At 51.4% G+C, this 60,948-nt stretch overlaps 4 protein-coding genes across 12 annotated transcripts; 3 read left to right on the plus strand and 1 right to left on the minus strand.

Annotated features, from left to right (window-relative positions):
• Positions 1–6,456: 6,456 nt before the first annotated feature.
• On the plus strand, positions 6,457–12,015 carry WDR45 (WD repeat domain 45). 4 transcript variants are annotated; one of them, XM_082717996.1, is made up of 11 exons: positions 6,457–6,757; positions 8,377–8,448; positions 8,581–8,655; positions 8,745–8,849; positions 9,746–9,851; positions 9,973–10,067; positions 10,514–10,593; positions 10,710–10,918; positions 11,007–11,108; positions 11,193–11,338; positions 11,606–12,015. In XM_082717996.1, exons 1-11 carry the CDS (start codon positions 6,619–6,621, stop codon positions 11,713–11,715), a joined length of 1,239 nt encoding a protein of 412 aa, XP_082574122.1. In that variant the 5' UTR covers positions 6,457–6,618; the 3' UTR covers positions 11,716–12,015. The 4 variants fall into 4 exon arrangements, with proteins under 4 accessions (XP_082574122.1, XP_082574121.1, XP_082574124.1 ...); XM_082717995.1 differs by having other exon boundaries at positions 6,592–6,757; positions 9,743–9,851; XM_082717998.1 differs by lacking the exon at positions 6,457–6,757 and adding an exon at positions 6,806–6,941 and having other exon boundaries at positions 9,743–9,851.
• Positions 12,016–12,160: 145 nt separating this feature from the next.
• Positions 12,161–15,444, plus strand: PRAF2 (PRA1 domain family member 2). The gene is made up of 3 exons (XM_082718016.1): positions 12,161–12,742; positions 13,959–14,176; positions 14,598–15,444. Exons 1-3 carry the CDS (start codon positions 12,564–12,566, stop codon positions 14,735–14,737), a joined length of 537 nt encoding a protein of 178 aa, XP_082574142.1. The 5' UTR covers positions 12,161–12,563; the 3' UTR covers positions 14,738–15,444.
• A 411-nt stretch (positions 15,445–15,855) lies between these two features.
• On the minus strand, positions 15,856–30,272 carry CCDC120 (coiled-coil domain containing 120). 5 transcript variants are annotated; one of them, XM_082717971.1, is made up of 14 exons: positions 29,978–30,272; positions 26,120–26,202; positions 25,822–25,985; positions 25,094–25,130; positions 22,528–22,627; positions 22,261–22,351; positions 21,981–22,114; positions 21,130–21,270; positions 20,480–20,780; positions 20,080–20,142; positions 19,635–19,809; positions 19,407–19,505; positions 17,494–18,411; positions 15,856–16,994 (listed from the first exon to the last, which is right to left on the minus strand). In XM_082717971.1, the coding sequence occupies exons 6-14, from the start codon at positions 22,307–22,309 to the stop codon at positions 16,880–16,882; spliced, it is 1,995 nt and encodes a 664-aa protein (XP_082574097.1). In that variant the 5' UTR covers positions 22,310–22,351; positions 22,528–22,627; positions 25,094–25,130; positions 25,822–25,985; positions 26,120–26,202; positions 29,978–30,272; the 3' UTR covers positions 15,856–16,879. The 5 variants fall into 5 exon arrangements, with proteins under 5 accessions (XP_082574097.1, XP_082574095.1, XP_082574098.1 ...); XM_082717969.1 differs by having other exon boundaries at positions 25,094–25,161; XM_082717972.1 differs by lacking the exon at positions 26,120–26,202.
• An 8,816-nt stretch (positions 30,273–39,088) lies between these two features.
• TFE3 (transcription factor binding to IGHM enhancer 3) lies at positions 39,089–50,185 on the plus strand. Of its 2 annotated transcripts, none has more exons than XM_082716959.1 (10): positions 39,089–39,587; positions 41,898–42,011; positions 43,033–43,327; positions 43,947–44,192; positions 44,275–44,379; positions 45,854–45,971; positions 46,329–46,385; positions 46,558–46,633; positions 47,746–47,893; positions 48,336–50,185. In XM_082716959.1, exons 1-10 carry the CDS (start codon positions 39,472–39,474, stop codon positions 48,777–48,779), a joined length of 1,719 nt encoding a protein of 572 aa, XP_082573085.1. In that variant the 5' UTR covers positions 39,089–39,471; the 3' UTR covers positions 48,780–50,185. The 2 variants fall into 2 exon arrangements, with proteins under 2 accessions (XP_082573085.1, XP_082573086.1); XM_082716960.1 differs by having other exon boundaries at positions 39,138–39,587; positions 43,089–43,327.
• Positions 50,186–60,948: the final 10,763 nt, after the last annotated feature.

Below are 60,948 nucleotides of genomic sequence, written 5' to 3' on the forward strand. Positions count from 1 at the left end.
ATATTGTATGTTCCCACTCTTATGAGAGTAGTCAAATTCATAGAAACACAAAGTCAAATGGTGGTTTCCAGGGTCCGTGGGGAGGAGGGAGAGAATGGGGACTTGTTATTTTGGAGAACTGTTTCCTAACATTGAGAAAATACTAAACACCACTGAACGGTACACTTAAAAATGCTTAAGATGGTAAATTTACATTGTGTGTATTTTACAATTAAAAGTACATGAACATTTACTCTGTGCCTGGCATTCTCTTTTTTAAGATTTTATTTATTTATTTGACAAAGACAGAGACAGCAAGAGAGGGAACACAAGTAGGGGGAGTGGGAGAGGGAGAGGGAGAAGCATGCTTCCCACTAAGCAGGGAGCCTAATGCGAGGTTATCCAGGACTCTGGGATCATGACCTGATCCCGAGGCAGAAGCTTAACGACTGGGCCACCCAGGTGCCCCATGTGTCTGGCATTCTTTGGATACCCAGTGTCTGCATATAGTGGGTACCCCTGGTCTTTCCCTCTCAGGCACACTTGGCAGCTGACACGTCATCACTTTCTTGAAGTGCTTTTTCACTTGACTTCCAGGAATCCCTTCTGGGTTCTGTTCCTGCCTCACTGACTGTTCCTACTGGGTCTTTTGTGGACTCCTGCTCATTGCCCTGACTCCTGTACCTTGGGAATGCCTGAGGGCTTAGGACTCTGACCTCATCTGCACTCACTCCCTAGAGTATCTTCTCTAGTTTCATGCTTTAAATAACATTGATATTCTGGCCGCTCCTACAGGTGTATCTCCCTCCAGCCTGTAGCTCTCTTCCTGATCTTCTGTCCTCTCCAACCACCTACACAACATCTCTGCATGATTATCTCATAAATATTTCAGACTCTGGAAAAACAAAACCAAACTCCCAATTTCCCTTCTCAAATCTGCTTCTCCAGCTGATTCCTAGGTGAATTAAAGCCTTTTGAATCATTTTTGACTCCTATCTTTCTCACACCCTATCTCCAGTCCAACATGTCCTTTCAACTCTACCTTCAAAATAATTCCAGAATGCATCTTATCACTTCCACTGCCCAGTATCCGAGCCACCAGAAACCATTGTCTGATTTACTGTAACAGCCTCCTAACTGCCCTCCTTGCTTACCTTTTCCCTGCTCTCCTTTGGTCTTCACAAAGCAGGCAATGCTCTTTGAAAAGGCAAGCCTGCTCATGTCTCTGTCCTCACCTCCAGACTCTCCAGTGGCTCCCAATCTCACTCAGAACAGGAGCCAAAGCCTTCACTTATTTTTTTTTTAATTTTGACCTATGAAGCCTAGCATGATCTGCTCCTGACCCCATAACTCTGTGACCTCCTCTCTCAAGCTGTACCCTTGCTGTTCCTTTTGCCCACACTGCTCTTCCCCCAAATTTCCATATGACTCATTCCCTCTCTTCAGGTCTCTGCTCAAATGTCACCCTATCACAAAAGCTTCTCTGACACCCCAAATAAAGTAGCAACCCCTACCTCTACCCCAGCTCTTCCTATCTCCTAATCCTTTTCCCCTCCATTAGCAGTTAAGTATATGTTCATCAGCTTACTCCTTAGAGGACAAGGATATTGTTCTGCTTCCAGTTCTATTCCCAGCATTTCATACAGTGTGCCTGATGTGTTGTAGGGATTTAATAAATGAATGACTGAATGTTCAACGATTTGTTGTGAAATGGAGGCCTGTGGAAATCAAGATGCTACTTTTCAAAACACCAGAGTAAAACTTAAACAATTCTTCAAGCCACAAATAATCCATTTTCCAGGATGCATTAAAGAGAAAGATGAATTCAGTGAGCCACACTCACAAAAGAAGATGAAATGTTTGAGGAGAGACTCTTAATATTGAAGTTGGCCCAAATGGACCTGAGCAGTCATGTTAGCTTCAAGATCCACACTTTGAACAAGATGTTGACAGAGATGTAAGTACTTAAAACTTGGTCCCACAAATCTGGAATGCCTAAACATTCATCCAAGTTTGGATTTCTTCATCAGGTTACTTGGTCATTGAAACTTGGTCCTTTTGATCCTGAAACCCTTCCTCATAACAACTTTGTATGACAGGAATGTGCATCATTCTTCACTCTCTGGTGACTGTCTGATTAAAACACAGCATTAAGTAAATAAACAGACCACTGGTTTGAGAAGCAAACTGAAGAGGATTTAAACACTTAGGAACCCATCTTCATTCAAATAAGATGTAAAGCCCTATTTGTTTCAGTGTAAAGGTGAGATTAAACATTCATTGTGGAGGTGAGGATGGGTTGATACCTTTATAACCAGAAAGTTTAACAGCTTTGATTAACTGTTCTAAGTGTGGTCTGGGATCTCTTATGGAGGTCCTTGAGAATCTTTCAAGGGGTCTGAAGGTCAGCAGTGTTTTCACGATACTAAGACATTATTTGCCTTTTTCACACTCATTCTCTCACAAATGCATAGTAGAGTTTTTGGGAGGACATCAAATATGTGATACCACAAGAGATTGAACTCAGGAACATATATGAGAATCTAGCTTTTTTCTATTAAACCAGACATTAAAGAAATTTGCAGACATGTAAAATGATGCCATTCTTCTAACTAAATATTTTTTGTTCTGTTTTGGAAAATGCTGTTTATGTTAACACGTGATTTTGATTTTGATTTTTATAAAGATTTTATTTATTTATTTGACAGAGACACATAGCAAGAGAGGGAACACATGCAGGGGGAGTGGGAGAGGGAGAAAGCAGGCTTCCCCCGAGCAGGGAGCCCGATGCAGGGCTCAATGCCAGGACCCCAGGATCATGACCCAAGCCAAAGGCAGACGCTTAACGACTGAGCCATCCAGGTACCCCAACATGTGATTTTAAAAAAGGATGACAGTTCAGGGCACCTGGGTGGCTCATTCAGTTAAGATTCTGCCTTTGGCTCAGGTCGTGATTCTGGGATCCTGAGATGGAGCCCAGCATCATGAGGCTCCCTGCTCAGTGGGGAACCTGCTTCTTCCTCTGCCTGTCGCTCCACCTGCTTGGGCTTCCTTTCTCTCTCTCTCTCTCTCTCTCTCTCTCTCTCTCTGTCAAATAAATAAAATCTTTAAAAAAGAAACAAAAACCAAAAACTAAAAAGGATGGCAATTCTTTAAGAATGTAGCTTTTAGGGGAGCTCCGAGCCCATTTTCCTCCCTTCATCCTGTTAGGCTGCTGGTTTTCGTTGGTATGATGGAGTGGGGTGAGGAGGACAGGAATAAAGCCATTAAAATGTCACAAAGCTCATTCTTACCAAGATTCAGACACTTTTCTTGAATAAATGCTCCTCAGATTGTTTCAAGCTGATGCCTACATTGGCTAACTGCCTACAACTCCCAGAAAGTTAATTTGGATTTTCTTTTGCTATTGTTGTTGGCCAGTGTTTTCACTACTTGTAAGGAGGAATGGATTTGGGGGTTCCTTACTCTACCATTCAGAAAGTGCTATCCTCTTTTATTTATTTTTTAAAGAGATTTTATTTATTTATTTTGAGAGAGAGAGAGCATGAGAGGGGAGAAGGTCAGAGGGAGAAGCAGACCCCCTGTGGAGCTGGGAGACAGATGTGGGACTTGATCCTGGGACTCCAGGATCATGACCTGATCCAAAGGCAGTCGATTACCCGACTGAACCACCCACGTACCCTGTGCTATTCTCTTTTAAACATATTGCCCTACTGTCTTCTTGTTTTCATTGTTGCTAATAAGAAATCTGATGTCATTCTTCTCTTTTTTCTCCCTTATGTAATACATCTTATTTCTCTGGCTGCTTTTAGGATTTTCTCTGTTATTATTGGTTTGGAGTAATTTCATCACAATGTGCCTTTGTGTAATATTTTCCATGTTTCTTACAGTGGAGTTCTTTGAACTTCTTGGATCTGCAGGTGTATATTTTTCACTATTTGGGGGAAGGTTTTTTTCCAGTGTTCCAACATTCATTGTTTATGTACCACACCCTTCGGAAATTACTTCTTCACATATTTTTTCTGTCCCCCTTCCTCTCCTTTGGGGATTCTATTTCCCTGCATATAAGGCCATTTGAAATTGTCCCATAGCTTATTTATGCCCTCTTTATTTATTTATTTAGAATTCTTTATTTTTATTTTTTTTAACTTTATTTATTTATTTGAGAGAGAGAAAGAGAGAACACAAGCAAGAGGAGCGGCAGGCAGAGGGAGAGGGAGAAGCAGGCTCCCTGCTGAGCAGGGAGCCCAATGTGGGGCTTGATCCCAGGACCCCAGGATCATGACCTGAGCCAAAGGCAGACATGTAACCAACTGAGCCATCCAGGTGCCCCTAGATTCTTTATTTTCCTGTTCCATTTTGTTAGTTTCTATTGTTATGATTCAAGTCACCCATGTTTTCCTTCTGTTATGTCTAGTCATTAATCCTATTCAGTGTATTTTTCTGTAATTCACATACCACATAATTCATTTAAAGTGTACAATTCTCTTAGTATACTGTTGTGCAACCACTACCAAAATCAGTTTTAGAACATTTTCATCCCCCACAAAAGAAACCCCATACCCCTTAGCAATCAGTGCCCTTTTCATCCCAATCAATGCCCCACCCCTGCCCCCATACCCCCTTAGCTGCTTCCATAGGTCCTAGGCAACCACTAATCTATTTTCAGTCTCTATGGACTTACTTGTTTGGGACATTTCATAAATGGAATCACACAGTATGAGGTTCTTTGCTGACTGACTTCTTTCACTTAGCAAACTATTTTCAAGGTTTTTTCATGTTGCGATATGTACCTCCTGCTTCCTTTTATGCCTGGTCATGTCTGTTTGGAAAACAGACATCATAAATTTTACTTTTTTAGGGCCTGTATTTCTTTTAAATATTTCACTTATTTATCTGAGATAAAGAGAACACAAGGAGGGAGCAGGTTGGGGCAGAGGGAGAGGCAGACTCCCTGTTGTGAGCAGGGAGCCCAACATGGGGCTCCACCCCAGGACCCTGCAATCAAGACCTGACCTAAGGCAGATGCTTAACTAACTGAGCCACCCAGGCACTCAGAGAGATCTGTTGGGATGTGTTAAGTCTGACATACTTTATGAGACATCCACAGGAATATGTCAAACAGGCCACAACACACGTAAGTCTGGCATTCAGCAAAAAGGTCTAGGCTAGAGGCCTAAATTAGTGGATCTCCCAATAATTAAGGCTATGAGACAAAATGAAGTCACCTAGGGAAGGAATATTGCCTAAAAAAGCAAGGGGGCCAGAGTCATACCCAGGGATACTCTAATATTTGGGAATTGGATAAAGGTGTAAGATTAGCAAGAAATATAGAAGAGTGATGGACATTGGAGAGGGTATGTGCTATGGTGAGTGCTGTGAATTGTGTAAGCCTAACAATTCACAGACCTGTACCCCTGAAACAAATAATAGATCGTACATTCATAATAATAATAACAACAAAAGAAATGTAGGAGAAAAACCAAGAGAGTGAGAGTAAGAAACTGGAATGCACCAGTCACAGGAGAGGGTGCCTGCCGTTAGGGAGGTGACTGCTGGTTTAACAGGATTATTATTCACGGGTGATCTGGTTAAGAGCAATCTCAGAGACATGGGAGTGGCAGGACCCAAACTGAATTAAGTTAAATATGATCTGGGACACAAGGAAGTAGAGACTGAAGAAAGCCAGAAAATTGGCTTTGCCAAGGATCATAGTAGTGGAGTCACGCCTAGGACAGGATATGGAGCCCAAATTCACATTATGTTGACATCATACTTGAAACGGCCTAGATGGCCATCAGTACGAGAAGAGTTGAACCATGCTACATTTATTCCATGGAATGCCATGAATCAGTTAGAAAGATGGGATGCCTGGATGTCACGGTTAGGCAAAGATCTTGGGGATCTGCTGCCTTTGGCTCAGGTTATGAAACCAGAATCCTGGAATCGAGTCCCGCATTGAGCCTGTTTCTCTCTCTGCCTTGCCTACCGCCCTGCCTGTTTGTGCTCTCTCTCTCTGACAAATGAATAAATAAATCTCTAAAAAAAAAAAAAAAGTCGGAATTGAAACAGATATCCATTATATATTAATAGAAACTTTAAAAAGCATCAAAGCAATACTTGAGAGAAAGTAAAGCATGGGTAGACGGTATCAATGTCAACAACCTCATTGTAACGTTTTGCCATCATTTGCATGTTAATTAAATGCGGGAAACGTAATGTAATGCGGGAAACCCTTAAAAGTACATCTGAATTCTCTGTATTATTTCTCAAAACTACGTGTGAATCCAGTTACCTCCAAAGTTAAAAGATGAATTAAAAAGTATTTCCAGTATGCACACCATTGGGCTTTTTTTCCGCAGTAAGCACGTGTACCTCTCCCCATTAAAACCTCATTTTTCATTCTGTAAACAAAATCAAGCGAGGGGAGGGGCTGTCTTCCCTTGGGCAAAAGGAGTTTCAGCTTTCAAGGTCTCCAGGTCCGCGCCCGCCTCCCGCCTCCCCCACTCGCCTCTCTAGAAATCCGGGAGGACTAGTATTTCCAACCAGAAAGGCCACTCTAGCCCACCTCGGAGGCCCAAGTCTTGTTAGCCCAGAAAGTTAACGCCTCTCGCTCTCAGAGCAGGAGCGAGCTGGGGAATGGTCGGCCCTACTCCGCTCAGCGACGCCAAGTCTCTGTCGCCCACCCGCCTCGGCTCCCTCAGACAGCCAGGCCCTCGCAGAGCCTCGCCGGGGGATGCAGCTATGGCTCGCGTTGCTCCAAAGGCCTGGAAACCGGGTGAGCAAGGTTGCGGCCGCGTTTTCCGGCCGGGATGAGTCACTTCCGGTTACAGACTCCCTCCCCCCGGAAGTGAGACCTGATGTAAACACCGGAGCCGGGCGTCAGGGCCCGGGAGGTCAGAAAACCGGGCCGCGGGCGGCACCGACAGCAGGGGTTGGGATCGGGAACGCACGGAGGTCAGGTCAGTGCAGGCAGTGGGGAACTGGGGCATGATCCCAGATTTGGTTGGAGTCTGGGGGAGGGTTGGGGCGGGAGGGGCCCTTGAACAGAGATCTTGGTAGATGGGGGCGCGGCTCAGACAGGAAGCTTAAGTGGGTGCCTGGGTTGGAAGTAGTATGAGGGCGGTCTTGGACTTGAGGAAGTGGAGGGAAGTGAGGCATCCCGGGGCAGGGTTCTTAAGTGTTCAAGATCTTTGGAATGGGCGTCCAAAAAAGGGTCTTGGAAGGTGGGGCTCTCCAAAGAATGAGTCTCTGGGGACAGAGGCAGTCCAGTGGAGGTGGTACAAAGTGGGGGAAGGTAGGTTTGCGCTCTTGGAGGATGGGGAGGGGGTGTGCTTAGGCAAAGATCTTGGGGAGATGGGAGTTTGAAGGCTGTATGGGTGCTCTAGGACAGGAATCTTAGAGGGGTCTGGGGCAGGTGTCTTGGTGTCTTGGGGTTGAGCTGTGCCAGGTATGGGTTTGGGGAGGTGTGTCCTGGGCAAGTCTTGATGGGGAAGGGTTGCCCTGGGGCAGGGTGTTTGGGGAAGAGGGTCGAGAATCTGGAGGAGGAATGTAAGGGGAATGGGATTCCTGGGAGTAAGTTCAAGCCAGTCGATGTTGGAGTCAGGGACAGAAAAGCACACAGGAGGGGATGTCCCGGGGTGTGTGATTTGGAGTGATAGGGGAATCTGATGTAGGGTCATTAGGGCATAAGGAGGTCTGGGAGGACATCCAGGCTGTCCCTGGTTAGGCAGAAATTAGCATGGCACGAGAAGGGGTCATCTGGAGAGAGGCAAGGGGTCCCCAAGGGGTTTGGAGAAGCCTGGGAGGAGTAAGGTGTGAGAGGACTCTGAGATGGTGGAATAGGTTGGGAGCTTCAGCCGGGCATGAGAAGGGGAAGGCCTGTGGGTGGTAGACCAAACATGGCAAGTCTCAGGGCCAGGTCAGGGAGGTTCGGGGTCCTAGCCCCTTTCTCTGTTTATTGACAGGTGGAGTTGGATGGTAGGTCCAGGTGTGAAGATGAGAAACGAATGGGGGGTGGTTGCAGGCCATTAGGGCCAGGGTTGACTGGCGGTGGGGAGAAGATATCACTAGGGCACCCTCTACCCCATTACTTCCTGGCACTCAGTGAGGGCCATGGAGTAAGAAGGAGGTAGGGAGTCCAGCCAAGTCAAGGTGGGCCTGGAGCTGGGGTCAACCAAGTGTGAGAAGATGGAGGAGTTCCTCCATGCCCTTTGGGGTCTCGGGAGCATAGAGTGGAGACCCCAGAACTATCCCCCAGTTTTGTTGTCTTTGTAGTTGCACTGGAGGCAGTAAGTAGCAGAGGAAGAAGAAGAAGAAATCATTTGGGGAAAGGAGTTCTAGGACTTGGAGGGCAAACACCAGACTCTTCCCAACTCTATCCCCATTTGTGTTCAGGGAAGCAATCCTGGACCATGACTCAGCAGCCGCTTCGAGGAGTGACCAGTCTACGTTTCAACCAAGACCAAAGTGAGAGAGGCTCGTGCTTTCACCCTTGTAGTTGGGAGGGAGGAAGGGAAAGAATGGTCAGAGGTGGGTGTTAAGCCCCTAGCTTCCACCTGGGCATCAGCCGAGGCAGCCAGAATTTCCCCCTTCCACCAGGCTGCTTTTGCTGTGCTATGGAGACCGGTGTGCGCATCTACAACGTGGAGCCATTGATGGAGAAGGGGCATCTGGGTGAGCTGTTGGCGGGGGAGGTGCAGTGGGCAGAAGGGGTGTGTCGGGCATTGGCTCCCACCCCTACTGACACCCTGGTCCTTGTCCAGACCACGAGCAGGTGGGCAGCATGGGCCTGGTGGAAATGCTACACCGCTCCAACCTGCTGGCCCTAGTGGGTGGTGGTAGCAGCCCCAAGTTCTCGGAGATCTCAGGTAAGTGCCTTCATCCCCTCCTGCCCTTGGCCCCGACTCCCTGGAATCCTGGCTTCCTCCAGGCACCCCCAAGGCGTGGGCAGATGAAGATGTTAGAGCACCTCAGAGTCACACAGTGAGGCCTACAGCTTGGAAGTCACGGAGCTCATTGCTTGAGAAGCTTGGTGTTTTGCTTTTGCTTAACACTAACTGAATGCCTCATGTATGCCTTGTCCTTCCCTCCAGAGCACTTGCTGTGAGCCTGGTACTGTTCTAAGCACTTTACAGATACTAACTCATTTAATCCTCACGGTACCTCTATGGAGCAGGAAGTATTGTTATCCCCATTTTTACAATGAAGAAACCGACGTCCAGAGAGGTCAAGGGACTTTTCCAAAGTCACACAACCAATAGGTCTTAAAATCTTGGAGACATCTCAGCTGTGCCCTCTTGCTTTGGGCCTCAGGAGCCATCTTGCTTTAAGGCTTTTTGCTAATCCCCTTGGGACATGGCAGGAGAGGCCCTAGGCGAGTCACAGAGCCCTAGGATTCATCACGGAAGTCTCTTAGGGGTATGGACTGGGAGCCCGGCGGCAGAGCTAGTTACTGATGGGAAGTTCCAGGCCTGGGTGTGAATCCCTGCTTGGTTGCTAACGGGCAGTGAGGTCCTTGGCCCAATAACTCAGCCCCCTCGAGCATCGGTTTCTTCATCTGTAAATGAGTATAACAGTCTGAGAAACCTGCGCCCTCGGGAATCACACCCACAGGTGCTCATGCTGCATGAGGCTCACACTGGTGTCAGTAGAAGGTTAAGCAAGTGGGCTGAGGTCCCATGGGGAGTAGGGGTGGGTCTTGTGTCACCAGGGCTGCCCCGCACCCTAAACCTTGGCCCCGACAACGTACCCACCTGCCCAGCAGTGCTGATCTGGGACGATGCCCGGGAGGGCAAGGACTCCAAGGACAAGCTGGTGCTGGAGTTCACCTTCACCAAGCCAGTGCTGGCTGTGCGCATGCGCCATGACAAGTGAGCCTGGGGGGGACTGGGGTGGGGGAGGTAGGAGGTCCCCACAGCAGCAAGAGGGCTAGTCCTCCATGGGCATCCTGCCCTCCCCTCATGGACCTCCTCTACTGTGTGATCCCCACAGAATTGTGATCGTGCTGAGGAACCGCATCTACGTGTACTCCTTCCCCAACAATCCCCGAAAGCTGTTCGAGTTTGACACTCGAGACAACCCCAAGGGTGAGAGGACCCGGATGTGCAGGTGTGAGGGCAAGAGGCAGTGGACAGGGTGGAAATGAGAGAACGCCAGGGGCGCCCAGAGAAGCTAGGAAAGGGGCAGGGCGAGAGTCCCTGTGCAGAGAGGCTTATATTCCCAGTCTGTCTGTCTTTCCATCCATTAGGCAGTTCTGTCTTCCCACGCCTGGGGGCCCCAGAGAGCAGGGAAGGAGCACCCAGTAAGGACATTGCGTGGCTGTGCCAGGGATCCTTGGGCCCTCACTGGTGGCAAGCCAGGCAGATGGCAGGCCCCCCTGAGAGTTCTTTGGGGGCCATATATCGCGGAAGGTCAAAGTCTGGGCCTTACGCAGCTTCTCTCTATTCCGAGACCCTGCCGGGCCCATGGCCTGGGCCCTGCCTCCCCTTTACCAGCCTACCCCCTCCCCCAACACTTTGCCCTCACACCCTAGGGCTTTGTGACCTCTGCCCCAGCCTGGAGAAGCAGCTGCTGGTGTTCCCTGGACACAAGTGTGGGAGCCTGCAACTTGTGGTGAGCCATCCAGGGGGCAAGTGTAGGTGTGTGGGCGGCTGGGCTGGCCCATTCTGTGGACGCTTGGCCTCCGCCTTCCATACTACCCCAAACCCAGACTGCTCCTCCTCCCACAGGACCTGGCGAGCACGAAGCCTGGCACTTCCTCTGCTCCCTTCACCATCAACGCCCATCAGAGCGATGTGGCCTGCGTGTCCCTGAACCAGCCAGGCACGGTAGTGGCCTCTGCCTCCCAGAAGGGCACCCTGATTCGCCTTTTTGACACACAGTCCAAGGAGAAACTGGTAGAACTGCGCCGAGGCACTGACCCTGCCACCCTTTACTGGTGAGCACAGGGTATGTGCGGCGGGCTGCGTGACCCTGTGACCCTCTGCCACCTGACCCATGTGCATCACTGCCGATGTGTCTTCTAGTATCAACTTCAGCCATGACTCCTCGTTCCTCTGCGCTTCCAGTGATAAGGGGACAGTCCATATCTTTGCTCTAAAGGACACCCGCCTCAACCGCCGCTCCGCGTGAGTACTCCCTGCCCGGCCCTACCCTGTCCCCCATCCCCCTGCCTGTGTCCCACACCTGGGCTCAGCCAGTGCTGCCTGCAGGCTGGCTCGCGTGGGCAAGGTGGGGCCTATGATTGGGCAGTACGTGGACTCTCAGTGGAGCCTGGCGAGCTTCACCGTGCCTGCCGAGTCAGCCTGCATCTGCGCCTTCGGTCGCAATACTTCCAAGAACGTCAACTCTGTCATTGGTGAGTGGGAATAGCTCTTGCCTCTCAACCAGGGGTGCTGCATGGGCAAAGTCCTGCAGTTTGGACCTGCAGGAATTTCAGGGCATGGGAAGCCTGAGAGAGCTAGAGCGGGTGGCTCAACTCCATCGCCAGAGGGATGGCCTGAACAAAGGCTTGGAGGTAGACTGTAGGCCATGGGACATCGTCGAGAATTGGAGTGGGTCGCTTCGGCAGCCTTTAACCTTTTACCCGTTCTCCCCCGCCCCACCCCACCCTCCCTGCTTTCAGCCATCTGTGTAGATGGGACCTTCCACAAATATGTCTTCACTCCTGATGGAAACTGCAACAGAGAGGCTTTTGATGTGTACCTTGACATCTGTGATGACGATGACTTTTGAGGACACTGTGGGTTGTGTGAGGGACCTGCCGTGCTAGATTGCAAAGCCTTCAGGGGATCAGGAGTGCCGTGGAAGCTGCCAGCCAGCAAGCAGTAATGGGGCAGGTGCCCACCTTCCAAACAGCAGTGCAATGCCTACACAGCTCTCCCCCAAAAAAGCTTGGGGACTGTGTGCCTGCAGGACCAGGCCAGGGACCCATGGAGGGAGGAGACCCCCCTGGGACTCCCAGCCTGAAGACTGCTAGCAACCTAGAGGGAGTGCCCTAATTCACCTGTGGGGATTAAAAAACCTTCCCAGAAAGAGACATCTCTGATGTGGTGAATATGAATTTTTAAAAAGGCCCTCAAGAGTATTTATGGCTGGACCTGGGGTGCAGGGGTGGGGCTGGAGGAGATGCAGCTGAAAAAGACCTGCGGGAGTTCCAAGTAGGTGTGGTCCTCTTGAACTCTAACAGTGGGATCCTGCAATCCTGCCCAAGTCTGACAGTCCCTATCTGTTTGTCCCAGAATGTGTTACTGCATGTCCTGGAAGGTCAGGATTACTGTGTTCTTGAGCCGTCAGCATGGCTAGGAACCGCCCCTTGGGCGCCCCCACCTGGGGGTTGATGGGAGCGCCTCGCCCGGCGGCGAAGACTTGATTTCCCGGCAGCCCCTGCTGCCTTACACTTCCGGCGTGTTGCTGGCATTTCTGGTCACGTGCATTGCTGCTACGTAGTCCGCCGAGGTGGCTGAAAGAGCAACTGCTGGACCCAGACTCCATTTCCCGGTGTCCCTCGCGGCGGCGCAGGGTATAACGGGGGTTGTAGTCCGGCCTCTCTTCTGGCTGGTCCAGCTACATCGACCGGCAGGATGTCGGAGGTGCGGCTGCCACCGCTACGCGCCCTGGACGACTTCGTTCTGGGGTCCGCGCGTCTAGCGGCTCCGGATCCGTGCGACCCGCAGCGATGGTGCCACCGCGTCATCAACAACCTCCTCTACTACCAAACCAACTACCTTCTGTGCTTCGTCTTCGGTCTCGCTCTGGCTGGGTGAGGGAGGGAGGGGGAGTCCGGTTGGCCAGGGACTACTGCGGGCAGGAAGGGTGGACCAGTGGGGTTTTGAGGAATGGGAGGGGGATGAAGGCGGAAAGGGCGAGTTCATTAGAGATGGGAAATCTCCGGGGCCTGGGAGGGGAGGCTTGAAGGAAGTCGAACGTGGTTATAAGGAGTGCCTTGGGTGGGATACTAGCGGGTCGGGAGGATGGAGAATGTGGGACTGGAGAGGAAAGTGGGTAAGGAGGTGGACCAGAAGATAAGGAGGGCCTGAAAGTTAAAGTGGGGGTGGAGGGGGAGGACGTGAGTGATGGGGCCAGATTAAAGCGGCCTTGGAGGACTTCGGGCAGAGACAGGGACAGGGTTGGGAGGGTGGGCTTGTGGAGGCACTAGGCGTGGAGGGGAGCCTGGTTGTGACTGGAACATTCCAGGAGCATGTACCAGAGACAGGGACAGGGTTGGGAGGGTGGGCTTGTGGAGGCACTAGGCGTGGAGGGGAGCCTGGTTGTGACTGGAACATTCCAGGAGCATGTACCTCTTGGGGAAATTTAACGGAGAGGGAGGACCCAGTGGTGGAAGGCTTGAGACCAAAGAAGGATGGAGAACCTGGAGGGTCCTGGGCAGGGTAGGATGTTAAGAGTGGTACTGAAAGCATGGAAGGGGTGCTAGCGATGATGGGGGGAGAGATGTACAAGGAGTGGGAACCTGGATGGGGAATTTGAAGGGGAGAAGTCTGGAACGGGTCTTGTAAAGACTCTGGGCCCGCGGAGAGGGACATGTCTGGAGACAGAAGGCCTGGAAGAGGAACCTACAGGGATGGGCCCAAAGGGTGGATTTGGGGGCGGGTTGGGGTGGAGTCTGAGGGGTTAGAGAGGGGCCCTCCCGGGGTAGGGCTGGAAGAAAAAGAGCTGGTAAGGTCTGAGAGCCTGAAGGCCTAGCGGACTGAGAGGACCTGAAACGGGAGAGCTGAGGAAGATGGGACTGTAGGATTGACGGAAAGAAAATTAGGACCTCCAGGGCTCCTGGGAGTCGGAAGCCCTGGTGGGTGGAACCTTTGGGAGACAGGCTGGCAGGAGTTATCTGCCGGGCTGGAGGTCCCTGAGAGGGGGGAACCAAAGATCATGGGGTACGGGACGGGGTGGATGGGGAGGCTTGGAGGTTGTGCAGCCCTCTTGCCGTCGCCCGGGCTAGCTCAGTTCCATTGTCCTCGCAGGTACGTGCGCCCGCTGCACACCCTCCTAAGCGCGCTGGTAGTGACGGTGGCCCTTGGCGCGCTGGTGTGGGCGGCTGAGACTCAAGCAGCCGTGCGCCGCTGCCGCCGCAGCCACCCCGCCGCCTGCCTGGCCGCAGTGCTTGCCTTCGGCCTCCTTGTTCTCTGGGCCGTGGGCGGCGCTTGCACCTTCCTGCTGAGCATCGCCGGGCCCGTGCTTCGTAAGTATCCGCTACCCGTAGATAGGCCAATAAATGACCGGCGCTTGCGCACAGTGCCAGGCCAGCCCCGCCCTAAGAGGGGGCGGGGACCCCAGGCGGGCGTGGCCATACCGCCTTCGCAAAGCGCCTTCCCGGGCTTTGCCTTCCCTCTTCTGGGAACGCCTCTCTTACTACCGCTCTTTCGGGCCTCGCTCAGAGTATTGAGCGTCCTCCCCGGGCCACGTCCGGGTTACCCTGAGCCTTCCCTGGCCACGCCCCTGTTGCAAGGCTCGTTACTCGGCCACGCTTTCAGATCGCAGGCATCCTGGCCGCTGACCACTTTATTGGCCTGCCCGTGCTCCGGTTCTCCTCTGTGGGCCCCCATTGGCTAAAAGCTGAGGTCTCATCCCACTGACCCTGCTCCTCTCGGCACTGCCCACAGTGATTCTGGTGCACGCCTCGCTGCGCTTGCGAAACCTCAAGAACAAGATCGAGAACAAGATTGAGAGTATTGGTCTCAAGCGGACGCCCATGGGCCTGCTACTGGAGGCGCTGGGACAAGAGCAGGAGGCTGGATCCTAGGGGTCTGGGATCTGTACCCAAGACTTGGAGAACGCCACCCCCACCCTGGCCCTGTAGAGGGACCCAAAGCCCTTTCCCAGCCCTTGAAATAGAGGGCCCCGTCCAGTTCAAAAAGCAGAGGACATCAGCGACCCTGCCCACCCCAGGTCCAAAATTGGGATATCCCTGCTACCCAGCGCCTATTACCTAGGGGCCCACACTTCCCCAGCCCTGAACCTGGGGCGTGGAGCCCAGAGCATCCGCGGCCAACCTCAAACTCTGGACCCAGAGATACTCCCCCCCCCACCCCCAATCTGGGACCCACCCATCTCCCATGCTCAGCCCCAAAGCTGGGATCTGGGACCAAGGCATTCTCTTGAACCCGGGACTAATATTAGGCTTTTTCAGACCCTATCCTGGCTTTGAAACCAGGTTAGGGCATTGCCAAATCTTGAACCTGGGACCCAGTGTTCCCAGCGCCCATCAGGACAGAGAATTCAGGCATCCTGATGCTGTTGAACCCTTGGTTCCTTGGTTCCGTGTGACCCAAACACTCACCAGTCCCACCTGCCTCTTTCCAGCTCTGCTTAGGGGTTCTGCCCCCTTCTCCAAAGTTCCAGTGACGAGGACCAAGGGGTAGGGTGGGGAGGGGTGGGGGTAGACCCGGAATGGGGCATCTATAATCAGTGTTACTGCAACAATAAAGGCTGGTGCATCGCTCAAGCCAACGTGGGCTTCTGGGGTCAAGTCCATGCGCTTCAGGGGCCAGAAGTGGCCTTCTGCTTTTCAGTTCTGCTGGACTTAGACTAGGTCTCTTTCTGTCAAGTATGCAGACTGAGCAGGGAAGCTCTGTGTTCCTTCATCCAAGTGGCTCCCTCTGGGGCAGAGCACAGAGCAGTTAAAGGCAGAGTGTTTCCTATCATTTGTATTACTGACGGCTCCTGTCCAGGGCTGGCAAGGAATCAGAGCGCAGACCGGCGAAGCTGTTGCCCCACATCACAGCAAGTGAAGCCCAAGTTGATGACATTAGGCTGTTCCCAGTGTTCGTTTGATAATCTGATTCATAAAAATATCTTAACCTGGTCTTAACTACAGGTGTGGCCCCCCAAGGCAAGGCAGACAGCGGAGTGACACATGGGTTCGGTTTACACATTTATTATAGAAATCCCCTTCCAGTGTGGGTAGTGTCTTGGGCCCAGATCCATTGGTAGAAAAAGAAAAGTTTAACACCAGGTAAAGGAGGTCAGGGGACCCCTAGCTCCAGAAAGTCACAGATAGGTATCATAGAAAACACAGCTTGTGTAGATTTGTTTAAAAAGTGGTGGATGGAAAGAAAGCCAAGGAAGACGTGACGCAGCCTGTGGCCAGACGTCACCTGAGGATTTTCCTGGCATCGAGCCGATGCCAGGTTCCACCACCGCAGCATCCCAGGACACAACACACCCAGCGGCTCTGCCCTTTAGCCCTCCTGCAGGGCTGGCTTCCTGATCGGGATAGATAGGGCAGAGGCTGGGCCTTCTCAACCTGTGGGCAGAGGCAGCGGGCACAGACAGGCAGACAAGGACTGGGGCTCCCTTGGGCACACCTGGGAGTAGGAAAATGAACCCAAGCCCCCTAGCCAGACTTCAGTCCTTCCGAATGTGGGCAGAGAGCCCACCTCCCCAAGAACTACCCTGGTGGGGGGATGGCAGGGAGTTCTGTTCACACCAGTCTCCTGGCTGCCCCAAACAGGGCCCTGAGACCCTATATTGTCTGGGTTTTTTTTTTTTTTTGGAGGGGGGGAGGTTCCTAAATGGAACAGGCTGGGCATGGGGATAGGAATGAACCCAACCAGGACGAGATCACAGTTTCCCTTTTATAAAAGGTCTAGTGTTGGGGGAAGACAGTGAATACCTAAATCACAAGTGTAAACAGAAACGGAGGAAGGGGCCTGGAGCCCCCATTACACCATCCCCTCTTTTTTCAGCTGGCTGAGGGCCCCAGTTCCCAGCACAGCGTAAGAGGGGAAGCAGGGAGTCAGACACCTTCGTGGGTCCACAAGGAGCCAGGGGCCTTGGAAGATCAGGTCGGCACCCCCCCAGGACTGAGCAATCACACCCCGGGGTTCAGCGAGGTCAGCCGTGTGTTCCCGACTAAAGTCGTGCCTGGGACAACAAGAAGGGGTCAGACCAGTGTCCCCGGGGTCTGGGGGTCAGAGCTGGAAGACTGCTCCCCCTCTAGCGTCAGGTCACTTAAACGAGAGCTCAGCTCCGAGGGGTACAGGAAGTCCGCGTAGTATCTTTAGAAGGGGTAGCAGGAATCCGGACAGGGTGCCAAGACAGAGAAGAGAGGAAAAGACAGACAAGACACAGAGAGAGAGGAAAAGAGGCTCGTTAAAGAGGTGGAGGCAGGCACAGGACAGCACCTTTAGGCTCACAAGCATGGGGGCACAGCAAAAGGAAGAAGAGAGAGGCGAGGGGCCTGGGAGGCCCTTCCTCCCAGCACCCTGCTGTGAAGGCTCATTTTCAGCAGACATGCACTGTTTTGTTCAAATATCAGAATTCTTCTACAGCTTGGTAGACAGCTGCTGCTGCTGCTGCTGCCAGGGCCCAAGACACCCCTCCAAGACCCCGTGGATTCATGCAGGTCAGGCAGGGCCCAGGACCCTGAGGCGAGGCTGCGGCTAGTTCTCTCGCAGTCGGAGTCACTAACTCCCGTGACTGGCTGCTCCCCAGCCTGGATGCCTTTGCCATCTGCCTCCAGAGACCCCTACCCGTCAGTAAAAGCTCCCCCCATACCTGCCGGAGACAGGGGGTGCCGTGAAACTCCTCGAGTGCGGGAGCGGCGCCTGGCTGGGGGCCCCATACAGCGGCTGGCCCACCTCATAGCAGCGGGCATGGAGGAAGGGCGGGTGCTGCGGGCCCATGTGGGGCAGCACAGGCCGGCGCGGGGGCCCAGCAGCCAGTCCCGAGTTGCGGATGTACCAGTCCCGCAGCCCCTCCAGGGCGAGGTTCTTATGGCCGCTGCGCTCACCAGCCGGGGGGACACGGGTGGGGGGAGGCATCCACAGCAGAGGGCTTGGATGCACCTCGGGCCCCTCGGCGGCCTCCAGGGATAGGCCACAGGGCTTGGTGCGGGTGGCACGGGAGTGGGGGTCCTTGCTGCGGAGGAGGGGGCTGCTGCCGTCAGCTGTGTACACGGGTGGTGGGCCCGGGAGCACGGTGAGGAGCCCATCCCGGCGGGAGAGGGGTCCTTGGACCTCAGCTGCAGGCAGCAGTTCCCCCCAGCCCGCCCCACCACCAGCGCTGCGGGGCAGGCCCCGGTCCAGGGAGTAGTCCAAGAGGAAGTCCCCGCACACAGGTGGGAGCCGGGGAGCCCCACGGGAGGCAGGGGCAGCTGAGCTGGGCCGGGCAGCCCGGGGAGGGTCTGGGGGGCCAGCTGTGCGGGAGGAGAAGGCAGGGGTTGGTTGTGGGCGCTCATACAGCACCTCGCTGCTCTTGCAGACCGGGGGGCCAGCGGCAGGGGGAGCCAGGGGCGCAGGCGGGGAGCCAGCTCCCCCACCGGCCGCCCGGTCCACAAGCAGGGCCTCAGAGCTGTTGCTGCGACGGGTGCGGGCTGCGAAGAGGGAGGCACGGTCGGAGGCAGGGTCTGCCCGGGGGAAGCCCATCTGGGAGTCCTGGCTGCCAGACCACTGGCGAGAATGGAGGCCTTCCGGTCTGGGGACACAGAGGTGGGGGTGATGGGAGTATGACTGATCGGAAATCTCAGGCGGAGTGCCTGGCCCACTGTGCCCCACCTCTTCCTGAGCTTCCACTTGTGCATCTCTGAAGGAGGCCCAGGATCAGAGACCTCTTGTATAAACAGGTCAGGTGGGGGCATGTAAAAGGCAGTGGAGGTTCTGTCCCACGCTGGGGGGCAGAGGGACAGAAGACATATTGGGGGGGGGGGGTGTTAGCGCCAAGGGAGATGTAAGCGTGCGCAGGGCTGGAGAGGGAAAACTGACCGAGGAAAGCCAGCAGAGGGCTCTTCCCAACACATGCCCTGTGAGGGTGTATCTCCTAGCTTTCTCGAAGTAGGGTCCTAAGCCCTGGGCCTGGAATCCAACTTCCTGAATTCTCTGCCCTCCCGCACCCCCCGCGTGTCTGAGCCACCCTGAACTATCAGCCACACAGCCACGATTCACAGGAGGCGAGTGCCATAAGGATAGGGACTTTCTACTCACAGCCTGGAAAAGCAGGTGCTTAGCAAGAATTTGTTTGAGAAGTAGGAGGGTGCAGTGATTAAATGTATGGACTCTAGAGTCAAACCAGCCTGGGTTTGAACACCAGGTCTTCTGTTTACTACCAAGTCACTTAACCTCTCTGTGCCTCAGGCTCCTCATCCACAGATTGAGAATAATGACAGCATCTACCTAGCCAAGACCTTATGGCAATGACCGCAGTCACACCTTGCAGAGCACAGATTCCCAGCAGGTGTTAGGCGCTCAGTGCATGTGAACCAGAACTTACTATGCCCACAGTGTCCTCCAGATGCAGATATCATACCCGTCTCACAGATGAGGAGCCAAGATTCAGAGAAAGGAAGTGACTTGTTCCAAATATACCTTTCAAAGCCCAACCTCTCATATCCCACACCCTTTAGTAATGCCCCCCTCGTCAGAATGAACAGTTACTTATTCTGGTCCTCAAGTCCACCCTCAGAGTCCCCTTACTTGCAGAGCTGGGGGCCAGCGCCCCGGGTGAGGACAGGGGTAGCAGGCACGCTTCGCCCCTCAAAACTGGAGGCACTCCTGGGCAGCGAGCGTGTGGGGCTGAGCAGAAACAGACAGGCCCAGGTGGGGGTCCAGGTTAGACACCATAACCACCAGCAAGCCGTCCTGCCCGCCCAGGCTCAGGATCCCCCTCCCGGCTCCCGGGGAAGGGAAGGGGTTCACCCTCACCTGGTGGGGCTGGCCACCGAGTTCCGCCGGCTCTTCAGATCCCCGTAAAGATCTGACGGTGGTGGCTTCCATGGGGTTCGCCGCTCAGGGCTGCCCCCAGATACGGCCCGCAGCTGGTCCCAGGCCTTGGGTGGTGAGGGGCGCTCGGCCAGGGGGAAGCAGCCACGGGGCTCCTCTGGGAGGATGGTGGAAAGTGGGGGAGAAGTCAAAGAGAGGGGGCCTGATGAGCTGTGGGCAGGGGCAGGGGGAGTGAAGCAGGTAGCAGCAGCAGGACAGGCGGGAGCTAAAGCACAAGGCTGGAACTGGGGATGAGGAGCTGGGCAGCGTGAAGCAAGAAAGACGGGGGCCCCATGCGAGAATGGGGCATGGCTCAGGAGGGGTTAAAGAGAGAGTGGAGGGGCTAAGCATCAAAGCAAGGGTGGGTTTGGGAGCCAGAGGTCCTCACCATTATCATGGCTGGCCCCAGACTCCGAGAGGGAGCTGCTCTCCGAGTGCAGGATTCCGTCCTCTACAGGTGAGAAGGGCAGACCCAGGCCCATCAAGGCAAGGCCTGGGTGCAGTCCCCTTACAACCCCGGATGGTCTCCTCCCCGGCCCGTTCCTTCCCAAGAACCCACCTTTACCTGAATCCAAGTCTACCTGAGGCTTGGCTCCTGGTTTTCTTGGTGCCATCTGGTCAAGTTCCCAGCATCCCCACCCTCGCTGTAGAGCCCATTTATCTCAACTCCTCTTGCGGGCTGAGTCCCTTCAGCTCCGCCCAGCTCCCACTTTTCACTGGCCATCTACCCCTCCCTGCCACGTTGCTCGGCCCATGCCCACACTTGGGCATTGACAGGGCCGGCTCACCTTGGCTGAGCTGGGCGAGGCGTGTGCCCAGGCATACTCCCTGGGTGGTGATGAGAGCCCCCGGGGCCGGGGCCAGGGCCAGAGGCTGCGGAGGGGGGAGCCCCGGGAGGCCGAGGCGGGCCCGGAGGTCCCCCAGTTGTTCTTCCAGCTCGTGCAGCCTCCGCAGCGCATCTGCTTGCACCTGGCGCCGGCGGCGGCGCTGCTCAATGCTCAGCTCGGGGGCCAAGGCCAGGCGGCGGGCGGCGGCTGCAATCTGCTGCTGCACGGACACCTCCCGCTCCAGGGCTTCAAGAGCCAGCTCCTGCAGGTGGGCGAGAGGGTGGGACAGGACCCAGTGTCAGTGTTGGAGGGGGCCAAGGCCCGGGCCCAAGTGTGGGCAGAGCCAGCCAGCGCAGGGGCAGGGCCTGTTCTGGGGTGGAGCTCATTTCTCCAGCAGGCAGAGCCGTCTCGGGGAAGGACTAGACAGATTCTGCTTCCAGGGAATGAGAGGCTTACCACCACGAGGCCCAGCCTCCTCCCTCAGAGCCAGAACGCACCTTCTTCAAGCCATTCCCTTCTCACCTTAGCCTCTCCTTCCCCTAGTTGCAACCCTGAGGCAGCAATCTGTACCCATCCCACCCCCATCCTGCCCCCCAGGCCCGTCTGTTCACCTCAGCAGGGCACAAGGAGTGGTGTGCTGGGTTGGGGTGCGATGGAGGGTATGCACGGGCTGCAGGGGGCCGCCGGCGGACCAGCTGGGGCCGTTCCCCAGGTTCCAACGGGCACTCGGGGGGCAGCTGGCCAGTCAGCTCCTGGAAGGGGCAGGGGTCAAAGACTACCGAGGGTTAGCTAGGGAATGGGGCAAAGCAGGAATGACTACAGAAGCTACATTAGTCATACTAGGAGCTCAGTAATGCTCAGCACCCCATGCCTGTTACTTCTCCTCCTCCCTCCCAGTTTGCCACCCAATAGGGGTGCTATGGACTCTCAGCCCCTCGGTGGCCCAAATCCCTGGGGCAGTGGGCATGGGAGGTCAGGAGACCTGCTCTGGAATCTGGAACTTCTCTTTCATAAAGGCCACAGGTCTATATACTGCATATGACATCACGCTCCCCTCAGGGCGGGGGCTGCATGCTGTGAACTGCGTTATGGGTTCTGGCCAGTTATGGGTTCTGGCCAGTTATGGGTTCTGGCCAACTGCGTAGCTGTTCACACCAAGAGGGGTAAATCAAAACGGTGACTCACCCCTTGTTAGTTCAGGCCAGGTTTTACTGCCAGAGTTTGGAAATGACTATTGTTTAGAAGGGTTTGGGGGATTTCAAATTGCTGATAGGGAATTGAGGGCCTGCTCTGCCATATTTTACTGACTCTAAGACATCGAAGTTGAGCTTTGAGGAGCTAGAGGGTGATAGGGAATCTACCGCCCAGACATGTGGCTCGGCACTCGCCACTCCAACCTGCCTGCCTAGGGCCTCTGGGTCCTTACCACGCCCCACCACCAGACACAGGGCCCGGCCCTCACCGCCTCCTGCAGACACACTTTGCGGAGCTCCTGAAGTTTCAGGCTCAGGGCCTCCTGCAGGGCCCGCTGCCGGTCAAGCAGCCCCCGCAAACGCTCTGACTTCACCTGGGGGGCAGCCTCTCCGAACAGGGCAGCTGGACACAGAGGGAGCAAAGTTCCAGGCAAAGATCAGCCAGGGCATCCTGGCACAGCTGTGGGGCCAAGGACCAACCCTTTCAAAGTAGGCAGGCGGTGACTCAGACATGGGGGCAGAGGCAGAGAAGGGGAACCAACCACCCACCTGAGGCATTGAAGGTGGGCGAGCTGATCAGCTGACCTTTGACTTCCATCCTGGTGCTGTGGAGAGGCCGTGGCTGATGGCTGGACAAGGCCTGGCAGTGATGCACAGGAGCTGTTAAGGAAGTGCATCCCGCGTTTCCCCCAACCCCTGCCCCTGCCCAACGCCCTGCACCCCAGCTGGGAGTAAGGGGAACCCTGACCCTGCCCGCCTGATCAACCTGCCCTCTCAGAATCCGTATCCGCGTCTGGCCCCACTGGGCCCTGGTACCTTAGTCCCCTTCCCATTGAGTGGACGCACAGCACGTGGGGAGCTAGGCGGACTTACGACGCCTCCTCAGAGGCCCATGGGCCGCAGTCAGGAGTCCTGCCTAGGGAGGGAGAATAAACTGTGCAGATTCAACCAACTCTAACAACGGTGGGCACTAATAAAGTACCTGGGTCCTGGAACAGTCACCCTCCCTGCCACACCCAATCTTCCAACCACCCTTTGACAGCAGTTCTGTGATCACTGCCCCCATTTCTGAGATGAGGACTCTAAGGCACAGAGGGGTAAATAACCTGCCCACTGGCTAAGGATGCGGCCCAGGCCCACCCCTTGGGCCTGACCCTCCTTAGCTGGAGTTGCCCCAAGCCCATCAATTCTTCATAAGCTCCCAGCCCAGCAGGCCTCAGGGCCTTTGCCCAGGCTGCGGCTGCTATCTGGAACACTCTTGCCATGTCTCCCCACTCCGACCCCAGGGGGCAAGCTTACACACGGGGACTTGCATGTCACTTCCAGAGGTGGGCCCCTGCCCAGGTCCCCTCACAACTGCTGTCCAATAAGAGATAGTGCTTCCCCTGCACGTTCACAAGGACAAGAAACATACCTGTCCTGTTTTCACCATATCTCTGGCACTCAGAACACTCCTGAGCCAGCAGTGAGCACTCAATGAATGGCTGTCGCATAAGTGAGAGAATGCCAAGGGAGCTGAGATATGGATCTAGCCCAGATCTGTGGGTCTCTACTCATCCCGACTCCATCCTGTGGCCCCGGTGCTACAGGGAGAGTGTTCACTTAGCCCCGAGACCCCTCCAGTCCCTGTGCCCACCCCAGTCAGTTCTAGTCCTGTACCGGCAGAAGGGAGTCACCCTGCTGGAAAGTCCATAGCTGTAGATAACAAGCCTCCTGCCTCCTGCTTCCTTCTCTGCCCCCAAACACCCGGGCTGACCACAGAGCCTGCCTTGGCTGGCCGCCAGCCCTGCCCTCATCCCCTCCTCTGGAGTTTGCTCCTTCCCTCCCACATCCTGCTCATTCCCCAGCTGGGGAGCCAGGTGACATCACCTTCCACCACCTGGCCTGACCTCGGGCGGGCGGCAGTAAACTGGGAGGGCCTCATGAGGCCACAGAGGTCTCCTCCCTTCCTCATCCCAGCTTGTCCTGCTGCAGGGGCCAGGTCTGGTGGACACCAAGGCAGCCAAGGAGGTGAGGGTTCGAGCCCCCTCCCTGTCTATCTGCTGTGGAATGCGGCCAAACTGTTAACATAGGGCCACTAGGCCTGCTACCAGATCCCGGCAGACGGTGGCCCCTTGTCCTCGCTTTCAGGGGCAGGGGTCAGGCCTGAGAGCCTTTCTGCACAACCAGGCAGCAACATGTACTCTGAAGCGGCCTGACGTTGCCGGGCATGGCAGAGCTTCCTTGAGGTCCCGGCTCAACCTCTTGGGCCCCAAAGCTCCCGGAGCTCCTTCCTCCCCAGCTCCCAGCTGAGTCTGAGGCACTCTCCCAGGGCTCCACCCTAACGGGAACTTCAACTCCTCCCCGGTGGGCCCATTCACCAGGATAGGTCCCACATCCCATGCTGGCTGCCTTGAGCTTTCCCTCCCTGGGAGCTTATGGCATCCTGGAAGTCACCATGGGGTCTAGACAGGAACCCCAACTCCACCCTGCCAGCCTGACCTCGGGAACATAGCTAGGGCCTGAGTCACGGGGTCACTGGGTAGGCTAGACACAGGGTCAATGCCCCACACCCCCACAGCCAGCTCCCAAACTTCAGCCTCTGCCTGCCTGCCCTCTGCACATTTGCCTTGGGGTCCAGAATTGCCCTGTCCCCACCTAGACAGGGATCGAAGGAGGATCCCAGCAGTCCCCTTCCCTAACTTCCCTCCCCCCAGTCCCTAACTCCTGTCCCAGGCTGGGCCGCAGCAGGAGAGCTGAGAGGGTACCCCCCACACACACCCAGAGGCGGGCCCAGCAGGTTTTTCAGGTCTGCCCTTCTGACACCACAGCTGAGAAAGAAATTCCTGGCCTGGCCGTAATGACTGTTTACAACCAAGACACCTCACCTGGGTGGCACCCTAACACCTCAGTGGGGACCCCCCATTTCCCTACCTTGCCACTAGCGGGGCAAATACAAACTCCCAGTGTCTGGGACAGCTCCCCACACTGCCCTAGAGCCCCTCCCAGCCTCCACTCTGGGTGAACAGAGCGGGGGGCAGGCAGGTGTCGGGAAGCAGTTTCTCAATAGCCCTGTCTGGGCTTCCCCCAGGGCCCCGGGGTTGCAGGAAGGCAGAGGCTACGCCCCAGGGGAGAAAGGGGGAGAGGAAGTAGGGGGACAGTGGAGAAGGAGGACTCTGGCTTCTCTTCTCCCCCATCCTTTCTCCTCATTCATTTCCGGCAAGGAATCAGCTTCATGCCACGAGAGGAAATCGAACATTTGGGGCTTCACTCCTCTACTCAGGCCCTCCTTCTTCACTGCACTCCTCACACAGACCTGGCTTTCTCCCAGGGGAAGGCTCAGTACACCCTACACCCTTCTCCCTGCCACCCCGCCCCAGGCCCCTTGTTCCCAGGTGCTCACCAACGCCGGAGAGGTGCGGTGGGGTGGCCTCAGGTACCTCAAGAAAAAATAGTTGTCTCAATCAGGCCCTGTTCCAGATGGTAGTGGCAGTGAGCGGTGAGCACGGTGGCGGATGCCTAGGCCGCCTCCCACTAGGCAATAGCCCAGCCTACCTGGCCAGGGCCTGGGCCAGCCCATACCTCTTAACCCTTGCCTGCCTGTCACCAGGGCTCAGGACACCCTCAGGGACAATCTCAGGGCCAGGTCCCTTCAGGGCGTTCAGCATGACCAAGAAAAGAGCCCAGATGTCCCTGCTCACCCCAGTCACCTAGTAGAGAACAAACGAAGAGGGGCCAAGGGTCGTGGGAGTGGAGCTGCCTCTAGTGCTACCCAGGAGCCCACATCAGACCCTGCCCACCCAAGGGCATTGCCTGGGAGCTGAAGACGGAGTTCTGGGGACTTGTTAAGCACACGTGTATAAATCGGGTGTGTATCTCTAGGCAGCAAGCATCACGTGCCTGAGGCCCCTACCTTTCCCTCCCAGGGCAAGGCACAGGTGGGAGAAGGTCTTGGGGCAACCGCCACCCTCACTGGGGTAACAGTTTGCCAAACTCAGGACAGAGGAGGCCAGCTTCTCCAAGGAAAGACTGGGATGTCAAGACCCTACCACCTTCTGCATCTCCAGAAGAAATCATCCCAGCCAACTGACCACATCATGCACATTTTCACCCCTACCGCTCCCTACAAACCTGGGAGGATGACGCAGACCCAGCTCTTCATAGCCAGCTCGTAGATGTGGAAGCTGGGGTTCGGAGAGATGAGGAGGCCTGATTCTGATCACAGATGCATAAGAGCAGGTGGACTCAGAACTTGGGGGGCCAGGTCCTGGGCTGGAGGTGGACAGGAGCTACTCCTGCAAGGGAGGAAAAGTGGGGAGGGGGCTCATGCTTCTTCACATCCAGGCAGGTTCTGCCCCACCCCTCCCCCTTGAGCATTTCTGGCCGGGAGTCAAGGAAATTGAGGGCTCTGGCCTGCCCCGGCACATACCACACATCCTGTGCTCCATTTGGGACCATCTGCTCTGTGACCTCAGGGCCCAAGCCCAACCCGGGCCCCTGCAGCAGCCCATGCTGTGATGTGAAAGAGCAGAGTGAGGAAAGCTCCCTCCCCACTTGGTAGGGGGGCCAAGCCTGGAGGGGAGCACTGTACCAGCAATGCCCTGCCCCGTATATGTAGACATGCAGTGCAAGGCCTCCTGCCACCCTGCCCACCTTTCTTCCTGGGAGTGAGATTTCTGGCATGGGACACAAAGGCTCCTTTCATCCGCCCCCTTCCCCCGCCCCCACTGCCTAGGGCTGGTGGAAGCAGCAGCCATAAGGTGGGTGGCTGAGTGTCAATGGGGAGTGTCCCCTCAGCCACGGCCTCTCTCCTGCCTCTTGGGGGACAGCAAGAACACTGGGAAGAGGGACACTTATAAAACCAGAGCTGTGAGGGCCAAGGGTATCTGGCTGGCAATGCAGACCAAGGTTTAGCTATCCTCATCTGTAAAATGGGTAAACAGCATTTCCAAGGCCAACAGAGACCAGAGTCACTTTGGAAGGCGTTTCAAAGTACAAGGAAACTCACACCACGTCATTAATGTCTGTTAATGACAACAATCATAAACCCGTGTGGAGATGGGCTAGGGCAGGAGTAAGGAGGGGAGACCAGGTAATTGGGCCTCTTGGGCCAGGCCATCAGGTGGGGTAGAATCACCCACACACATCGTCGTCCTGCAAGATGGCCAACCTCCAGATCCCACCACAGCCGGGACTTGAGCCCCATGTGGCCTGTAGGGGTAGGAAACCATGGCTCTGGGATTCAACCCTGCTCTGCCACTTATGGCTATGTGGCTGCCCAGACAAGTCACTTATCCTCTCTGTGCCTCAATGTCTTCATCTGAAAAGCAGGGGTGCTGACAACATTATGCACTTCACAGGGCTGTTGTGAGCGTGACATGAATTAAGACACTTAAAGATTGTTTAGGATAGTAACTGGCCCTTGGTAAGTAAGTGCTCAATATATATTGGCTGTCATAATTACAATATTCCTCCCAATCCAAACTTGGGAATCATATATGTGTGTGTGTGTGTGTGTGTGTGTGAGAGAGACAGAGCTGGTACTCCCAGCTCCACCCGATAAATTTCAAACAGAGCTGTTTTCCCTCAAATAAGCGTGTCCAAACTCTTCACTATCCAAAATCAGAAACTAAATGTATGCAGATGCACTGCTGAGACAAAGCTGGTATACCTCAGCCTCCACAGCCTCCCTACTTATCACCCAGACATTGAACCCTCCCTAAATATCAAACCAGACATATTTGAAAAGAGCTGTTTTCCATCATTATCAGACCTCTAGCTACTCAACATCAAAAATGCAGGAACCAAACCTATTCAGACACATTCTCCAAAAGCTCACTATCCACATACAGGAACTGAATGGATCTGGATACACCTTTGAGATAGAATTGGCGTCCCATACTCTCTGAGCTTCCCTTACTCACCAGGCAAAATGCAGGAACCAAATATATTCACACAACACAGTCCTCTTACTGTTCCAACTCCTGCCACTAGAGTTCAAGGAAATGAATCGATTTGAATATATCTTTTAGTTGGAGCCATTATCCCTCATCATCTGAACCCTCCCCACTATGTAAAATGCAAAAACAAACAAACAAAAAACCTCTTCAGATAACTTGGTACCTTTCACTGTCTGAATTATCCGAGTGCTCCCTCTCAGAAGTCAGGTGCTAGACAGATGCTGGAACAATGAAGAACGCTTGTGTTGTTATTAGTAGGTTTGGACAGGGGCGCCTGGGTGGCTTAGTTGGTTAAGCGTCTGACTCTTGATCTCAGCTCAGGTTTTGATCTCAGGGTCATGAGTTCAAGCCTCGCATTGGGCTCAAAAAAAATAGGTTTGGATAAGTGTTTCAGATAAATGAGAGGGGTCCAGTATCTCATTATTCAAGCTGTTACTACTCTCTGTGACAAACGCAGGAACAAAACACAATTGAATAACATGTTACCTTCTTGCTATCCAAATTCTCCCTGCCTGTCCTCAGAATCAATGAGATTCAGTGAAAGAAACTTGTATTGCTCTGTTATTGTCACTACAGGATAGGACTAATTCTAACACCCAGCGACACACATGCCCCCAACACACACACACACACACACACACACACACACACAGACGGGATGGACTTAGCATCGAAATTTGTATTGCTTACAGCAGAGAAAGGGGGGGATAGAACCCCTCTGACCCCCATCCCACCCCCATCAAGCCCTGAAGCCTCTGGCCTGGAATGGATTTTTTCAGGCCAGAAAAGCAGAGATCATGCACACCCAGGATCAGGACTAGCACGTGGGGGTTAACATGACACGGAAGAGTCACACATACTCCTGAGTCTCCCACCCCTGTATGTTTGCTCACCACACCCCCCACCTTGACATGGGGCAGCCCCCAACCTAGCCAGGCTGGAAACATGATCCAGACCTCACAGACTCCCAGAGAGTCACTGAATAATTTAGGATGTTCTTTCACACTTGGGTAGGGTGGGGGGACATAGGAACAGTTACATGCCTTCCTGGGGCAGGGAGACAAATGCAAGCCGTGTGTGAGATCACTGGGTGAGGGTGAAGGGCATCACATATGAAAACTCCCTTAGCCACACAGGGCCAAGGCTGTTTGCTCTTGCTCATACTAAGAGAAGCATTTGGGATGAACTTGCAATCATGGAAATAGTAGAACCTCTAAGTTGAGGGGCAGGGTATAACAGGACCCTAGTTCTTCTGGGCTGAGAGGAGATGGAAAGTGGGTGTTAGGAAGAGGGAGATCTAAACAGGGTGGAGGGGTGTGTTGAGGGGTAGAACAAGGGCCTGGAGTTGGGAGGGGAGGAAGGAAGAAAACAGGAAGGAGTGTAGGGGTCAAGACAGAATCAGAGTCATCATAGGATGGAGGACAGGAGGCAGGACAGAGAAGGAGCCAAGACACTGGCCAGGGGATGGGATGGAGTGAGGTTGTGGACAAGGATCAGAGGAAAACGTAGAGAGCAGCAAGGAACAAAAGAGCAGGGGAGGGTCAGTACAGAATGGTAGTCAGAAGACATGATGGGGGACAGGCCAAGATGGTGGTCAAGGAAGGGGAGAGGGAAAAGGGCCGGTTCAGGATGGAGGTAAGGAACAGGAAAAGACTGGGACAGAATAAGGAGAGGAATGAGGACAGTGATAGGACAAGAGAAGACAGGGGAAAACAGCACGGGGGTGGGGGCAGGGACAGGGCAGGAAACAGAGGGACAGTCTAAAGGGGGTGGGCCAGGAGGGAGATGGGGAGTCAGGAGGGGACCAGGAGGATAGCACAGGGTGGGGAGAAAGTTTAGAAATCAGAGATCAGGAATCCAGACAGACCTGGATCAGACTACGCTTAGGGGGACAGGACATGACTGGAAGGGGATCAGGGGCTGGACAAGAGTTTAGGGAACAGACAGGTCAAGCATCAGGCCAGAAACTGGGATGATCAGGACAAGGCAAGATGAGCTTCAGAGATGGAGCAGGGGCAGACCAAGGATCCCGAGAACAGAACTGGGTGGGGTTTGGGGTCAGGGCTGGGTTTAAGGGAACAAAACAGGGATTGAGGATCACACCACGCCAGAATATGGTTAGGTTGGGGGTGAGATCGGAGGTCCTGGGGCCAAGACTGGCCAGAGCTCGAGGTTAAAAAAAGATGTAGTCAGGTCAGGTAGGGGTCTGGAGTGAGACCACAGGGTCAGAGGTCGCGGGTGCGCGCGCAAGTACATCCCCTGTTGGCGTTTCTGAGCCCTCACCCCGCCCTGTCTCCTCCCTTCTTCTCCAAGCTGGCGTTACTCACCGAAGGTCCGCGTCCCGCGACGTAGGCGGGGTCGCTGCAGGCCAGGAGGGGTGGTGGGCGCGCCCCTCCCTCGCAGCCCCCCGGCTCGTCCCGGCCTCGCGCTTACTCCCCCTTCCGCGCCCTGCCCGTGGGCCGCCTTCGGCCGCGCGACTGTTAGCCGTGGGGGCCAGACGGGGGGCGCGGGGAGGGGGGGAGAGGCGCGCCGGCTCGGCCGCGGCCGGTGGACCCCGGCCCCCCCGACCCTCACCTCGGGTCCGTCCCTTCCCGGCGGCACCGACACAGCCGCCGCTGAGCGCGAGCCTGGGGGAGGTGGGGGGACGGGGGGCGGGGCGCGAGACCACAGCAGCGGCGGAGACCTAGTGCGCAGGCGCCAGTTTGGGTCTTCGATTTTCCTGCCCTCGGAGCGCTAGGAGCGAACCAGCTGGGAGCGCGTGCGCACACGCTTTCTCGAGGGGTGGTGGAGCGCTCTCCTATGGAGGCCACGCTCCCTCCGCGATCGGACTGGCGCCCCTCACTCCAAGTCACCCTCCAAAGGACCCCCAATCAGTACCCCAAACTGCCTTTTATCAGCGACCACCACTCCTCTAAACTGTCCTCTAAACTTGTGTGTCTCCAAACCACCCTCCATCATCCCCCCAACTGCATCCCCAAACTATGATCCACTGATCCCAAGCAGTACCCCCAATCCAACCTCCATGGACTCCCGAACTGTAGGAATAAACTACCCTTCACTACCCCCCAACCTGTTCCCCTAAACCATCTGCAATCAGCCATGAAACCATTAACCTCCAAAGAGCACTTCCAAGTCACTCTCCCGTCCACCCCCAGTATGCACTGAAAACACCCCCATGGACCCCAAATTGCTCCCCATGTATCCTCCCAACCATACTCTGCAGCACAAACTATGCCTCCAAACCACTCTTCAATGATCACTATACCCAACCTTGTTTTAAATTACATGCAACCATACCCACAAAAAGTCTCCCAGTTTTTTCCATACCACCCAAACCACCCTCCCAAAACTCCCAACTACACCCTAAATTTCCCTATAATAGTCCCCAATGTTATCTGTAAACATTCCTCATTTACATTCCCAGTCTTCCAACTACACCTCCAAACCACCTTCCAGTGACCCACCAAACCCCTTCAATCTTCCCTTTGATGGCTCCAACAATCCCCAGACACTTTCCAATGGCTCCTAATTATGACAGCTCCTAAACTGTCTTTTTCTTTTCAAGATTTTATTTATTTATTTGAGAGAGAGAACACAAGTAGGGGGAGGAGCAGAGGGAGAGGGAGAAGCAGGCTCCCCGCTGAGCAGGGACTCCCCCCACCACCCATGCTGGGCTGGATCCCAGGACCCCGAGATTAGGAACTGAGCTGAAGGCAGATGCTTAACCTATTGATGCTTAACCTATTTGAAGGCAGGCGCCCCTCAGAGTGTCTCTAATAATCTCTGAGCATCATCCCTCCAACAATCACCAAATCCACCCCAAGCCATTTTCATTAGATTCCTGTGACTGCTGTAATGAATTTCCACAAACTTGGTGTCTTACTACCTAAGAAATGTATTCTCTCACAGTTCTGGGGGCCAGAAGACCACAGTCAAGGTGCCAGCAGGGCCATAATCCCTCCAGAGGCTCTACGGGAGAATTTGTCACCACTTCTTACAATGGGGACTGTCAGCATTCCTTGGCTTGTAGCCACATCAGTACAATCTCTGCTATGGTGGCGATTGCCATCCATTCCATCTCTGAAATCTGCCTCTGCTTCCCCTTATAAGGACACTTGTTATTACAGTTAGGGCCCTCGTGATAGTGATAATCCAGGATAATATCCCCATCTCAAAATCCTCATCGTAATCACATCTGCAAACTGCAAAGTCCTTTTTCTTTTCTTTTCCTTTCCTTTTTTTTTTTTTTTTTTTTTTGCCATCTAAAGTACACTCACACGTTCCAGGAATTAGGATGTGCATATCTTTGGGGGGGGCATCATTCAACACTATACCCTTTGGTCCCCAAAGATCTACCCCACATGCAAAATACATGTACCTCATCCCAATACCCCCAACTTTCATCCACTACAGCATCAACTCAACTTCAAAATCTCACTTTTTTAACAAAAGATTTTATTTATTTATATGACGGAGAAAGACACAACGAGAGAGGGGAAACAAGCAGGGCTTGTGGGAGAGGGAGAAGCAGGCTTCCTGCAGAGCAGGGAGCCCCGACGCAGGGCTCAATCCCAGGACTCTGGGATCATGACCTGAACTGAAGGCAGATGCTTAACAACTTATCCACCCAGGAGCCCCTCAAAATCTCACTTAAGTTGTTTTTTTTTTTTTTAAGATTTTATTTATTTGTCAGAGAGAGCGAGCGAGAGCGAGCACAGGCAGACAGAGTGGAAGGCAGAGTCAGAGGGAGAAGCAGGCTCCCTGCGGAGCAAGGAGTCCGATGTGGGACTCGATCCCAGGACACTGGGATCATGACCTGAGCCGAAGGCAGCTGCTTAACCAACTGAGCCACCCAGGCATCCCCTCACTTAAGTTTTATCAGCCCAAAGGTTCCAAATTTTATCATCTGAGTCAGGTATAAGTGAGACTCTGGGTATGATCCAACCTGAGGCAAAATTCCTCTCCATCACCCAGCTTGTGCTACTAGAAAGTAATTATCTGTCCCCAAAACACAGTGGTGGGACAGACATAAGATAGGAGTTGTAGGGCGCCTGGGTGGCTCAGTGGATTAAGCCGCTGCCTTCGGCTCAGGTCATGATCTCAGGGTCCTAGGATCCAGTCCCGCATCGGGCTCTCTGCTCAGCAGGGGGCCTGCTTCCCTCTCTCTCTCTCTGCCTGCCTCTCTCTCCATCTACTTGTGATCTCTCTCTGTCAAATAAATAAATAAAATCTTAAAAAAAAAAGATAGGAGTTGTAGGCATTCTTAATCCAAAAGGGGGAAAAAATGGACAGAAACAAGATGTCACTGTCCCAAGTAATTTTGAAAACCAACAGAGCACGTTCCATTAGGTTTCAAGACCTGGGACTAATTCACAGTGACGTGGGGCTCCACCTCTGGGCCCATCACTCTGCCCTCAGAATCATTAATCCTTTCTTTTGAAGGGTAGCACATGTTTGCTGCTAAGTAGCTTTAGCCCTGTGTCCTTCCAGTCGAATTTTGGGAGTCCAACATCCTTCCTTCATTTCATCCTATCTCCATTTCTTGCAAGCCAACTGGGCCAGTGTTTCTGTCAGTATAACATTCATCCTCAAAAATTTTGTGGGTTTTCATGGAAGTCCCAAGGATTCACACCAGTAGACCAAAGAGTCTTCCACAAAACCTTCATGGAAGGTTCCATCCTCATTCCAGACTTCTGCTGAAATGGTTGAGAGGATCCATGAGTCACACATCTAATCTCTTTAGTACTAGCAAAAGGCTGTCCAGCCACACCTTTGGTTCTCTCTCCAGAGCATACTTAGCTGAAAGTAAATCTCCTAAATTCTGTATCTTCTGCAATCTGGACAGCCAGAGAAGTTTCCAGACCACCAAATCCTGGATCCATTTTGCATAGCAGTTCTTCCCTCAATTTATCTCTTTCCTTTCACATGTTACTAAAAGCAGTATGAAGAATCAAGCAGTACCTCTGACACATTCCTTGGAAATCTCCTCAGCTGAATATCCAAGATCATCACTGAGAAGCTCTGCTTTTCACACAACTATAGGACACAGTTCAACTAAGTTTTCTGCTTGTATATATATATAAAGGATTGGGGTGCCTGGGTGGCTCAGTCTGTTGGACATATGACTCTTGATTTTGGCTCAGGTCATGATCTCAGGGTCGTTAGATCAAGCCCCGGGTCAGGCTCTGCATTCAGCATGGAGTCTGCGTGAGATTTTCTCTCTCCTTCTCCCTCTGCCCCTTCTCCTGATGCATGTACACTCACTATCAAATAAATTTAAAAAAAAAAGAGGAAGGGGGCCCCTGGGTGGCTCAGTCAGTTGGGCATCTGCCATTGGCTTGGGTCGTGATCCCAGGGTCCTGGGATCAAGCCCCGCATCAGGCTCTCTGCTCAGTGGGGAGTCTGCTTCTCCCTCTGCCTCTCCCCACTGCTTTTGCTCTCTCTCTCTCTCTCTGTGTGTGTCAAATGAATAAATAGCATTTTTTTTAAAGAAAAATAAATAAATAAAAACCAGGAGTGTGTGTGCACAAAGAAAAGACCATGTGAGGACACAACAAAAAGCAACTATCTGCCTGTGAGACCGACAGACCTTATCAGAAATGAATCCAGATGACACCTTGGTCTCAGACTTCTGGCCTCCTGAACGGTGAGAAAATACAGTTCTGTTGTTTAATGTGCCCAGTCTGTGGTATTCTATTAGGACACCCCAAGCAGACTAGGACAAAGCCACAATCTGTGTGCATGAATGCACCAAAATCTGTGTTCATTTCCTGTGGCTGCTATAACTAATTACAACACACTTGACAGCTTGAAATATAAGAACTGTATTCTTTCACGGTTCTGGGGGCCCAAAATCAGTTTCACTGGGTCAAAATCAAGGTGTCATAAGAGCTGTACTCTCTCTGCAGACTTTGGAGGAGAATCTTCTTGTTGCCTCTTCCCGCTTCTGGTGGCTGCTTTCATTCTGGGTCTCGTGGCTACATCGCTAAGATCTCTGCCTCAGTGGTCACATTGCCTTCTCCTTTTCTTTCTCTTCTATTTAGGATTTCATTTATTTATTTGCGGAGGGACAGGCGGGGGGAGCAGCAGAGGGAGAGGGAGAAAGAGAGCCCAATGCGGGGCTCGATCCCAGGACCCCAGGATCATGACCTGACCTGAAGGCAGATGTTTAACCCAATGAACCACCCAGGTAGCCCTGCCTTCTCCTTTTCTATCAAAGCTGCCTCTGCCTTTCTCTTATAAGGACACTTGAGATTACAACCAGATTCTATTAAAATAATCCAGGATAATCTCCCCATCTCAAAATTCGTAATTAAATCACATCTGCAACGCATTGTTTGCCACACAAGGTAACATTCACAGGTACCAGGGATTAGGACATGGACGTATTTTGGGGAGCCATTAGTCAGCTGATCACACCATCCTATGAGAGTGAACATAATAACTTTACAGAAGACCGGACTTTGTCTCTAATCACTCACCAACTTCCCATAGTCCCTTCCAATCCTCCAATGGTATTCCCAGTTCACCCTTCAGTGGCTCCCGCCTGCACTCTTAAACTTGCTTCTAGTAGCCCCATTCCTCCTGAAGCGCCTCACGTAATCCTTTAGTTGCCTACAAACTGTCCTGTAATAGATCCCAACCTCGCCCCAAGCCACCTTTGATCTCCACTCACATCTGTCTCTAGACATCCCCAATGTCACCCTCCAATTGCCCTTTCTTCTCCCTCCATATTTTCTTTTTTTTTTTTTTTTAAAGATTTTATTTATTTATTCGACAGAGAGAGATCACAAGTAGGCAGAGAGGAAGGCAGAGAGAGAGGAGGAAGCAAGCTCCCTGCTGAGCAGAGAGCCCGATGTGGGACTCGATCCCAGGACCCTGAGATCATGACCTGAGCCGAAGGCAGCGGCTTAACCCACTGAGCCACCCAGGCGCCCTCCCTCCATATTTTCTGTTAATCCCATTCCACAGTCGCCTTGCAATGAGAACCCAGACGCACCAGAGAGAGAGAGAGAGAGAAAGCGCCGTGTTGAAAAAGTTGGAAAGGGGCGCCTGGGTGGCTCAGTGGATTAAGCCTCTGCCTTCGGCTCGGGTCATGATCTCAGTGTCCTGGGATCGAGCCCCGCATCAGGCTCTCTGCCTCCCCCTCTGTCTCTGCCTGCCTCTCTGCCTACTTGTGATCTCTCTCTCTCTCTGTCAAATAAAATAAATAAAATCTTAAAAAAAAAAAAACAACCAAATACCTTTAAAAAAAAAAGAAAAGAAAAAAAAGAAAAAGTTGGAAAGATGTGAGCAAGAGATTAAGAGAGAGACTGAGGGAGATGAAGAATGGGTTTATTGTGCAGGTGATGGGGAAGTATTTGTCATGGACATATCTGGGGTATGTGTATGAAGCTGGTGTTTGTAGAACTGGGGTGTGTGACAGGATAATTAACGTGGGGGTCTAATGCTGTAGATTTTTTTCCTCCCAGTCAGCTGTAAGTTTTTTTTTTTTTAACTTTGTAGCATCTTGCAATGGACTACAGTTTTATATTTCCACGGGATCAAACTGGAGAGATGGTGCAGCGGGGTGGTAAAGAACACCTGGGTTCTAATTCCAGGTTTTATAAATTGGGGTGACCTAGTGCAAATGACTTAACCTAGCTGTACCCTGGTTTCCTGATCTAAATGTTGGGATAATAAATGGAACCTTACTGTTGTGAGGTTCTGTTTTTGTTTTTTCAAAGATTTTATTTATTTATTTGACAGACAGAGATCACAAGTAGGCAGAGAGGCAGGCAGAGAGAAAGGGGGAATCAGGCTCCCTGCTGAGCAGAGAGCAGAAGTGGGACTCAATCCCAGGACTCTGGGATCATGACCTGAGCCTAAGGCAGAGGCTTTAACCCACTGAGCCACCCAGGTGCCCCAAGAAGGCTTTTTTTTTTGCCAAGGTTTTAAACACATTCTCCAAAAATATTCTGTTCTGATGTGTTTTTTTTTTAAAGATGTTATTTACTTGAGAGAGAGAAAGAGAACACGAGCAAGGGGAGGAGCAGAGGCAAAGAGAGAAGGAGACTCCCCCTGAGTAGGGAGCCCAAAGTGGGGCTGGATCCCAGGATCCTGGGACCATGACTTGAGGTGAAGGCAGATGCTTAACTGACTGAGCCACACAGGTGCCCCTGTTCTGATGTTTTTTATAGTGGTTTTTTTTTTTAATGTTTAGGTCTTTAACTAATCTGAAATTCCTTTTTCTTTCTGCTTTTTAAAGAAGATTTTAGGCTTTATTTTAAAGATTATTTATTTATTTATTTGACAGACAGAGATCACAAGTAGGCAGAGAGGCAGGCAGAGAGAGGAGGGGAAACAGGCTCACTGTTAAGCAGAGAGCCTGATGCAGGGCTCGATCCCAGGACCCTGGGATCATGACCCAAGCTGAAAGCAGAGGCTTTAACCCATTTAGCCACCCAGGTGCCCCCAAAAGATTTTAGTTTTAAGTAACTTCTACACCCAACATGAGGCTTGAACTTACAACCCCGAGATCAAAAATCGCATGCTCCACCAACTGAGACAGCCAGGTGCCCCATGGAATTATTTTTTTCTGAATTGTGTAAATTAGGAGTCTGATCCCTCTCCCAAAAGATAATCATTTCTCCCCAAACCATTTAGATAAATTAGTCCATCTCCCTCCCAGTTACTTGAAATATCATTCTTAAAATATCATTTACTAATTCTCACAAGTACCTAGGTCGATTTTTGGATTTTTCCTGTGCCATCGATCTAATTTTCTATTCCAACTCCTGTATCACAGTGTTTTAATTACTAGTGCTTTGTGATATACTCTGAATTTGTTAAGATTATGTCTCCCCCTTTCTTCCTCTTTCATAAAATTAGATATTCTTTATTTAAAGGATTTTATTTATTTATCTGAAACAGAGAGATACAGAGAGAGAGAGAGAGAGAGAGCATGAGCAGGGGGAGAGGGTGAAGCAGACTCCCCGCTGAGACTCCATACCAGTATGCTGGGATCATGACTGGAGTGGAAGGCAGAAGTTTAAGCATCTGAGCCACCCAGGAGCCCCTCAAATTAGATATTCTTACATATTTAAGGCACCATAAGAACTTTAACAACAGGTCTACCAGTTCCATTCTGGAATTTTTATTGGTAATGTGTTGATTTTTTTTTAAGTTTAATGGAGGGGGTGGGCCTGGGTGGCGCAGTCAATTAAGTACCAGACTCTTGGTTTGGGCTCAGGTCGTTATCTCAGGTTCCTGAGATCAAGCCCCAGGACCAGCTGAGACTCTCTCTCCGCCTCCCTCTGCCCCACGCATGTGCCCTCTCTCTCTCTTTCTCTCTCTGAAATAAATAAATAAATATTTTAAAAAAAAAAGACTAATTTGGGACCGAATTGTCATCTTTATTATGTGGATAATGGGATTGGGGTTGTGCAAGCATGTGGGGAGGTGCGTATTTACTAAGCCAACGTCCTGGGCCAATACAGTAACGCGCAAGACAGATGAGAACTCAGTGAAGTTATTTGAGGTCCAGCAACTGGGTAGGGTCTTGGGATGTTGGGAAGGGGGAAGGGAAGGGAAGGGTCCAGGTGTTCTTTGAGCTGACCGTGTATGGCTGGGGCATCCTCTGCTGTGTGTGAGCCAGCTTGTCTGTATCTGGAACACAGACTAGCTCAATAAATATTTGTTCAGCCAGTGCACAAATGAGTGAATCAAGTTTTGGAGAGCCGATTGCATGCCAAACAACCTGCTAGCACTTTTCATAACTTATCTCTAATCCTCATAACAATCCTGCCAGACAGGTAATTATGACCCCCATCTGACAGGCCAGGAAAGCTGAGGATCGGAGAGGGGCAGTCCCTTGCTCAAATCCAAACCCGGATCTTTATTATTCTCAAAGTCATTCACTGAAGAGACCAGATTTCCATCCTTTCACTCATTCATTCGTCTGTCAGGGATTTATTAAGCACTCACTATGTAGTACAACGACCTAGTACAGCAACAGCTCTAGGTGACACAGAGTAGGCGGAATGCTCCCGGGAAGACCAGCTGGGCGGTTAGTTTGTGGGTACCGAAAGGGCGGGGTTTCTGGTTCGCACCTCGGGGGAACTTAGCTGCCTAGGCCTCCCAGTTAAGGCTTCTGCTGAGGAGGCACGGCTGGATGGAGGTTGCCTCGCGATCTAGGGAGCGGTCGTTACAAATATCGGCCAAGAGGGGGCGCGGTCCTGCTGCTAGAAGCGTGGCCTGGAGACTCTATGCGCGCTGACAGGCCATCGGTGCGCAGGCGCAGAGGACGCAAGAAGCGGCTTAAAAAAATCCTGCGGAGGGATCGCTTTCGGGGGCGTGGCTTAATCAAAGTATGTCTCGCTGATTGGCCACTGTTCCTGGGGGCGTGGCCTAGAGCGTCCTTCTCGGAATGAGGGCCGGCCGAATCGAGTTTTCCCTCTGTGTCGGAGGCGTAGTTTAGGGCGGGCCCTCGAGCCACCCCTCGATGATTGGCCACCTCATTCAGAGGGGGTGGGCCAGCGAGCCGTCCATCCTCCGTGCGGTCACTTCCTGTGGAGTTTCCCCAGCCCAGGGAGGAGGGGGAAGAGGACGAGGGGGAGGAGGGCGGTCGTCCAGGGTTAGGCTTGGGGGGTGTTGGTCCGTTCAGGGCGGGGGATGACTCACGGCCCATCCCATCGTCCCGACGCCGCCCGCCCGCGCAGAGCTCGCTCCATGGCTTAGCGGAGGAGGCGGTGGCGAACGGGGGGAGGGGGACTCTTATTTTGTTAGGGGGACCGGGCCGGGGCCCGACCGGCCTGGCAGGGCTCGCCCGGGGCCGGGCGTCATGTCTCATGCGGCCGAGCCAGCTCGGGACGGCGTAGAGGCCAGCGCGGAAGGCCCTCGAGCCGTGTTCGTGCTGTTGGAGGAGCGCAGGCCAGCCGACTCGGCCCAGCTGCTCAGGTGCGGGGCCGCCTGGGACCGGTAGTGCCGACTGGGGTTTCTGGGGGGGACAACGGGAGCCCGGGCCTGGGGTTGCAGGCCCTCGGCCTAGGCTTGGAGGACGTCGGGGCGCCGGTCTTGGGAGGGTACCTAAGGAATCCGCTGGTGGCCTGCTTGGACTGAGGCTTAAAGAAGTCATGGAAGTGCCTTAAGGGAGGCCTGGTTCTAATTTGGGGGGCTCTTGACTGGGTTTAGAGGGGTAAGATTCTGTTGTGTCCCGAGCCTGGTCTGGGGCAACTGAACTTGGGGGACTGGGGCTGAATTTGGGGTCCTTGAGTTAGGCGTGAGGGGAATGAATTTGAGGGGGTACTCTGTAGGCAAGGCACTGATGTGAAGGGACTTTTCCCCTCAGTGTCAGAGAAGGGGTCCTGGAAGACAGAAGTGCTGTCTTGGAAGCTGGATGATTCCCAGTGGCCGGTTGCTTGACTATGTTTGGGGATAACAGGAATCTGGAGGGATTGGGGGGTATCTCAGATATGCTACGTGGGACCAGCTTTGTGTGTGTGTGTGCGTGAGCAAGAGAAGCAACATTCATCAAGACTTTATTACCCCTGCCCACCCACCCAGCTGGGTCAGATCATGGTCAGGGATAGTGGAAAAGCCCTCTTCCCACACCCCCACAGGGGCTTGAATGGGAGACAGTGAGACAGACAGAGGCAACAGAGATGGTCCTACTTCTTAGCTCGGAGAAGGCCTCAGACCTTACTTGGGAACCCAGAGGAGGGTCTCGTTCCTGCTGCCAACCATCCCAGCCTCTCAGCCAGCCTGGCTCACCCTCTGCGCGTGCCTGGATTCTTTTTCTCCCCCTGCCCGTCAGACAGTCAGACCCTGGAAATCAATCATCTCGAATCTGTCCCTAGAGCTGGAATGAGGGCCAGGTTCACCATCCCTGCCTGGGTGGGTCCTCTGTGGCCTCTTCACATCCTCACTTCGATCAGCAGGCTTGTAAGCGCCAGCCCACTCTGTCCTCACCCTGCCCACCCCTGTGCCCATCTCTTCAAACTTCAGTGCAATGGGTGTGTGAGCAGGGATGGGGCTTTGCCTGCTTTCTTCCTGGGATTGTGCTGAGCTCAGCAGCTCCCCAAGCTTCCTCTTCTCGACTTCCTGGGTGGTTTTAGGTCCCCATCTGAGGGTGAGGAAAGGAAGGAAGAAGACAGATCCTCGGAGCCGCAGGAGAGAGTTCTTGTTAAGCAAAGTCACCCACTGTGTTTCAGGATTCTAAGTCTTTGACTCGATTCAGGATGCATATCCATTCACGTGCATGTGAATGCTCCCTACACACTAGGGTCTTGCCCCTGGCCTGGAGGACTGAGTGAGAGAGAGCCTTTGCACCCAGTGCTTGCCCATTTTCTGACGACTTCGAAACAACCTGGCTCATCACAGTAGTGGGAATAGTTGAAAGGGAGGGGTGTACAGCTTTTTATTTTGTGTCAGTGGATATTGGTTTTAGAGGTAGGGTTGTGTGTGTGTGTGTGTGTGTGTGTGTGTGCGCGCTGTCACAAAAATCCAGGAGAGCGCTGGACAGGCTCCTCCCGCCAAGAAAAGAATGCTTGCTTGCGGAAGCGGATCACCCACCCCAGCGCTCCCTCTTTTAAATCCAAATTACCGGAATGAGGGGAGCCCTTGATATTTCCGTTTTGTATTTGGGGTGTGTATTGGCTTCCCCTGAACTCGGGCTGGGGCGGGGGTTACTTATTTGCAAAAATGGTGGATCCTTCCGTCCAGTGAATCATCGACCCCAGTTCTTTGTGATGCATTCAGTTTGTGTTACAATGGACTGTTGTGCCGAAGGGTGCCCCCACAGTGCTGGAAGTGTGTAGACCTATGTGGGCTCACATTCAGCTGCCAGGACCCCAGGAAGAGGTATGGGGGCTGGAACAACTCTGACTGCGAGGTCAGGACTCCTGCAAAGTGAATTGTCCTTCCTAAATTCTTTGCTTCTCTTTTCCCTTCAACCCAGGTTATTACACGTGATTGTGTTAGAGTGAGGAGTTGGGATCCAGGCACTGTTACTATTTTGAATCCTAAGGGACTATGGGTAACAGCAAAAGCAAGTGGGGAGGGAAGAGGGGTGTGGGGAGAGAGGAAAACCTGGAATTTCCCGATGGTGGTAACCAAGGAGTAGCCTCTTCTGCGGCCTGCGCTCTGGTCCCGTCTCCCCTGATGTGTGTCTCTCTCCTTCCCACTGCCCACTCTTTCTTTCTCTCTTGGAGGGGAGTGAGGTCTCCACATACTCACTGACAATCACCCTTCCCTCCCTTCCACCCTCAGCCTCAACTCTTTGCTTCCGGAATCTGGGATTGTTGCTGACATCGAATTAGAAAGCGTCCTTGATCCGGACAGCTTCTACGAGCTCAAAAGCCAGCCCCTACCCCTACGCTCAAGGTCTGTCTCCCCTGACTCCCCTCCCAATTCCTCAGGCCCCTCCATCCCCTCTTGACAGGCAGAGGCCCTCAGTGCCAGGACAACCCTTTCGGCAGAGTGCATTTTCCAGATGGTAAAATTAAGGGCCTGAAAGTGTACGTCACACAGGAAAGCAGGTGGCCACGCTGGGATTCCATTAGCTTGAACCAGACCTCCCCTGCCTCCCTCCTCCCAACCCGAACACCCATTCATACACAAATATTGCTGGAAGCCTCGGTTAGCCTGCGGGTGCCCAGCCGCCAGGTGGGCGGAGCTGTACCCACAATCCCTGCTCACCCCTTTCCCCACTCAACAAACTCACCCCCCCCAGCCCTTGAGGAACCCCTGCTGGTCTCTTCTTTCCCCAAGCTTGGAAGTCTAAATGTGCTGAGTCATCGGCCCGGGCTCTGAGAGAGGGGAGGGGACCTGGAAGAGGGGCAGGAAGAGAGGATTGTGAAATCTCTGAGATTTTCAAGACTGCCTAGCTCCTGGGTCTAGAGGCCCAGGCTGGGGCTGAGGAAGGCCCTGCATTTACCCCTGTAGCCAGATGCCCATGACCAGGAGCTGAGCATCCTCAGCCCCAAACGGAGCTTTAAGAGCCCTCTATACCCTAACCTACTGCCATGGCCCCCATTTGGCATCCTTCTGCTCTCCTTTAAATGGGATGGACCCCCTCTCCCACAGCCTAGCAATGGCATCTCTCCTCAGTGTTTGAAAAGGCCCAGATCCAGCCTTCACCATAAAGATTGAAGGCTAAACCTTTCCCCCACCAGACTGTGACCTGTAAGGGCTGGGACTCGGCCTGGTCCCAGTATCTCCCCCGTCAGACTGTGAACCCAGAGAGCCCTGAGCAGGTGTGCTTCCTGGGTGTCCCCCTCCACGTTGTGGCCCCTGAAGGCAGAAAACAGGCCTAATTCCAGTATCCGCTTCCGCCCACGGTGACTACTTAGGCTCAGGACAAGACTTTTAGCTTACCTATGGCCCCATATTTCCCATTCTACAGCCTCCCAATATCACTGCAAGCCACCCCAGCTCCACTCTCTGCATCGTCTTCTGCAGGGGGCTCCAGGACCCCTGCCATGTCGTCCTCTTCTTCATCGCGGGTCTTGCTGCGGCAGCAGCTCATGCGGGCCCAGGCCCAGGAGCAGGAGAGGCGTGAGCGACGGGAACAGGCCGCAGCCTCTTCCTTCCCCAGCCCTGCCCCTGCCTCTCCTGCCATCTCAGTTGTGGGCGTCTCTGCAGGGGGCCACACACTGGGCCGTCCTCCCCCTGCTCAGGTGCCCAGGGAGGTGCTCAAGGTAAGGTGACATCCAGAGGACCTGGGAGGGGTCTTGGTGACTGAGGAGTGGTCGTGGTGGCTTTTCAGCCAAGGTCCTAGGGGCTCTCAGGAAGGTCCCAGTTACTGTTCAAATAGGCTGTGTTAGTGTCCCGTTATATTTAGGGGTTCCAGGGCATTCTCGCGCAGCCATGAGGGGTTCTTAGGAGGCACAGGATGTCTGGGTGGGCCCTGGAAGGTTGTAAGTGCCTCGAGTGGGCCCTAGGGCCTCCTATGAAGTAACCCCAGGAAGAAATTCATAGGAAGAGTTTCCTGTGTATGTCATACATTAGGAGTTTGGCCACTGGAGTGAATTGGGAAGCCACATGTGGCTTCTACGTCTCCTAGGTGATGTCAGAGACTGGAGAGGGAGTCTTGGGACCTGTGCCAGGGTGCCCCAGAAACTGAGGGATTTCTGAGAAAGAGTTTGGGCCCCTGGGGGAGACTTCCCAGTATTGGGGGAGGTAGGAGGGGTTTCTGATTCTGGGCCGGGTTTGCCGGCCTGAGCCTAGAAACAGGTGACCTCTGAGGGTCAGCCTGGGGCACATAGTCAGCCCATCCTACCTGGTCCCCTTCCACCCCTCCTTGCTCCCTTCCCACAGGTGCAGACCCACCTAGAGAACCCGACGCGCTACCACCTCCAGCAGGCACGCCGGCAGCAGGTGAAACAGTACCTGTCCACCACACTCGGCCCCAAGCTGGCTTCCCAGGCCCTCACGCCACCACCGGGAGCTGCTAGCGCCCAGCCGCTCCCAGCGCCCGAGGCTGCCCATGCTGCCGGTCCCACAGGCAGCGCCCCCAATAGCCCCATGGCGCTCCTCACCATTGGGTCCAGCTCAGAGAAGGAGGTCAGTAGCTGCAGACAACCTTACCACACTCCCCGTCGTCCAGCTTCCTCTAACCCTTGTCCATATTCCCTTCTTCCCTCAGATTGACGATGTCATTGATGAGATCATCAGCCTGGAATCCAGTTACAATGATGAGATGCTCAGCTATCTGCCCGGAGGCACTGCAGGGCTGCAGCTCCCCAGCACGGTGAGGCCCTGAGATGGGAGGCTGGCTGAGGCTTAGTCGCATCCCTCTGTCCCTGACACGACACCCAGGCTGGCTGTGTATATAAGACCCTTACTTTGGATTGTACGAAGATAGTGAAGCAGGCCATGGGGATGAGAAGAGAGCACACTAGGGCTCTGGTACCTTGTGTTAGGCTGTGTGGAGAGGTTGTCCTGGTGGATTCTGAGAGATACAAGGGCAGGGACTCTGGGGAGGTAATCAGGCATACCCAGGCAGTCAAACTGCAGTGTGGGAGGGACCGAGGAATGGGACTCTTGTAGCAAGAGATTCAGGTCATTGGGATATAGCCAGACCATGTAGCGATTGGAACATATCAAAAGTCTTAAAAACCTGGTATGGTTGAACCTCAGGGTGATCGGAAAGTACATTTCTTTCAGTGAACCATGCCAAGAGGCTGGATCCTTGTGGAGAGTGGGTAAAACTCTCTGGAGCAAGGGATGTGCCAATAAATTATACAGTTCTGGTTCTGGAACATTCCAGGAGTCCTATAACTTGCTTTGGGACATACCAAGGGGGCTGTGGCTTTGTTTCCTTCCAACACACCAAAAGGACAGAAGCGTGTATAAATACGGCACCAGCTTATCAGAACTTTTTATTGATTTGGACACAGCTAGGGACTGGGACCTTATATTAACGTGGATCCAGCAGACTAGCAGGGGTTTCAAGAGATGATAACTCATCAAGAGGTGGGATTAATTATTCAGGGTTTAGTGTGTTACCTTGGAGTATATCCAGGAGAGGGTGAAGGAAAGAGAACAAAAAAATCAAGGCTGGCATAAAAGAGCAGTGCTTGTTGAATAGTTGGACAAGAAATCCTGAGAGATTGGAATGCGTAGGAAGATACCAGAAGTCAGGAGCTCGGTGCATGACCATGTACATGATAAGGTGGTGGAACACAACAGCCACGGCAGAAGGCTAGAGATCGGGCTGGAACTCTCTGAAAGGCCATATTTTGGATAGAATGTTACCATGACAATTTCCCAAGGTCTGAGAAGATTGAGCTGGAGTGTTCCAAGAATGCCGACTTGGAACATTGTGCTAGGAGGGGCTGACGGGCTGGAAGGTTGCATCGTAGCCGAGAAAGACCTGAGGAGGAGTGGTTTTTTCCCAGCACTTCTCAGGGCCAACCCCAGAGTTGGGGAGAGGGGCCTCCTAGGTTGCTGAGGTATTTGGGAGCACTCAGGGGCACAAGGAAAGGGTCCAGCAGACTCCGGTCCCCTGACCAAGCTGGGTGGGTCCACGTGATCCTGTCCTCCCCACTGAGTCGCCCTGCAAAGTTCCCTTGAACGAGAGGGAAGGGTCCCTGTGTTGAGCCAGCCAGTCTTTGTGTTAGGGCATCTGTGGAGCGTGTGGAAGGGTGGGGGCCAGGTTCTGAGAAGGGGGCCAAGCCTGGGGCTGCTCCGAGCCATCGTCTCTCTGCCCTCCCTGCCCCCAGCTGCCTGTGTCAGGGAATCTGCTTGATGTGTACAGTAGTCAGGGCGTGGCCACACCAGCCATCACTGTCAGCAACTCCTGCCCGGCTGAGCTGCCCAACATCAAACGGGAGATCTCTGGTAAGGGCCAGGGACTTGGCCCCAGGCGCCCATTCTGGACCCCGGGGTGAGCCCTTTGTCAACCAGGTGGGCCTGATGCTGGGGGAAGGGACTTAAGCAGACAGAAAGGGGCTGTTTGCCCTCTCCTTCCACTTGGCCTATGGGCTAGCTTTCACCCCATTTCCTCTTGTCTTGGGTTTAACAAATGACCAGTCACCAGGGCTCTTTTTTAAAAAGTCATGAAAGTGGCACTTCAAAAAAAAAAGTCACTTCCCTGTCTCCACCCACCATCTCCTACCCCCGCAGCCGTACATGCTGCCCTCTGTCTTTCCCACGCCCAGAGGTCCTGACTACCCGCCACCCCCACCTCTCTTCCAGAGACGGAGGCCAAGGCCCTTTTGAAGGAACGACAGAAGAAAGACAATCACAATCTAAGTGAGTGGGCTCCCGTGCCCTTGCCAGCATGCTCTCCAGCCCTGCCTCACTCCCTGCCCTGGCCTTCCTTGAGGGGGGCCTGTCCCTGCAACAGCCTCCCCATCCCCAGCTCCTCCTCCCTCCTCAGGCTGTTGACAGCTTTCCCACTCTTCTCCCCACCCCACCCCCAAAGTCGAGCGTCGCCGGCGATTCAACATTAACGACAGGATCAAGGAGCTGGGTACCCTCATCCCAAAGTCCAGTGACCCGTGAGTCTAGGATGGGGGGAGGGCCTTGGGCTGGCAGAAGGTGGGTTGAGGGCCCTGTTCCCCTAAAGCTGTTCCTGGGTGGGAAGCGCCTGGCATTTCTGCTCCGGGTCCATCCAGCTTTCAGGACCCTGCATAGGGGCGTAGCCCCTTGTAGCCCCTAACCTACAATTTTAAGTGCATGACATTGCAGTCAGTGTGCCTCATCTGGTCCCCATCTGACATAGGCACTCATTTTGGGTTCATTTAGTACTTCCTAATTATTCATTCAAGGGACGCATCGAGCTGCTTTGTGTCAGGGACTGTGCTAGGCCTTGAGGATATCAGAGGGACAAAATAGACAAAAATCCCTGAGCTCCTGGAACTGATACTTTAGTGGAGGCAGACAGACCATAAACAAGATAAATAAAATCTGGGAGGTTACAAGGATTGTAGTGGAGAAAAATAAAGAGAAAATGGGGGCGTGCCTGGCTGGCTCAGTAGAGTGTGTGACTTTTTTTTTTTTAAAGATTTTATTTGAGAGAGAGTGAGAGATAGAGCACAAGCAGGGGGAGAGGGAGAAGCAGACTCCCGGCTGAGCAGGGAGCCAGATGCGGGACTCGATGCAAGGGACCTAAAGATTGTGACCTGAGCCAAAGGCAAACGCTTAGCCGTCTGAGCCACCCAGGCTCCCCAGTGTGTGACTCTTGACCTCAGGTTTGTGAGTTCAAGCCCCATGTTGGTCATAGAGGTGACTTTAGAAAAAGAATAGAAGATCGGGGAATGTTGGCAAGGGTTACAACTTAGGGTGAGGAGGGGTGGGCACAGGGCAGGCCTGGACTGACAAGCAAACATGGGCGGTGAGGCAGGAGCCATCTTGGTGTCTGGGCTTCGAAGAGTGTTCTCGGCGGAGGGCACTGATGGCCTGGAGGCCCTGAGGTGGGAGTGGTTTTCCATGTTCTAGGAGCATGAATCTGTTCTTCCCCCAGAACAACTGGGAAGGGCATTCCATACCCTTGAGGTATGCCCCACCCCTGAACTTCTGGTCTAGGCCTGTGCTGGTGCAGTTGCCCCATCAGCTCCCGAGAGCCCCCCTACGCAACACTGCCTCCTTTCCTCCCTGTCGGGCCCTACAGGGAGATGCGCTGGAACAAAGGCACCATCCTGAAAGCCTCTGTGGATTACATCCGCAAGTTGCAGAAGGAGCAGCAACGCTCGAAAGACCTGGAGAGCCGGCAACGTTCACTGGAACAGACCAACCGCAGTCTGCAGCTCCGAATTCAGGTTTGGGACAAGGAGGCCGTGGCAGAGGGGACGGGGGCTCCCTACAGGCAGAGGCAGAGGAAGAGCAGGCTGGGATTTCCTGGCCTACTTGGGGGATCCCCAGGCTTCCCCAACTCACACGACAGTGACAAGTAGCAATCATAACCCTACCTAGAACAGCGACGAATACTGGCTAATATATATGGTGTTTGTCTCGTGCGCTGCACGGCAACAGGAGCCTTATCTCCATTTGCTAAGGTAGCCCTCTGTATGCTTCCATGAGGCAGGGACCGTTATTCCACTCGTTTTACAGAGTGGGACTCTGAGGCCCAGCGACGTTAAGCAAAACTTGCCTCGAGTCACACAGCCCGTGAGCAGCAGCCTGCCCTTGGCACCATCAGACTTCTCTGCCTCTGAGGAACCATGAACCCCATCTGATCCCGCCCCCCCCTACTTTTCGCAGGAGCTAGAATTGCAGGCACAGATCCACGGTCTGCCGGTACCTCCCACCCCGGGGCTGCTCTCCCTGGCCACAACTTCAGCCTCTGACAGCCTCAAGCCAGAGCAGCTGGACATTGAGGAGGAGGGCAGGCCAGGCACAGCAGCATTTCACGCAGCGGGGGGATCTTCCCAGAGTGCCCCCCATCAGCAGCCCCCAGCGCCACCCTCGGATGCCCTTCTGGACCTGCACTTTCCCAGCGACCACCTGGGGGATCTGGGGGACCCCTTCCACCTGGGGCTGGAGGACATTCTGATGGAGGAGGAGGAGGAAGGGGTGGGGGGGGGACTGTCGGGCGCCCTGTCCCCACTGCGGGCAGCCTCTGACCCCCTGCTCTCGTCGGTCTCCCCCGCTGTCTCCAAGGCCAGCAGTCGCCGCAGCAGCTTCAGCATGGAGGAGGAGTCCTGATCAGGCCTCACCCCTCCCCTGGGACATCCCCACCCAGGAAAGGAGGACGTGCCTCAGGATGAGGCCCCACCTTTTCCCACCCACCCTCCCGTGAGACTGCCCTGCCCAGGTGTTGTGGGGAAGAGCAGACATGATGAGGTCCCACCCCTGCAACCAGGCAAGGAGGAGGAGTCAGGTGAGGCCCCGCCCCCTTCCCCACCAGACCAGCCGGTGAGGCGTTTCAGCAATGGAGAAGGCGGTAACCTCGGGCCATTCCCCTGGAGATTGCAGCCTCGCCCCGCCCTGTGGGATGCGCCCTTGCCCAGGTGAGGGAAGGAGGCAGGATGAGCTAGGCCCACCTTTGCTTAGGGACTCTCCTAGCCAGGTCTCCTGGGGTAAGGAGATAGCAAGATACTGGCCCACCCCCTCTCTTGGAACCACTAGTCTAGTCAATCCGGGCAGGGAAGAGGAGTCAAAATAATAGAGGTCTCACCCTGGGGGTTTAAGCCCTGCCCTTTCCTCTCAGCCCTGCCCTGTCCAGCCAAGGAACAGACGTGAGGAGAGCACTTCACCTGGGAGCACAGTCCTGGCCTTCCGGCCGTGCGGGAGCCAGGCCCCGCCCCTTCCCTATAGGCTCAGCGGAGCGCAGGTATTTCAAACATGGGGGAGTCCGTGAGATCAGGCCATGTGGAGATCAGACCTTGTCCCTTAGCAACATCCCATCAGAGCATTCCACGCTGCAGGGAGGGGGAGAGTGGTACTTTAGCTCCCCAGCCTTAACCTGGGACCAATGGGACCTAACCCAGGAGGGCTCTGAGCCAACCTTGCCCTTGGAGAAGAGGGCCGATCTTGAAATCTTGTGGGGCGACATTCCAGACCTCGATCAGGAGAACTAGACCCTCACCCTTGGGTAGAGTCCCGCCTCCTACTTTGAAGGGCAGTTTAGGGAGGTGATGGGAATTAGAGGGTACGGAGTCCAGGTTCCCAGAACCAGCACCGCAGCACTCTTGCAGTCTATAGAGGAGCAGGATGAAGGAAGGGGCCTTTCTGGGGAGTTCCCAAGCCCGGGGAAAAGTGGAAGCCTATCCCACCAAAGCAGAGGCTTGGAGGGAGGGTTGCAAAAGCATATGTACACCTCTTTTGTTTATCTGATTTTTTTTACTGACCCCCACCCCCATTTCTCAGAAGCTAGGTCACCTCCAATCTCCGGCCTCCATCCATCCCGTTCTCCATTTGGGAGGATTCCTCCCCATTTCAGAGCTGTGAGACACTCCCTGCCCATGCCCACCCTTCCTACCACATACACCCAAGGTTGTCAGCTTCAGATCCTTGGGGTCAAGCCCCAAGGAGGGTGTACTAAGGGGTCTGTAGGTTTGTGATTAAAATAATAAATGCTAGGCGTGTTTGATGCGCTTTTAACTTTGGCAGAGGGTCTCCTATCCTTGCTTTTGACTGTACAGTGAGCACGGTTGGGGCTGGCCAGGAGGAAGAAGGTTCTTGGAAGAAACAGATTTATGTGGGATGGACTAAAGAACTTAGAGGGGCTGGAGGAAAATAACCTGCGAGCAAAAGCAGTCAGTCCTTAACTACCTGCCAGGCACCCTCCTGTTATGTTTCCCCTAATTGTTTAATCCAAGGACTAATTATGAAGAAAGTGCCACTTCTTAGACCCATTCCATGTTGGAAGAAGCTGAGAACTAGAGTTTAACTAACTCCCTGAAGATACACAGCTAGTAGATGGACGAAGAGCTAAATGGTGAAGTTAGGAGAGCGAGAGATCTGCTGTGAAGCATGTCATCACTGAGGGCAGAGGCAGCAAAGATTTTCTTGCTGGCTCACTTTTGGAAACCGATAAGGAAGCGTATGAGGATAACTCCTGGCAGGCGGTAGAGGTCTGCCAGATGGTCCAAAGGGCACAAACAAAAACCATAAGGGTGGAGGGACAGGCAAGCAGTTCCGTTTAGGGACAAATGTTGACATTTGGGGGGGGGGTTAAATGGAGGTAAACAAACACAAATACTCTTCTTGAAAGTTAGGGAAAAAATATTATTTTTGGAACTCCTCCACCAGACTCTGACTCCCAGGATGGGCATCAGGCCTGGCCTTGCATCTCCCCTAGCAGATTGTGACCGCCACCCTTCCTAGTCCTTTCTGGCTTGTCACACTGACCATTAAGGCCTGGTTGCCGAGCCTCTGGCACCAGACTGATGTGTCCCTGATAACCTTTTCTGGACTTCCTCCTCCTCGAATCTGCTGTGTTCTCTTTTTCATTTTGTGAACATAACACATAACGCCCAGAAATGTTTTTCTCCAAGTTTGTATTCTGAAGGAAGTTGAGCTTACTTAACGGAAGAGCTGCGAAAGCATTGACGTTCCTGGACCCATCAACCAGCATCCTCTTATGTGAATATCCTACAGAACCATGGCATATTTATCAATGCTAAGAAAATAACATTGGCACAGTACCAGGAACTCAACTTTCAGGCTTTATTTGGATTTGACTGATTTTTCCAAGAATTTTTTTTTTTTCTGTTCTAGGATCCAAGTAAGGAAACTCTGTTATCTCTTCCTGTGTAGCAAATTACCACAATCTCAGTGACTAAAAACAACACACGTTCACATTCTCCCAGATTTTGTGGGTCACGAATCTAGGCTGGCTTAGCTGGGTCTTCTATTCCAGTGGCTTTCCCGAGGATACTACCAAGGAAGGTATTGGGCAGGATTCAGGACTCCTCTGGAAAGCGGGACTAAGGAAGGATCTGGTCTGAGCTCCCATGAGTTTGGGCAGGTCTCAGCTCTGTAGCCTGCTGAACTGAGGGCCCTGTTCCTCGCTGGTTATCAGCTGGGGAGCTCCCAGTCCTTCACATGTGTTCCTTTCCTTCCATGAGGCGCTCACGCATGGTGGTTTGCTTTGTCAAACCTGCAAGAGAGTCAACTAGCAAAATGGAAGTTGCAGTCTCTTGTAATGTAATCACAGGAAGTGACACCTCCTCAAAGGCAAGGCATTTTCTTGGTTAGAATCAAGTTACTCGGGCGCCTGGGTGGCTCAGTGGGTTAAGCCGCTGCCTTCGGCTCAGGTCATGATCTCAGGGTCCTGGGATCGAGTCCCGCATCGGGCTCTCTGCTCAGCAGGGAGCCTGCTTCCTCCTCTCTCTCTGCCTGCCTCTCTGCCTACTTGTGTTCTGTCAAATAAATAAAAATTTAAAAAAAAAAATCTTTAAAAAAAAAAAAAGAATCAAGTTACTCCAGGGGAGGGGATTACAAAAGACCATGAATATCAGTAGGTCGGGACCACTAAGGGACCATCTTAGCAGCTCCCTGCCGCATTGCACTTAGCAGCCACATCTTGGTTTCCTCTGACAGTTTCGTGCTTTGTCCACAGAGAAGGGCTAGAAGCTGCTCTTCTAAAAACAATGAGCATCTTTAGTACCCAGATCTTGGTTTCTACATGACATTATCCAGTAAAAGGAACCAGGGATCCCTGGAGAAATGGCTGGTCATAAGGCCAGGGTAGGGAAGTACAGGATGGGACTGGAGCCTCCTATAGTCCCACAGAGTAAGGAAGTACCAGAAAGAAAAAAAAAAAAAGGAACATGTCTTAAGGATAGAAGAGCCATCCTGAAAGCTCCCAATGGCCAAAGCTGGCCCAGCTTGAGCAACAAAAAAATAATGATAGTATTGGTTTATAGTCCCCAAAATGAAATATCTGTGATGCCACACTTATATAAATCAGTGATATGATTGAATAAATAAATGCTGGCTACTGGACAACTCCATGCATAAGAATTCCAAATAATAATAATTATAGAAGGAATGAGGGAAATAGAAAATTACTGTTAAAATACCACAGTAATAACTGCTGCGGACCTGATCCACTAAATGCAAATATTAGTGGGCAAAACTTTAAGGTGAACAGGATAGTTGCAAGGCCATAAAGTATCACTCCAAAATTTTTTAAAAAGATTTTTATTTATTTATTTGACACGGAGAGAGGGATAATGAGTGAGTGAGCACAAGCGGGGGTAGTGGCAGGCAGGCAGGCAGAGGGAGAGGGAGAAGCAGGCTCCCCATCAAGCCAGGAGCCTGATATGGGACTTGATTCCAGGACCCTGGGATCATGACCTGAGTTGAGGGCAGCCACTTAACTGACTGAGCCATCAAGGTGTCCCCCAAATTTTTATTAAATACTTGATTCCACACACACACACACACACACACACCCAAAAGAGTTGGAGCTTAATTCTCCTCCTCTTGAATCTAAGCTGGGCTCAGTCACTTGCATCAAAAGACAAGAGTAAAAAAAGTGAAAAACAGTAACTTTGCAGTAGAAAAATCTGACAGACCCCACCTTAACCAAGAGATGAGTTAACATCACCAGTTCTAAGACACATTGCTGTGAGGTATCCCTGGAAGTGATACAATGAGAAAGCATTTCACGTTCATAGTATTCTTCCTCAAAACCCCATAACCCCTGTGTAATGATGAGAAAATAGCAGGAAAAAAATGAATTGGGACAAGGACATCCTACAAAATATTTTATCCACATTCTTCAAGTGTCAAGATCACACAAGACAAAGAAAGATTGGCTGTATATTTAAGCAAACTCAATCATGTTTGTCTCCTTATGTCAATTCTGGCTTTTTTTTTTTTTTTTTTTTTTTTGAGGCGAGGTGCTGAGACCCAGAAGCTGGCGTCATTCTTCGAATAAGTTTATCAAGGCTATCTGCTGTCCTATGCTCCACTGGTTGGAACATGATGGCTGAGAGAAGAGAAACACGCAGTGAGCCTGGACTGTACCTTCTTTCCACCTGGGTCATTTTCAGGACCTCCCTGTAGGGAAGTAGAGCTTAAGCAGAGGAAAGCAATGGAGCTGATCTGGGAGGGACTGATCAGATTGCAGGGCAGCTGGGATTTCAATCTACTGGAGAAAAAGAAGCTTTGTAGAAATCACCATAGGCATTGCTGTAGGTATTTGGCCAAATGCTAGGCTATGCAGGCTCACAATAAAACACTGGGAGATGGGGCGCCTGGGTGGCCCAGTAGGTTAAGCGACTCCCTTTGGCTCAGGTCATCATCCCGGGCTCCTGGGATCAAGTCTTGCATCAGGCTCCCTGCTTGATGCAGCACCTGATTCTCCTTCTCCCTCTGCCTGCCACTCTGCCTACTTGTGCTCTCTGTCTCTCTGTCAAATAAGTAAATAAATAAAAATCTTTTAAAATAAAGTAAAACAAAAAAAACCCAAAACACTGGGAGGCTTAGCAGAGATCAGTCCTGGGATTCTGTGAACTAAATGGATACTCACACAGTTCAGGGAGACAGAAGTCTTGGACAGCCTGAGTAGACAAATGCTGTAGGTATGTCTCATGCTCTACTAACTGAGCCAGTTAGGCATTTCCCAGCTTTATTGTCTCAAGACATGTTTTAAGGATACGTTAGAGAGGATCTACAGTAACCCTTACTCTAGCTAGGGCTGAACTGGCCTACTCTTGAGGCATGGTCTTTCTGGGGTGTTTGTTTCTCATTAGGGGTATTGGATTACTTAAAAAAAAAGGCTCAAGCAGAATTGTGGTATTCACAATGTATGTAGATGTAATATACATAACAATGACACAAAGGACAGAATTTGGGAAACTATACCATTGCAATGATTTTGCATCTCATGTGAAATGGTACAATATGAACTTTCAGTTCACTGTGATAAGTTAAGGATGTACTTTGTAATTATCAAGGCTACCTCTAAAGAAAATAATGAAAACAGGGACAGGTGAAAAGCCAATAGAAGAATAACAATTGAATTTTAAAATACATTTGGGGGCGCCTGGGTGGCTCAGTGGGTTAAGCCGCTGCCTTCGGCTCAGGTCATGATCTCAGGGTCCTGGGATCGAGTCCCGCATCGGGCTCTCTGCTCAGCAGGGAGCCTGCTTCCTCCTCTCTCTCTGCCTGCCTCTCTGCCTACTTGTAATCTCTCTCTGTCAAATAAATAAATAAAATCTTTAAAATAAAATAAAATACATTTGGTTAACTCAACAGAAGGTGGGAAAGGAGGAACAGAGAATGAAAACACAGAAGGAACAAGTAGAAAACATATACCAATATGATAGAACTTAATCTGACCATGTCAGTAACTCCAAAAAGTGTAAGTGTACTAGAAACCCTCTTTAAAGGCAAGGATTTTAAGACCAGAAAAATGAAAAATAAGACCCAACTGGATCTGGGTGCAAAATTTAAATGAATGTCAAAAAAGTCAGTAGGGGCACCTGGTGGCTCAATCTATTAAGTGTCTGACTCAATCTCAGCTCAAGCCTTGATCTCAGGGTCATAAGTTTAAGCCTTGTGTGGGGCTCCATGCTGGGTAAGGAGCCTACTTTAAAAAAAAAAAAAGAAACTACTAAAAAATGTCAGTAACCAAGATGAATAACATTTTTTTTAATTCCAGTATAGTTAACATAGGGATAACTCACATTGCACTGCAATTTTTTAAAAAAGATTTTATTCATTTAATTTGTTAGAGAGAGAGAGAACCAACAGGGGGAGCAGCAGGCAGAAGGAGAAGCAAGCTCCCTGCCAAGTAGAGAGCCTGATGTGGGATTCCATCCCAGGACCCTGGGATCATGACCTGAGCCAAAGGCAGACGCTTAAAAGACTGAGCCACCCAGGCGTCCCTGCACTGCAATTTTGAAAAGAAAATTAATGCAAAGCAATCCATGGTGCACACAATATCAAAACTTGGCATCAAAACAGAATTCCAGGGGCGCCTGGGTGGCTCAGTGGGTTAAGCCGCTGCCTTCGGCTCAGGTCATGATCTCAGGGTCCTGAGATCGAGTCCCGCATAGGGTTCTCTGCTCGGCAGGGAGCCTGCTTCCCTCTCTCTCTCTCTCTCTCTCTGCCTGCCTCTCTGCCTAACTGTGGTCTCTCTCTGTCAAATAAATAAATAAAATCTTTAAAAAAAAAAAAAAACAGAATTCCACCCTGAACTTGTACTACCCCAAGGAATCATGCAACCTGTGGGAGGTGGGCAGGCTTAATGACATAGAAGGAAAAAATCTCACAAACTGGCAGTTGCTAGAGTGGACAGGTTGTGGAGAATGGACAAAATAGGTGAAGGGGATTCTTTTCTTTCTCTTTTTTTGTTTAAAGATTTTATTTATTTGACAGAGAGAGATTACAAGTAGGCAGAGAGAGGCGGGGGAGCAGGTTCCTGCTGAGCAATGAGTCCAATGCAGGGCTCAATCCCAGGATTCTGAGATCATAACCTGAGCCGAAGGCAGAGGCTTAACCCACTGAGCCAGCCAGGCACCCTGGTGAAGGGGATTCTTAAGAAGTAGAAACTTCTAGTTATGAAATAAATCACAGGGGCGCCTGGGTGGCTCAGTGGGTTGGGCCTCTGCCTTCGGCTCTGGTCATGATCTCAGAGTCCTGGGATCGAGCCCAGCATTGGGCTCTCTGCTCAGAAGGGAGCCTGTTTCCACCTCTCTCTCTGCCTGCCTCTCTGCCTGCTTGTGATCTCTGTCTGTCAAATAGATAAATAAAATCTTTAAAAAAAAAAAGAAAGAAATCACAGAGATGAAAAGTATAACATAGGAAATATAAACAATAATACTACAGTAACATATAATGACAGGTGGTTAACTATCCTTATGGTGAGCCTTGCATAATGTATAGGCTTGTTGAATTCACTGTTATACACAAAATAAATATAACACTGTATGTTAACTATACTTTGATTAAAAAAAAGCCTGTCGCTTGCAATTTCTTTTGAAGATCAGTGTCCATCCTGAGGAAAGTTGACAAGTTTTTTTCATTGTTTATACCTGCCATCTACAGTATTTCAAGGTAAAAGGGAAAGTTCTGTTTTATTAAAAACACATGCTTGTATGATTTTTTAAATATTAAGAGCACTTAGGAAAGTAATACAAATTTGATCTATTGATATATTTGACTTTTCACCAATTAAATCTGATCAAATATCAAACATTTGCTGAACAAACAGTATTTTTTACCAGGAAAAATAATTGACCAGGAAACATTTATACACTTAAGATAGTGAAGGTTTGCTATTATTAAATTCTTTCATCAAAAATTTATTATTCTTCTTTTAAAAAGATTTTATTTATTTGAGAGAGAGACCACGAGCGGGGGAGGGACAGAGGGAGAAGCAGACTCTCCACTGAGCAGGGAGCCTGAAGCATGGCTCTATCCCAGGGCCCTGGGATCATGACCTGAGCCGAGGGCAGATGCTTAACCAACTGAGCCACCCAGGCGCCCCACAAAATTATTTTTCAATATTTGTTTCTCACCAACATTGTCTGGAAATAGGATACATCGTTTTCTGCTATTTGTAATGGCTGATTGTTGTATTTATGTGTTTATGCATTTATGTTTATGTATTTATAAGTATTTATAAGTGTTTATGCATACCTGTTTTATTAAATATTATAATTTGTAGGATCTTAATATATATTAAGCATATATTACATATATTTACTCAAAACATTGTTAGTAAAAATAAAAATATCTTAAATTTATACTAAAAATATTCTAGACAAATATGGCATCTAAAAAAATCAAGTGGTACAGGGGCGCCTGGGTGGCTCAGTGGGTTAAAGCCTCTGCCTTCAGCTCAGGTCATGATCCCAGGGTCCTGGGATCAAGCCCCACATTGGGCTCTCTGCTCAGCAGGGAGCCTGCTTCCCCCTCTCTCTTTGCCTGCCTCTCTGCCTACTTGTGATCTCTGTCTGTCAGATAAATTTTAAAAATCTTAAAAAAAAAAACACCTCATCTCTTTAAAAAAAAATCAAGTGGTACAATGTTCAGGAGAAAAGTGTGTTAAGAAATGATTCAAAATTGAGATGCCTGGATGGTTGGGTGTGTGTTTAAGGTATACAACATGATTATGTCCTATATGTATATACTGTGAAATGACTTGTGAATCCAAATAGTAGATGGGATATCCTTATGTCTGGCCTAAAAACAACATCAAAAACAGGTACAGGTATTTAATGGGCACCAAGATCAAATATAATCAAGGCATTTTGCTCACAAATAAAAAACGTTTATCATATATTAAGATATATACTATGAAATGATGAAATATATTATTCTGAAAACAAAAGCATCTTGGTGAAAATCAGTTACAATTTTGTATGGGACTAATCTGTGTGGAGTGATATTTTGAGCCAAGCAAGTGGGAAAAGTTAGTAAATTTCTGTAATAAAAAAAAACAAAAAACAAAATTAAAAAACATGACTTGATGCCTGGGTATTTCAGTCCATTAAGCATCTGCCTTTGGCTCCGGTCATGGGTCTGGGATCAAGCCCCATGTTGGGCTCCATGCTCAGCAAGGAGTCAGCTTCTCCCTCACTCTGCTCAGGCTCTCCCTCTCTGCCTCACTCAAATAAATAAAGTCTTTTTAAAAATGACTATATAAAAAGCTGCATGCTTAGTAGATGGCCCATTCTTCTGCTTAGAACAAATAAGAGAATGTGACTTCGAAAGAAATTTTACTGAATGTACAATGGGAGCACAAGATATGAATGTACTTCTCAAATTTCTTTTAATTTTTTGAAAGTAAACTCTATACCCAATGTGGGGCTCAAACTTATAACCCCAAGATCCAGAGTCATACATTCCATCAACCAAGCCAACCAGGTATCCTATAACTATCAAATTTTAAAATAAACTAAAAAGGATAGTACAGAATTTGAAAATGTAAAAAGAAAAAAGAAGTTGCAAATGTATGAATCACTGAGAATATCACATATTATGGAGAAAGTGCATATCAAACAGAAATTAATGAAATCATAGATACTCTAATTTCACATATCAAATGGTAATAAGAAAAATTAGTGGCTTCAGATTTTGGATTCTATCCAGAGGTAAGTTATTTTCTACAAATACATCTGATTTACAAAAGGCAGCCATTGACTTAGCTCTTAATATTTTGATCTAAGTCCTGAAGAAATTTATCCAAAATAGTTTGAAGCAGCATGTAAAATCAATAATTTGTAATATAAATTCAACCTTATGTTTAGATCTTCTAAAAGTGATTCACGAATTTTGTTTAGTGCAATCTTTTATTTTTTTTAAGATTCTATTTATTTGAGGGGTGCCTGGGTGGCTCAGTGGGTTAAAACCTCTGCCTTCAGCTCGGGTCAGGTATTGAGCCCCACATCGGGCTCTCTGCTCAGCAGAGAGCCTGCTTCCCCCCCCGCCCCCCCCCCGCTTGCCTCTCTACCTCTACTTGTGATCTTTCTCTCTCTGTCAAATAAATAAATAAAATCTAAAAAAAAATTTTTATTTATTTGAGAGACAGAGTGAGCGCGAGCAGAGGGAAGGGTAGAGGGAGAGGGACAAGCAAACTCCATGCTCTCAGCAGGAGCCTGACTTGAGGTTCAATTCCATTACCTAGGGATCTTGACCTGAGCTGAAGGCAGATGCTTAACTGACTGAGCCACTCAGGTGCCCCTGCTTATCCAAATTTAGAAATGGGTTGAGAATTTTTTTATACATCTAATGGTCTTTTATTTGTTGTTGTTGTTGAAGTGTAATTAACATATAGTGTTATATTAGTTTTATTTTTTAAAAAGATCTTATTTATTTATTTATTTGTCAGAGAGATAACACAAGGAAGCAGCAGGCAGAGGGAGAAGCAGGCTCCCTGCTGAGGAGGGAGCCCAATGTGGGGCTTGATCCCAGAACCCTAGGATCATAACTTTAGCCAGAGGCAGATGCTTAACCAACTGAGCTACCCAGGTATCTCATATTAGTTTCAGGTGTACAGTATAATGATATAGCAATTCTATACATTATTCAGCACTCCTGATGATAATTGTACTCTTAATCCCCTTTATCTATTTCACCCGTGCTCCCACCCACCTCCGCTCTGGCAACCACCAGTTTATTCTTTATATTTAAGAATCTGGGTTTGGGTTGTTATTGTTCATGTTGTTTGTCTCTTTGTTTTGTTTTTAAATTCCACATAGGAGTGAAATCATATGGTAATGGTCTTTTTTAAAGATTTTATTTATTTATTTGACAGACAGAAATCACAAGTAGGCAGAGAGGCAAGCAGAGAGAGAGGGGGAAGCAGGCTCTCTGCTGAGCAGAGCTGGGCTCGATCCCTGGACCCTGGGATCTTGACCTAAGCCGAAGGCAGAGGCTTAAACCACTGAGCCACCCAGGCGCCCCGGTAATGGTCTTTCTGTGACTGGCTTATTTCACTTAACACTATACCTTCTGGTTCTAACCATGTTGTTGCAAATGGCAAGATCTCATTCTTTTTTACAGCTGAGTAATATTCCATATTCAATTATAGCACCTCTTCTTTTTTAATTTCTATTTTTATTTTAAAAATATTAAGTAATCTCTATGCCCAAAGTGGGGCTTGAACTCACAACCCTGAGATCAAGAGTCATATGCTACACCAACTAAGCCAGCCAGATGCCCCATATACAACTTCTTTAACGATTCATTGATCAGTGAACACTTGGGTTGCTTCCGTATCTTGGCTATTGTAAGTTATGCTACAATAAGCATATGGGTGCATATATCTTTTTGAATTAGTGTTTTCATTTTCTTTGAGTAAATACACAGTAGTGGAATTTTTAAAAAAGATTTTTATTTATTTATCTGACGGAGAAAGAGAGTACAAGCAGGGGGAGCAACAGAGGGAGAGAGAAAAGCAGATCATGACCTGAGCCTAAGGCAGACACTTAACCGACTGAGACACCCAGGCGCCCCAGTGGAATTACTGAATCATATGGTAATTCTATTTTTAACGTTTTGAGAAACTCCCATACTATTTCCACAGTGGCTGCACCACTTTGCATTCCCACCAACAGTGTACAAGAGTTCCTTTTTCTCCACATTCTTGTCAACACTTGTTCTTTCTTGTCTTTTCAATAATAGCCAATTCTGTCTGGTGTGAGGTGATATCTCATTGTGGTTTTGATTTGCATTTCCGTGTTGATGAATGATGCTGAGCATCTTTTCATGTGTCTGTTGGCCATCTGTGTATCTTCTTTGGAAAAATGTCTGTTCAGGTCTTCTGCCCGTTTTTGATTGGATTATTTGTTTTTTGCATTTAAGTTGTATAAGTTCTTTATATATTTTGAATATTAACCCTTTATTGTGTATATAATTTGCAGACATCTTCTCCTATTCAGTAGGTTGCCTTTTTGTTTTGTTGATG

This window comes from Mustela nivalis, assembly GCF_964662115.1.
Source record: "Mustela nivalis genome assembly, chromosome: X".
NCBI classification, from domain to species: domain Eukaryota; kingdom Metazoa; phylum Chordata; class Mammalia; order Carnivora; family Mustelidae; genus Mustela; species Mustela nivalis.

Bases quoted from the DNA above. Each gene is read 5' to 3' on its own strand.
- PRAF2 (XM_082718016.1), top strand. From the start codon at position 12,564: ATGTCGGAGGTGCGGCTGCCACCGCTACGCGCCCTGGACGACTTCGTT. The intron at 12,743-13,958 runs GTGAGGGAGGGA...TTGTCCTCGCAG, and splicing joins TTCGGTCTCGCTCTGGCTGG to GTACGTGCGCCCGCTGCACA. The intron at 14,177-14,597 runs GTAAGTATCCGC...CACTGCCCACAG, and splicing joins CATCGCCGGGCCCGTGCTTC to TGATTCTGGTGCACGCCTCG.
- WDR45 (XM_082717995.1), top strand. From the start codon at position 6,619: ATGGTCGGCCCTACTCCGCTCAGCGACGCCAAGTCTCTGTCGCCCACC. The intron at 10,068-10,513 runs GTGAGAGGACCC...CTCACACCCTAG, and splicing joins CACTCGAGACAACCCCAAGG to GGCTTTGTGACCTCTGCCCC. The intron at 11,109-11,192 runs GTGAGTACTCCC...TGCTGCCTGCAG, and splicing joins CGCCTCAACCGCCGCTCCGC to GCTGGCTCGCGTGGGCAAGG.
- TFE3 (XM_082716959.1), top strand. From the start codon at position 39,472: ATGTCTCATGCGGCCGAGCCAGCTCGGGACGGCGTAGAGGCCAGCGCG. The intron at 42,012-43,032 runs GTCTGTCTCCCC...CCCATTCTACAG, and splicing joins CCCCTACCCCTACGCTCAAG to CCTCCCAATATCACTGCAAG. The intron at 46,634-47,745 runs GTGAGTCTAGGA...CGGGCCCTACAG, and splicing joins ATCCCAAAGTCCAGTGACCC to GGAGATGCGCTGGAACAAAG.
- CCDC120 (XM_082717972.1), bottom strand. From the start codon at position 22,309: ATGGAAGTCAAAGGTCAGCTGATCAGCTCGCCCACCTTCAATGCCTCA. The intron at 20,781-21,129 runs GTGAACAGACGG...GCCCACCTGCAG, and splicing joins ACTCCTTGTGCCCTGCTGAG to GAGCTGGCTCTTGAAGCCCT. The intron at 19,506-19,634 runs GTGAGGGTGAAC...GTTTCTGCTCAG, and splicing joins TCGGTGGCCAGCCCCACCAG to CCCCACACGCTCGCTGCCCA.